At 42.7% G+C, this 72,089-nt stretch overlaps 1 protein-coding gene across 1 annotated transcript; it reads right to left on the reverse strand.

The window, feature by feature from the left end:
- Positions 1 to 32,804: 32,804 nt before the first annotated feature.
- Positions 32,805 to 36,977, reverse strand: LOC103301785 (GTPase IMAP family member 4). The gene is given in 5 exon segments (XM_008158794.3): positions 32,805 to 33,286; positions 33,289 to 33,463; positions 33,465 to 33,580; positions 33,583 to 33,738; positions 36,920 to 36,977. Coding segments are annotated over 5 exon segments (987 nt in total).
- Between the last annotated feature and the right edge of the window lie 35,112 nt (positions 36,978 to 72,089).

Raw genomic sequence — 72,089 nt, forward strand, 5'->3', positions numbered from 1 at the left:
AGGAAAGTTGGGGCGCATTCCTCCCTGGGGTGAGACAGCTGCACACGTGGAGCAGGAGGAGCAGGCACTCCTGACTGCCTCTCGCAGTGTGGGCAAGGTGAAGAGGGGTTCAAGGAACCTCCAAAGTGTCAGCAGTCCAATGTGCAAAGACCAGTGGACCTGTTTGGCAATGGCCCCCTACCTGAGCCTTGGGAAGGGCGATCTTGTTATTTATGAAGGCCGCCTCCAGGGTCCGCTCAAGTGTTACTACCACATAGGAAGCTTTCTGACGTCCCTGGGGGTCTAGGCACAAACTTCCATCCACAAACAGAGTTAAGTCAGGATTAGAGATAGGAAGATTTGAGAGTCCTGCCTGAGGTTGAGTGAGGGCCTTGACGACCTCAGGGCAGGAGTGTGTTGCCACAGGTTGGGTGGAGGCAGTGGGAAGGAGAGTGGCTGGGTTCAGGGCTGGGGACTGAGTTAGGGAGATGTCAGGATTCTCAAGAAACAGGAGATGGAGTTCCAACATGCGAGAGGGGGCAAGGAGAGATAAGGATTGGTATGACAGAAGATCCTGTAGTCTATGGGTGGAGAAGAACTGTAAGGGTTGCTGGAGGCAAATCTTCTGGGCCTCCTTGATGGGAACAGCAGCTGAAGCCAGAGCCCAGAGGCAGGGCTGACATCCCCAAATCTATGGGATCAAGCTGTCTGTATAGGTTGGCTACAGGGGTCAAGGCTGGCCCTAGGGGCTGGGTGAGGACCCCCATAGCTATACCCTGTCTTTCATCAATAAATAGTTGGAAAGACTTAGAAATGTCCAGAAAAGAGAGAGAGAGAGAGAGAGGCCAAAAGAGTATCCCAGAGTTAGAAAAAGCTTGGCGAACGAGGGAGAGTGAGGAGAGGGGGGGGCCTACTGGTGTTTCTTTAGTGGCCTGGTATAAGGCCTTAGCTAGGAGAGCAAAGTTTGGGACCCAATGGTGGAAGAATGGTACCAGCGGAGGCCAGCTGTATGCCTCTGAGACATGACCAGGGAGGGGCTGCAGAGAAGGAGATCATCTACTTACTGGAGAAGAGTGCTGGGTTTAACGAGCATTGTCAGAGGTCTCAGGGTACGGCCTGGCCAAACAGATGAGAACTGTCTCTGAACCCCTGGGACAGGACCTCCAAGTGAGTGGGTCCTTTTACAATTCTTGTCAACAGTTAACTTTAGAACTTCTTTCTTCCTTCCTTTCTTTCTTTCTTTCTTTCTTTCTTCCATTAAATATTTCTGAATATGTCTAGCAATTAACGTTTCAATATTGTATGCTATTTAAAATATTAAGAAAAGGCACAGGGAGGAGGGAAGAGGCCTCTAACTGCTTGACACTTTTTTTTTCTCCTAGAGATAAATATCTAAGTTTCTGATAAGCCTGGGCCACAAGAAAGTTCTTCTCTAGGGAGGATGGAGAGGGGGAGAGGGCGGGGTGAGAAGGTGCTGAGGCCAGAGAATTTTTGCTGTCAATACCCATGACCGAGATTGTAGAAGGGACAATGGCCCAGAAAAGGAGTGCAGGACAGAGAAGGTAGCCCCCGTATCAACCAGAAAGGAGACCTGCTTACCCACTACCTTGAGCATTACCCTGGGCTTGGCAAGGGTGATGGGGGGGTCTTCCAGTCCTGGCATCTTCAGCCAGTTCCAGCATGGCCAGCAGTGGGTCATGACCTAGAAGGACGGCCCCTCTACACTGAGACGCAGAAGGCCCATCACTTTTCCAGGGGCAGTCACTTTTCCAGTGGCTGTTTTGATCGCATGCCAGGCAGGGCTTGGTTAGAGCCAGGGGCCGGGGCACTGCTTTGCCCAGTGGCCTTCATTTCTGCATTGGAAGCATCTTCCAGTCAGCGTTCGTCCTCTTGTTGCACCTCCACCACGCACAGTCCCCTCTGGACCATTTATGGCTGCCATCAGCCTCAAAGGTAGCAAGGCTTGAGTTTGCAGACTCATCTCCTGTCGAAGGCGGGCTTACTCTGCCTGCTCCTCCTGGGCATTAAAACCTTAAATGCCCTATATGGATCTTGCACCTGGGTCTGAGAAGGCATTAGGGGAGGGGGCTGGAAGAGCAGGAGTTGGGCCGTGGGCCAGAGGAGGAGGAGGAGCGTGGCGGCTGGTGGCCACACCAGGCCGGGCCTGCGGGAGCGGGAATTACTGGTTCAAAATGGTGGCCTATGGGGGCGTGACTCACTGGTTCAAAATGGCGGCCACCACAGCAGCCCACGTGGCCAGAGAGGGGTGGGACTTGCCACGTCAAGATGGCGGCTGGCTGCTCACAATACACAAGGGAAGAGCCACCCAAAACAGAAACCTCACTTGGCTGTTTGGAGCAGCTGGCGGGATGGCAGGTGGGTGGCTCTGCAAGGCAACCTGAGGCAGCTTCTCAAGAGCAGAACCTGTTACTTTGCCTCATCTACAGCATTAACCTGAATGCACGGGTAACAATAAGTGAGTACATTTACAAGCAAGTAACTACAAAGCAGTTAAAGACATTTTTTCATATTAAACCTGTATTTATATTTTTCTTGCAAGGTATGTGTGGCTCTTTGGTTCATTATGTGCTTCTATAAGTTAGTGATACAATAGGATGTTTCATCATTGGAGTTTTAGAATATTGTCTGAAACTCCAATGATGAAAACAAAAGACAGAGTGGGCCCCATATTCTGCAGTGAAGCCAAACCTGTCTCACTGGGAGCAACTGTTTCTGAATGATGAGCTTCTTTCTGTGGTGCTTCTCTTATCCTTGAGCCTTTGCTAACTCTTGATAAATGTACAGACGAAACTGATTTGTTTTTGAGGGAAGTAAGGGAGTGATACACTATATCCTATTGGGGGGAAAATGCGGTGGGGCATGAAAAGACAATTTCAAGTGGGCAGAGCAAGGACAATAGCATGTGACCATCAAGACATGCTGGTAGAATGTGGAAATGTGCTTTGGGGAATTCTATAAATTGTTAGGGTAGGAGTATGCAGTAGAAAAGGCATAAACTTTACCTACTGTTATCCATATATTAAAGGGAATTTTTTTTAATCTTTATTGTTGAAAATATTACATTTGTAATGTTTTTTTCCCATTGACCCCTTCCAGCTCGACACTTCCCCCCATCCCAGGCCTTCAACACACATATGTTCTCTGTCAATAGGTTATCCATTTATGCATACAAGTTCTTTGGTTAATCTTGTCCCACTCACCCCCACCCGCCACCTTCCTTCTGAGAATCAACATTCTGTTCCATGGTTCTATGCCTCTGGATCTATTTTGTTCATCGGTGTATTTTGTTCATTAGATTTCACATGTGAGTGAGATCATTTGACACTTATCATTCTCTGACTGGCTTATTTTGCTTAGCATAATACTCTCCAGGTCACTCCATGCTGTTACAAATGTTAAGAGTTCTTTCTTCTTGAAAGCTGCTTAGTATTCCATTGTGTAAATGTACCAGTTTTTTTAATCCATTCATCTATTGATGGGCACCTGAGCCATCTCCAGATCTTAGCTATTGTAAATTGTGCTGCCTATAGTCTTTTTGATTGGTGTTTCTGGTTTCTTAGGATATACTTGAGGCCCGGTGCATGAAATTTGTGCATGGCGGGGGGGAGGGGGGGCGGTCGCTTAGCCCGCCTGCACCCTCTCCAATCCAGGACCCCTGGGGGATGTCCAACTGCCTCTTGCAATCCGGGACCACTGGCTGCTAACTGCTCACCTGCCTGTCTGCCTGATCACCCCTAACTGCTCCCCTGCTGGCCTGATCGCCCCTAACCACCTCTGCCTCACCCAGCACCCAGGACCTGGTCCGGCTTTGCCTGGGCTGGCCGCAGCTGCAGCGGACTGTGGGCAGGCGACTTGTCCCTCTCCTGGGCCACAGGCACAGGTGCAGCCACTGGCGCCCGGACTGTGGGGCATGCAGCTTGTCCCTCTGCTGGGCCGTAGCCTGACTGGTCCCCATTCCTCTCTTGCAAGCTCACTTGTGCCTGGCTAGTCCCCATTCCTCTCTCCAAAGCTCATTTGTGCCTGGCTAGTCCCCATTCCTCTCTCCCCAGTCTTGAGTGTCTGAACAGTTCTGGCATGAGGGTGCCAGGGCATGACAACCATTTGCATGTTAGCTCTTTATTATATATGATTTTTAGAAGTGGAATCCCTTGATCAAATGGGATTTCCATATTTTAAAAAATATATTTATTGATGGATTTCAGAGAGAAAGGGAGAGGGAGAGAGATATAGAAACATCAATGATGAGAGAGAATCATTGATCAGCTGTCTCCTACCCGCCCCCAACTGGGGATTGAGCCTGAAACCCGGACATATCCCTTTGGCCGGAATCAAACCTGGGACTCTTCAGTTTGCAGGCCAAAACTCTATCCACTGAGCCCAACTCGCTAGGGTGGGATTTCCATTTTTATTTTTTTTAGAAACTCAGTTCTGTTTTCCATAGTGGCTGCACCAGTCTGCATTCCCACCAGCGGTGTACTAGGGTTCCCCTTTCTCCACAACCTCACCAACCCTTGTTTGCTGGTTTGTTGATGGTAGCCATTCAGACAGGTGTAGGTGATAGCTCAGTGTCATTTTAATTTGCCTCTCTCAGATGATTAGTGACTCTGAGCATTTTTTCATGTCTCCTGGCCTTCTGCATGCTCACTTTGGAGAAGTGTCTAATTAGGTCCTTTGCCCATTTTATAATTGGATTGTTTGTCCTCCTTTTGTTAAGTTGTATGAATTCCTGATATATTTTGGAAATTAACCCCTTATCAGATGTGTCATCGGCAAATATGTTCTCCCATGTAGTGGACTCTCCTTTCTTTTTGTGATGGTTTCTTTTGTTGCGCAGAAACTGTTTATTTTTATGTCATCCCATTTGTTTATTTTCTCCATTTCTTTTGCCCTAGGAGATGTATCTGTAAGTACATTGCTATGAGAGATGTCTGAGATTTTGCTGCCTATAGTTCCTTCTAGGATTTTTATGGTTTCCAGACTTACACTTAAGTCTTTTGAGTTTATTCTTGTATATGGTGTAAGTTGGTGATCTAGTTCCATTTGTGTTTTGGTTTTTTTGTTTGTTTGTTTTGCATCTATATGTCCAATTTTCCCAACACCATTTATTGAAAATATTGTCTTGATTCCATTGTATGTTCTTATCTCCTTTGTCAAGTATTAGTTGAATGTAATGGCTTGGGTCTATTTCTGGGTTCTCTGTGCTGTTCCATTGATCTATATGCCTGTTTTTGTGCCAGAACCAGGATGATTGAATTGCAGTGACTTTGTAGTAGAACTTGATAGGTGGTATTGTGACCCCACTAATATCCTCCTTATCGAGATTGCTGTGGCTATTCAGTCCTTTTGTTCTCTGTGAATTTTTGGAGTACTAGTTCTATGCAACGAAACATACCATTAGCATTTTAGTAGAGATTGCATAGAATCTATAGATTTCTTTAGGTAGTATGGACATTTTAATTATGTTAATTATACCAATCCATGAAAATAGTGTATTCTTCCACTTGTTTATATGTCCCTGTATCTCTTGTTTTTCAATGTCCTGTAGTTTTCTGAGTACAAGTCTTTTACCTCCTTGGTTAAGTTTATTCCTAAGTATCTTAATTTTTTATTTCAATGGTAGATGGAAAAGTTTGTTTAGTTTTTCTTTTAGAGACTACATTATTGGGTATAAAAATGCCATCGATTTATGGGTGATAATTTTGCATCCTGCTACATTGCCAACTTCATTTATTAAATCTAGCAGTTCTTTGGTGGAGTCTTTGGTGGAAAATGTTTTTGTTGTTAGAGAAAAATGAATTTCCCTCTAATACTTATGTACAGTATTATGCTATCTTCAAATAAGGTGAGTTTTACTTCATCCTTTCCAATTTGGATGCCTTTTATGCTTTCTTCTTGTCTCATAACTGTTGCTAGCACTTCCAGTATTAGGTTGAATACCAGTGGTGCAAGTGGACATTCCTGCCTTGTTCTTGTTCTTAGGGAAAAATGTTTTTCGTTTTTGCCCATTGAGTACGATGTTGGCTGTACGTTTGATATACATAGCCTTTATTATATTGAGGTATGATCTCTATGTTCCCATTTTGATGAGAGTTTTTGTCAAAATGGGTGTTGGATTTTGTCAAAAGCTTTTTCTGTATCTATTGATAAGATCATGTGATTTTGTCTTTCATTTTGTTTATGTGATGTATCATGCTTATTGATTTGTGAATATTGTACCAGCCTGGCATTCCTGGGATAAATCCTACTTGGTCATAGTGTACTGTCTTTTAAATACATTGCTGGTCCAACTTGCTAATATTTTAGCATCTATGTTTATCAGGAATATTTCCGGTAATTCTCTTTCTTTGTAGAGTTTCTGTCCGGTTTTGGAATTAGGATAATGGTGGCCTCGTAGAAATGGGTTAGAAGTGTTCCTTTCTCTTGGATTTCTTGGAATGGTTTGAGAAGGATAGGTGGTGCCAGTTCATCGATGAATGTTTGGTAAAACTCCTCTGTGAATCTCAGTCCAGACCAGGGCTTTTGTTTGCTGGGAGTTTTTTAATCCTTCTTCAATTCCATCGGTTGTTATTGGCCTAATCAGGTTTTCTGGTTCTTTTTTATTTAGTTTTGGAAGAGTGTATTTTTCTACAAATTTGTCCATTTTATCCACATTGTCCAGCTTTTTGGAATATACTTGTTCCCAGTATTTTTTTATAATCCTTTGTACATCTGTGGTGCCAGATGTTACTTCATTGCTTTCATTTCTGATTTTATTTATTTTGAGTTCTCATTGTTTCTTGATGGGTCTGGCTAAAGTTTCATCAATCTTATTTATCTTTTCAAACAACAAGTTCTTGGATTCATTGATCTTTTGTTCTGTTTTTGTTTTGTTTTTTGTCCCTGTGTCATTTATTTCTGATATAGTCATTATTATGTCCTTACTTCTAATTACTTTGGAATTTTCTTGTTCTCTTTCTAATTCTTTAAGTTGTAGGGTTAAATCCTTTATTAATAATTTTTCTTGTTTTGGGGAAAAATGATTTTGTTGTTAAAGAAAAATGAATTTCCCTCTAAGGAATGCTTTTGCTGGGTCCTAGAGATTTTGGCTTGGTGTGTGCTCATTTTCATTTGTTTCCAGGAAGTTTTTTGGTGTTTTTTTTTTTTTTTCAATTTCTCTCTTAATCTCATTGGCAGCCGATTCATTATTTCATAACATGTTATTTAGCCTCCACGTGTTTGAATGTTTTTAAGTGTTTTTACTGTACTTGACTTCTAACTTCATTCCATTGTGATCTGAGAAGATGCTTGATATTATTTCAATCTTTTTGAACTTGTAGAAATTTATTCTGTGTCCTAACATGTAGTCGACCTTTGAGAATGATTCATGTGCACTTGAGAAGAATGTATGTTCTGCAGCTTTGGGATGAAATGTTTTATAAATGCCAATTAAATCCATCTGATCCAGTGTGTCCTAGTGAGTCACTATTTCCTTGTTAATTTTTTGTCTGGAAGATCTATCCAGTGAAGTCAGTGGGGTGTTAAAGTCTCCTATGACTGTAAAGTTGTCAATCTCTCCCTTAAAGTTCTCCAGAAGTTTTATATATATATTTATGTGCTCTTATATTAGGTGCATATATGTTTATCATGATTATATACTCTTGTTAAATCAATTCCTTTAATATTATGTAGTGACCTTTATTGTCTCTTTTGATGGCCTTTATTATGAAGTCTATTTTGTCAGATATGACTATTGCTACTTCAGTCTGTGTTTTGGTTTTGTTTTTTCATTTCCATTTGCATGGAAAAATTTTTCCATCCCTTCACTCTCACCTTATGTGGGTCTTTTGTTCTGAGGTGGGTCTCATTTAGACAGCATATATTAGGATCATGTATTTGTATCCATTCAGCTACCTTATGTATTTAAATTGGAGCATTTAATCCATTTACATTTAAAGTTATTATTGATAGGTACTTATTGCCATTGGATTTATTTTTTAAAATATATCTTTATTGACTTCAGAGGGGAAGGGAGAGGGATAGATAGAGAGAGAAACATCAATGATGAGAGAGAATCATTGATCTGCTGCCTCCTGCAACCCAGGCATATGCCTTTGACCAATTTCGAACCCAAAATCCTTCAGTCCACAGGCCGACACTCTAGTAACTGAGCCAAACCAGCCAGGGATAATTTTTTTTTATCTCTCTCTCTCTCTCTCTCTCTCTCTCTCTCTCTCTCTCTCTCTCTCTTTCTCTTTCTCTCTTTCTTCTTTCTTCTTCTTCTTCTTCTTCTTCTTCTTCTTCTTCTTCTTCTTCTTCTTCTTCTTCTTCTTCTTCTCTGTCTCTCCTCATTACTGCAGTCCCTTTAGCATTTCTTCCAGTGCTAGTTTGTTGGAGATAAACTATTAAGTATCTCTCTCTTTACTGCATCCAGCGCGGCTAGAGAGCAGACAGGAGTCCTGAGTAGGGGTGACAAGGAATTGAGGAAATGAAAGAGACAGACACAGAGACAGTAGAGAAAGCTGGGACCAGGTGGGACAGCTGGCCCTCTGATGGAGAGACAGTGACCCAGAGCCGGTGCAGCGCATTTATTATATGCAGTATAATTCTAGGAAGTTTTACTAGGGTTTAAAACAAAGAAAATTATGTGAAATCATGGTTAAAGATCAAGCTATAGCCATGGTTAAAGATCAAGCTGTAACTGTTCATTTTTGTGGCTTCTTTGTAATAGTCACTCCTGGCTAAGCCCAGATAATTGTGTCCGTTCCTTGCATCTGGCTGAACTTAGATAATGAAACCCACCCCCTGGCACCTGAGCTAAGGGTCAAGCTGACAACGACGTACCTGGCATGGTATGTCTTTAGGACATGGCTCTGCCAACGCCACTGGACTCAGCTGACAATAATTAAACAAATGCTCATGTGCCTTCCCAGCACTCTCTACAATAAACTCATTTAGGCTTGTTTTTTCTCTGGGAAACTCTTTGTTTTACTACCTATTTTGAATGATAGCCTTGCTGGATATAGCAATCTTGGTTTTAGATCCTAGCTTTTCATTACCTTGAATACTTCATGCCATTCTCTTCTGGCCTATAGAGTTTCTGATGAAAACTCAGCTGACAGCCTTTTGGGAGCTTCTTTGTAGGTAACAAATTGCTTTTCTCTTACTGCCTTTAAGATTCTCTCTTTTGGCATTTTAATTATAATGTGTCTGGGTGTGGGCCTCTTTGGGATCTTCTCACTTGGAACTCACTGTGCCTCCTGAAATTGTGTGACTTTTTCCTTCTCCAAGTTAGGGAAGTTTTCTGCCATTATTTCTTCAATCAGGTTCTCTATCCCTTACTCACTTACTTCATCTCCTGGCAGTCCTATGGTATGAATATGGATATGATTCATGTTGTCCCATAGCTCCCTTAAGTTATTTTCCTGTGTTTTTTTTTTTTTATTGTTTTTCTTTTTGGTTCTCTAGTTGAGAGTGATTTTTTTTTTTACCCTGTCTTCTAACTTACTGACCTGATCTTTGGTTTTTCCTAATCTGCTGGGCATTCCTTCTAATTTGTCATTTATTAGTGCTATGTAATTCTTCATTTCTGATTGGTCATATTTCATAGTTTCTATATCTTTTCTCATGCTGTTGAGCGTCCTTGCAATCATTATTACAAACTCTATATGGAATAAATTTCTCATCTCCATTTAATTTAGCTCTTCTTCTGGAGAATTCCCTTGTTCTTTCATTTGGGGCTTGTATTTTTGTCTCCCCATTTTGGCTGCCTGTTTGTGTTTGTGTTTATGTATTAGGTAGATCACCCATGACTCCCAATCTCTAGCACAGGACAATGTCAGACATTGTTTGTGACTGATCCTGAGTACCCTGTTAGGAGCAACCCACAGCTTGTGTCTCCCTCTGCTGGGGCTGGGTGCCTTTGGAATGGACCAAGATATGCACCAAGGTTTGACTTTCTTAGCTTGGGCCCAGAATTAAATCAGGCAAATATTCAAACCTGCCAAGTCCCATTTCTGCTTGCAGTCTGATCATTGTTCAGTCCTGGTGAACCTCAGTGTGGGAAGAGAGGTTTTCTAACAGGTGGGTGAATTGCTTGCTCTCCAGGCAAAAGCTGCCTGGATTGTAAATGTCCGCCTGAGAAAGATGTCCTCTGCAGTATGAGGGAATGACTGAGCACAGGAAACCAAGGCAGCTGCCTTCTGAGCTCTTACCCCAGAGTCCCAACCCTGGATTCTGCTCACACGGCTCTAATCCACTCTGCCCTTCTTCTGCCGAAGCCCAAGGTGAAGGAATGGCTGCACACAAAATTTTGTGTGTTGGCCCTTTAAGAGGATGCCTGCATGTCCAGCTGTGTCTCCCTCGCAGGCAGAAACCCCACTGCTTTTCACAACCAGTTTTTATGTGGGCACTTTTCTCAGTTCTGGTGCTCTGGGCTGGGGGAACCAGCTTGGGGTTTAGACCCCAGAGTTCTTAGCTGAGAAAACCACATAGCTAAATTTTCTTCAGCTGCTTTCTGTGGGAGCCCAGCCAGGCCTCTTATATCTTCTCGATTCCTACCAATCTTGATGTGGTCTTCATTTCCCATCCTTGGTTATTAGGGTTCTCTCCAGCTAGTCTTCAGTTCATTATTCAGGATGTTTTTCTATATTTTAGTTGTAATTCCAGTTTGGTCCTGGGAGAGTGTCAGTGTAGCTTCCATTAATTCTGCTGCCATTTGGGGATCTCTAAAGGGATTTTTCTTTTTTATACCAGAAAGCACACAAAGGTCTCAGAAACCTTGGTTACACATAATGTCTTCCAGCACATAATGAATAAATCCTGGAAGACTGTGGTCTTTATACAGGGAAAAGTAGTTAAGAACTTGGTTGAAACTGTGCACAAAAGAGGCCACATGTTAACCTGACAATCTCAGGGAAGGTCTGCATGGCAGTCTTGCAAACTCAGAGACCTAAAGTAACCACAAAAAATGGTCTGAAATTAAACTTCAACTAAAGGCAGTTATGGTGGGTAGTTACATCCTAAGCTGGTATCTTCACTGACAAGATCAACTGAGCCTATCTGTCTTTTGGCATCTAAGATAACATATCCTTGAAATGTCTGGGTAACTTGTAACTTACCTTTTTCTAGACCCCTTGGGGTCCTTCGTTGTTATTGTTATCATGTTAATTGTTGACTGTTGACTATCCTGTGCCTACATAAGAATCTGTCTATCATTTTACTTTTTATCCAATCCCAGGGTTTTCCCGCTTTGCTTTCTTCTGCCTCTTTAATCTATCACCAATGGATTTCATGTAACCCACCTATGTCTCCTCCTTTGATTGCAATGTATAAAAATAGATGAAAGCTTGCCATTCTCTGGAGCACTTATCCCAATCCGTTGAGATACCGCTTCCCAGCAATTGTCGACCGTTTGGCTCAAATAAGCTCACAAAAATTCTTTACAGGTTTCAATGTGTTTATGTTAACATTACTTGGCATAGTTGGCAGGATTTCAAAGAAGCTCATCCAGGACCATCCAGAGGGCTCAGACCCAGTGCTAAAATCCAGCAAGGGTCACATTGAGCCCACTGGCTCCCTGCCCATTGGGTGAACTTGGTTGAGTTGTCTCTTGGGTCCAGGACCTTCCCTTGCTTTTGGTATAGGATCTGACTTTATTTGAGCTGTGTTTTAAAATACTCGAGGTAGAACCTGGGTTGACAGAACCCAGGTTAAGTGTTGACACAATGCAGGTTAAGGGTTGACAGAACCCAGGCTAAGGCGGGACTGGAGAAACAAAAATGGATGGCTGGTTTTCATTTTGGTTTTTCAATTGGAATTGCTTTCTAAGAGTCTGAGCAAAAAACCTTCACCATATAAATGAGCTAAACTCATTCAGCTCTGAAAATAAAGGCCACATCCTCCCTCCAGTCTGATTCTGGGGTGTTTTTTAGGTGACTAAGAATCTTTGTGGAGGGTCAGAAATGCAGGAGACCCATAGGGAAATCCCAACGCAACTGTACTTAACTAAATGGCTCATCTTGGGGGCCACCATAAGGCTTGGTCTGCCAGGGACCCAAACCCTTCCTGCTGTTTTAGACAACCAGGAGGGAAACTAAGGCCACACTTGAACCACTACATAACATGTCTAGAAAAGTTGCTCAGACTAAGATATCCAAAAATAAAATAAAAATAAAACAATTACCGTGGGAAATTGTGCCTCCAAGGCCAGAAGGTCCCAAACCCCAGCCCTCATTTAATACTCCTGATAGGAAGTCTTTACTTGCACGTGCTTTACAGAAATGGGAAGATTTAACTAGGAAATATCAACTTCGAAATGGCCAAAATGCAGTTGTTTGGGGTACCTACATTAATATTTTGCATGCAGAAATTAGAAAATGCCTGCTCTGAAATTAAACTAAATGACTATATGGGAAGCATATCTTAATTTGTAAATAAGAAACTTCTAATGAAAAGCATAAAAAAATTCTTCCAAAAAAATGAAAATTAATACGAAATTTTAGAGTCTGTCTCAAAACTATTTTGAAGTTAATAAATGCCTCCACTCCATTCCTCCCCAACCCCCTCACCTCAGGAAATACGCCCATAGGAAAAAAAAAAAAAAAAAACAATAGGTGGCCAGGACATTACTGAATGTCCTCAGAAGAAACAGGATGTAGGGGGTGGGAAGAGGGTATGAACAATACAGGTGGCTGATAACACATGTTCCAGGAAGATTTCCCCTAGACAAAGGGAGGTTGAACACAAAAGGTCACAAAAGACCTGCCAAGGATGGAAAACAGAAATTCTACATCTAGGGAACACGATCTCCCAAAATAGTCCATTGGGAAAATGCTGAGGTTCTGGGGAGGAACAGCCCCCAATTCAGGAACAGGAGACATTACTCTGGTTTAGTACTTTCCTTTAATACAGAGCATTCTGTGGTGTCTGTGGGTCATACACGCTTGTAAATATTATATATAAGAGTGTTTCTGTTAATTTTTTTATGTCTTTATTGTTTGGATCAATCTGTTTAAAGATGGGGCATGTCCCACTTTGCAGGGGGCCCAGCTGTTTGTGGGCAGGCTGAACATGTGTCAGGGATTGCAGGAACCTTTATACATCAACAGCCAGAAACTCAGGGTTTGAATTTTAAGAGACTTTTTGTCTGTGTGTCTGTAATGTAACTTTGGTTACTAATGTTCACTCTTTGCCATTTTATGAACATAGGAAATCTTCTGTCTCTGAGTTGAGTGGGCTTTGTGCCACTAGAACAAAGGTCATTTTGCTGTGTTGAGTTAAGATTCTATGACTCTAAGACTAATGTCCCAGTCCATCCTTTTGAAAGTACTCATTTATTTACTGTAGGGATTTTTTAAATATTTGTTTGTTTCTGTTTTTAAAATCTCATGTTATTATAGTCTACTCAGAAAAAAAAATATGGGAAATAACACCTTATAAACACTGCCCCATGTCTTTTTTCTAGAAGGAACAGCTCTGCAGGCCTCAGAAATAGTAGGGGAGGAGGGAGGAGGGCACTCCTTTTTATAAAGAAAAATGAGCCTGCGAGTTATCCCTGTTTAAAAAAAAAAAAAAGAGTTATAGCCTCTGCTGGAAGACCCATGTGACTTAGCTGACTAGCTAGACCCATTTTTAGGCACACAAGTATATACTTGGTTTGAGTAATGTCTATATTGGGAATACTATTCTCAAGAGAAGAAATGGGAATGATTAAAAGGTAGGCATTGGCTACCTGGGAAAGGGAGCACCTGGCTGGCTCTGGGCTACTTGCAGCAGATGTAAAATTTCCAAACCTGGGAGCCCCAGTGGACCATAACAACAGGGCTGTAGGGGACACATGAGAGATCTCAGGGAACTAATAATTAAAGGGATTAGGGAAGCAGTTCCCTGGTCTCAGAACCTAAATAAAGCCTTTAATATTCAGCAAGGCAAAGAAGAAGGGCCTTCCCAATTTTACCAAGACTAAAAGATCAAATAAGAAAGTACTCAGGGCCAGACCCCGAAGACCCATTGGGCCAAGGAATATTAAAATTTTATTTTTTTCACCAATAGTTGGCCTGAAATCTCAAGAAAACTACAAAAGTTAGAGAAGTAGAAAGATAGAAGTGAAGAGCTGTTAAAAGAGGCTCAGAACGTCTGTGTATGTAGAGATGAGAGAGGCAGAAACAGAAAGCTAACATAAGGCTCACAACTGTAAAACAAGTGGCCCAAGGAAGCGCTGGCCCTGAGGGCCAGAAACAGAGGCCACAGCAATATGGACAAGAAGGGGAGCATATGGGTCACAGAGAAAAAGGAAGGGACCCCTCTCTGAGCCTTTAGATCCCAAGGCCAGCATTCTCTGCCCCCCTCCCTTTCCAAAGAACAGTTTCTTTACTTAACAGTCCTAATACTACCAGAAACTGAACTCATTATCACCCAAACTTTAGCATGTTATCTCTAAGGAAAAATATGGCAGTTTTATATCCAAGAGGCTGGGGGCCTGGAAACTGCATTCCTAGAAGAGGCTGTAGGGCCAGCTCCTTTCCCTCCTCCACTTTTTCTCTAGCTTCCTATGCCTAATTGGTAACTTAAAAACTTTGCAGCATTGCTGGATTAAATAGTAAAAAAATAAATAAAATAAAAAATTAATACCTAGGTATTTTTGAAATAACAGAATACTAAAACATTAATTAATCTGAGTTTGCCTTGTATGGAGAATCCAGAAGATAGATTTAAATCTATTATTTGAATATGTCTTGTATTTTATTTGAAATATATACTTAAAAATATGAATGTACTAGAAGCCCGATGCACAAATATTCATGCATGAATGGGCCTTCCCTTCCCTAGCTGTAGGCACTGCCTTTCCGCTCCAGCCCTGGAGCTGCCTCTTTCCGCTTTGGCCCTGCCTTCCCATGCTCCCAGAGGCCCTGAGTGGCTGGGGCAGTGCAGAATGCCATCCCATCCCGCCCCCGGCCGATCAGCGCCTGCTTATGCAGGCCTACACACTCCTGATTGGCTGGTGGGCGTCATGATGGCACAATCAATTTGCATCTTTCTCTTTTATTAGTGTAGATTACTAATCTGAGAAATGCTAAGTACTTAACTTGCCACCTAAAATTTGAGGCTTCTAAGAATTAAGTTGAACTCAGATAAATATATGTATGCAACTATTAGAAACATAGACTTAAAAATAAATAAATTAGTTTAATTTAAGTGAAACCAGCTGGTGGCATATTCAGTAATTTAAATGCCTTTAAATGTAGCTCTTTATTTATAAACTAGAGCCCCAATGCACGAAATTCATGCAAGAGTAGGCCTTCCTTCCCCCAGCTTCCCTCCAGCACCCCGGGCTTCCCTCGCAGCCCCAGCTTCCTCCCTTCCTCGGGAAGGTTGTCTGGTCTAATTAGCATATTATGCTTTTATTATTATAGATCCCAATGGTAATTTTCACTCCAAACAACATTTTTAACAGCTTTATTGAGATAAAATTCACATACTCTACAATTTAACCATTGAAAGTGTACATACAATTCAATATTTTCCAGAATAGTCACAAATTTATACAGCCATCGCCACAATCTAATTTTAGAACAATTTGTCTCCCTTAAAATAAACCTTGTACCCATTAGCTATCAACACCCACCCACTTTAACCAGTCCCCTCAGCAAGCACCAATCTACTTTGTGTTTCTATAGATTTGCCTATTCAGGATATTTCATGTAAATGGAATCACACAATATGTGCTCTTTTGTGACTGCTTCACACACTTAGCATAATATTTTCAAGGTTCATTCACATTGAAGCATGTATCCAAACTTCATTCCTTTTTTAAAAAATTAAACTTTTTATTTAAGGTAATTGTAGATTTCCATGCAGTTAAAGAAATAACTCAAAAGACCTCATGTACCTCTATAACCAGTTTCCCCAATGGTAACTTTATTCCATTTTATAGCTGAAAATATATGATTTGTATACCATATTGGCATTATTAGATATCCTACTTAATAATAGACAAATATGCAAATTGACCATACCTTCGACATACCCACAAGCCACGCCCACAAGCAACGCCCACCATCCAATCAGAGCGAGCATGCAAATTAACCCAAACCAAGATGGCTACAGCCACAGAGAGCAAGGTTTCCTAGGTAACAGAGGAAGCCAAGCTTTCCCCCTGCCCTTGCCAGGCCTAAGCCTCCACTCAAGCTACAAAGCTTCAATTATAGAAGGTAAACAAATTCAAACAAACGGCGACAGAATGGAGCTTGAGAGAGAAGGCCAGGGTTGCCGCTGGCAACAGGGGAAGCAAAGATTTTCGAATACCCTGGCTGGGCCCACCCACTTAAGGCAACAAAGTTTCAATTATAACCCCAACAGAAATGGCTGCCAGCCTCAGAGGGAGCCCCAGGCTTGGCTCCACTCCAGGCTACAAAGTTTCAATTGTAGAAGGAAAATAAATTCCAGATACCAGGGCCTCCACTTGGGTCGCCAGGGGGCGTGGCCAGCCTGCAAACCACCACAGGCCCCTCACTCAGGCCGTCCCACGCCCCAAGGGAACCCCCACCTGATCCGGGACACCCTTCAGGGCAAACCAGCTGGCTCCCACCCGTGCACCAGGCCTCTATCCTATCTAATAAAAGAGTAATATGCAGATTGATCATCACTGCAACACACAATATAGCTGCCCCCATGGGGTCAAAGATCTTGCCCCCATGTGGACACAGGATGGCCACCACAAGATGACCAGCAGGAGAGGGCAGTTGGGAGGCACCTGGCCTGCAAGGGAGGGCAGTTGAGAAAGACCAGGCCTGCAAGGGAGGGCAGTTGGAGGTGATCAACTCTGCAGGAGAGGGTAGTTAGGGGTGACCAGGCCAGCAGAGGAGGGAAGTTGGGGGCAAACAGGCTGGCAGGGGAGTGGTTAGGGGGTGATCAGGCTGGCAGGCAGAAGTGGTTAGGGGCAATCAGGAAGGCAGGCAGGCAAGCAGTTGGGAGCCAGCAGTCCTGGATTGTGAGAGGGATGTCCGACTGCCCGTTTAGGCCCAATCCAGGATTGGGCCTAAACGGGCAGTCGGACATCCCTTGAGGGGTCCCATATTGGAGAGGGTACAGGCTGGGCTGAGGGTCAACCCCCCTCCATGCACGAATTTCATGCACCGGGCCTCTAGTTATTAATATAAAACACATGTTTATCTCTCTCCATCAATTTATGGACTTGTTTACACCTTTTGGCTATTATGAATAATGCTACTTGGCATACTTGAAATAATGAACATTGGTATTTGTTTGAATCTCTTTTTTCAAATTTTGGGATATATACCTAGCAATGTAATTGCAAGTCATATAATTCTTTGTTTAACATTCTGAAGAACCGCCAAACCATTTTCCACAGTGGTTGCACCGTTTTTCCATTCCCACTAGCAATACACAAGTGTCCCAAGTGCTATTTTCTGGAGGTTGTATAGTTTTTGTGTTTTTCTTAATAGCATCCTAGAGTCTTAGTGTGAAGTGGTATTTCATTGTGGCTTTCATTTGCACTTCCCTAATGCCTAATGATGTTAAACATTTTTCATGTAGTTAATGGCCATTTGTATGTTTTGTTTGGGGAAATTTCTATTTGAATTCTTTGCTCATTGTAATTGGGTTGTCTTATTGAGTTCCATGAAGTCTTTGTACATTTTTTCTATTTAAGTTCCTTTTCTTATATATAATTTACAAATATTTTTCCCATATTGAAGGTTGTCTTTTCACTTTCTCAATGGTATTCTTTGTAGCACAAAAGGGTTTTGTTTTTCTTTAATGTAACTTAATTTTCTACGTTTTCTTTAGTCACTTTTGCTTTTTGGGTTATATCTAAAAAGCCATTGTCTAACCTAAAGTCACAAAGATTTACTCCTGTGTTTTCTTCTAAGAATTTGACAGTTGTAGTTCTTATATTAGGTCAATGATCCATGTTGAATGAATTTTTATGTGTGAAGTAAGAGTCCAATGTCATTCTTTTGCTTGTGGATATCGAGTTGTCCTGGCACCATTTGTTCAAAAGACTATTATTGCCCAATTGTTGAAGTGTGTTGGTCCAGGTAACATATTATATTTTATACTAGAAGCCCGGTACACGAAATTCGTGCACGTCAGGGGGTTGTCCCTCAGCCCAGCCTGTACCCGCTCCAATCTGGGACTCCTGGAGGGATGTCAGTCGGACATCCCTCTCACAATCCTGGACTGCTGGCTCCCAACTGCTTGCCTGCCTGCCTTCCTGATTGCCCCTAACCGCTTCTGCCTGCCAGCCTGATCACCCCCTAACCACTCGACTGCCAGCCTGGTTGATGCTTAACTGCTCCCCTGCCAGCCTGTTTGCCCCCAACTTCCCTCCTCTGCTGGCCTGGTCACCCCTAACTGCCCTCTCCTGCAGTGTTGATCACTTCCAACTGTCCTCCCTTGCAAGCCTGGTCCCTCTCAACTGCCCTCCCTTGCAAGCCGGGTGCCTCCCAACTGCCCTCTCCTGCTGGCCATCTTGTGGTGGCCATCTTGTGTCCACATGGGGACAGGATCTTTGACCCCATGGGGGCAGCTATATTATGTGTTGCAGTGATGATCAATCTGTATATTACTCTTTTATTAGATAGGATAGAGGCCTGGTGCACTGATGGGGGCCAGCTGGTTTGCCCTGAAGGGTGTCCTGGATCAGGGTGGGGTTCCCTTGGGGTGTGGGGCGGCCTGAGCAAGGGGCCTGTGGTGGTTTGCAGGCTGTCCACGCCCCCTGGCGACCCAAGCGGAGGCCCTGGTATCTGGAATTTATTTTCCTTCTACAATTGAAACTTTGTAGCCTGGAGCGGAGCCAAGCCTGGGGCTCCCTCCGAGGCAGCAGCCATTTCTGTGGCACTTTAATTCACCTTCTACAATTGAAACTTTGTAGCCTTAAGTGGGTGAGCCCGGCCAGGGTGTGTGGAAAGCTTTGCTTCCCCTGTTGCCGGCGGCAACCCTGGCCTGCTCTCTCAAGCTCCATTCTGCCGCCATTTGTTTGAATTTGTTTACCTTCTATAATTGAAACTTTATATCGTGAGTGGAGGCTTAGGCCTGCAATGGCTATGGAAAGCTTGGCTTCCTCTGTTATCTGGGAAACCTTGTTCTCTGTGGCTGTTGCCATCTTGGATGGGGTTAATTTGCATACTCGCCCTGATTGGCCGGTGGGCGTGGCATGGCTGGTGGGCATGGCTTATGTAGCAGAGTGATGGTTAATTTGCATAGTACCATTTTATTAGAGAGGATAATTTAAATATGTTTTAAAGTAAAATCAAGAAGTATTGCTCCAGGTGCTTTATTGAAACTCAAACAAACAAAAATTATTCATTTATATATTACAAATGAATTTGAGATTTCAATATAGCACTCCAAGCCTAGCTTGAATAGACACTCAAAATTTTTTTGATAAATTAATGAATAAACAAATCTACTTGATTATTTTTCTTTTCAAAAACTAGTTTATGTAGCTCTACCTTCATTATCTCTTTGTACATTTTATTTATGAATTATAAAATGTGTAAATTTTGTAAGACATGACACTATGAAGTATACTAAATTCTTATTTTAAAAAAAGAATTAAGTTGAGAGAAATTATATGGTTATGATAATAAAGTGCATGAAGTATGGAAATTAATTTTTGAGAAAAACAATTCTTGCATTTTCTCTGAAAAGTTATAATTCGAATTATGTTGTAGTCTTTATATATATGGTGTTTGTATTGTATGTGTTTGTGCATTATGTGTGGTAAATTTTCATCCTCTGAATGGCATTACTTGCATATAATATTTTATTGGGCTGATTAAAAAAAGATTAAATACATATAAATTAAGCAGAAATCTGTGGTCTGGACCAAAATTTTAATATTAAAAAAAAAGTTTAAGTTTGACCAATATATTTTATTTTCTTTTTTTTTTATTGAGTTATTATATGTGTACATGTCTTACCATTAACCTCCCCCAACCCACACCCATTCATGCCCTCATCCCCCAGAGTTTTGCGTTCATTGTTTATGCTTATATGCATGCATACAAGTCCTTCGTTTGATTTCATAACTCCCCCACCTCTCCCTAACTTTCCCCCTGTAGTTTGAAAGTCTGTTTGATGCTTTACTGTCTCTGTATCTATCTTTTTGTTCATCACTTTATAATGTTCTTTACTATCCATAAATGAGTGAGATCATGTGGTATTTTTCTTTCATTGACTGGCTTATTTCACTTAGCATTGTTCTCCAATTCCATCCAGGTTGCTGCAAATGATGAGAATTCCTTCTTTTTTATGGCAGCATAGTATTCCATTGTGTAGATGTACCACAGTTTTCTGATCCAGTCATCTGCTGATGGGCACCTAGGCTTTTTCCAAATCTTAGCTATTGTAAATTGTGCTGCTATGAACATAGTGGTGCATATATCCTTTCTGATTGGTGTTTCTAGTTTCTTCGGATATATTCCCAGGAGTGGGATTACTGGGTCAAATGGGAGTTCCATTTTCAGTTTTTTGAGGAAACTCCATACTGTTCTCCACAGTGGCTGCACCAGTCTGCATTCCCACCAGCAGTGCACGAGGGTACCTTTTTCTCCGCATCCTCGCCAACACTTGTCGTTTGTTGATTTGTTGATGATAGCCATTCTGACAGGTGTGAGATGGTACCTCATTGTTGTTTTGATTTGCATCTCTCGGATAATAAGTGACTTTGAACATGTTTTCATGTGTCTCTTGGCCTTCCTCCTGTCTTCTTTTGAAAATATTCTGTTTAGGTCTGTTGCCCATTTTTTTATTGGATCATTTATCTTCCTCTTATTAAGTTGCATAAGCTGCCTGTAGATGTTGGAGATTAAACCTTTATCAGTGGTAGCATTTGCAAATATGTTTTCCCATGCAGTGGGCTTTCTTGTTGTTTTGTTGATGGTTTCTTTTGCTGTAAAAAAGCTTTTTATTTTGATGTAGTCCCATTTGTTAATTTTCTCTTTAGCTTCCATTGCCCTAGGGGCAGTAGCGGTGAACAAGTTCTTTTGGCATATGTCTGAGATTTTGTTGCCTGTGGATTCCTCTAGTATTTTTATGGTTTCCCGTCTTATGTTTAAGTCCTGTATCCATTTTGAGTTTATTTTTGTGTATGCTGTACGTTGGTGATCTAGTTTCATTTTTTTGCATGTCTCTATCCAATTTTCCCAACACCATTTATTGAAGAGACTGTCTTGAATCCATTGTATGTTCATGCCTCCTTTGTCAAATATTAATTGAGCATAGTGGTTTGGGTCGATATCTGGGTTCTCTATTCTGTTCCATTGATCAATATGTCTGTTCTTGTGCCAGTACCAGGCTGTTTTGAGAACAGTGGCTTTGTAATACAGCTTGAAATCTGGTATTGAGATCCCACCTACTTTATTCTTCTTTCTCAGATTTGCTGTGGCTATTCAGGGTCTTTTTTTATTCCAGATGAATTTTTGGAGAGTTCTTTCTAGGTCTGTGAAATATGCTTTTGGTATTTTGATGGGGAGTGCATTGAATCTATAGATTGCTTTGGGTAGTATGGACATTTTAATTATGTTGATTCTACCAATCCATGAACATGGTATGTTCTTCCATCTGTTTACGTCTTCCTCTATCTCTTTTTTCAGTGTTCTGTAGTTTTCTGCGTATAGGTCTTTTACCTCCTTAGTTAAGTTTATTCCTAGGTATCTTAATTTTTTTGGTGCGATGGTAAATGGAATTGCTTTTTTAGTCTCTCTTTCTGTGAGTTCATTATTGGTGTATAGAAAAGCAATAGATTTCTTGGCGTTAATTTTGTATCCCGCTACATTGCCGAATTCATTTATTAAGTCTATTAGTTTTTTTATGGAATCTTTTGTGTTTTTTATGTACAATATCATGTCATCTGCAAATAAGGACAGCTTCACTTCTTCCTTTCCAATTTGGATGCCTCTTATTTCTTCTTCTTGCCTAATTGCGATAGCTAATACTTCCAGTACTATGTCAAACAGGAGTGGTGAGAGTGGGCATCCCTGACTTGTTCCTATTCTTAGGGGAAATGGTTTTAGTTTTTGCCCATTGAGTATGATGTTTGCTGTGGGTTTATCATATATAGCTTTTATTATGTTGAGGTATGTGCCTTCTATTCCCACCTTGTTGAGAGTTTTTATCAAGAAAGGGTGTTGGATTTTGTCAAATGCTTTTTCTGCATCTATTGATATGACTATGTGATTTTTATCTCTCAGTTTGTTTATGTGATGTATCACGTTTATTGATTTGCGGATATTGTACCATCCTTGCATTCCTGGGATAAATCCTACTTGGTCATGGTGTATGATCTTTCTGATGTACTGCTGGAGCCGATTTGCTAGAATTTTGTTGAGGATTTTGGCATCTATGTTCATGAGGGATTGGCCTGTAATTCTCTTTCATTGAGTTGTCTTTATCTGGTTTTGGTATTAGGGTGATGCTGGCTTCATAGAAGGAGTTTGGAAGTGTTCCTTCCTCTTGAATTTTTTTGGAATAGTCTGAGGAGGATAGGTTTTAGTTCTTCCTTGAAAGTTTGGTAAAACTCTCCTGTGAAGCCGTCTGGCCCCGGGCTTTTGTTTGCCGGGAGCTTTTTGATGACTGCTTCAATTTTTTCCATAGTTACTGGCCTATTGAGCTGTTTAGATTCTTCCTGATTGAGTTTTGGAAGGTTGTATTTTTCTAGGAATATGTCGATTTCCTCTAGGTTGTCCAGTTTGTTGGAATAGAGTTGTTCGTAGTATTTTGCAACAATCCTTTGTATCTCAGCGGGGTCTGTTGTTATTTCACCTCTTTCATTTCTGATTTTGTTTATTTGGGTCCTCTCTCTCTGCTTCTTGGTGAGCCTGGCTAGAGGTTCATCAATATTGTTTATCCTTTCAAAGAACCAGCTCTTGGTTTTGTTGATCTTTTTTATTGTTTCTTTGGTCTCTATGTCGTTTATCTCCGCTCTGATCTTTATTATTTCTTTTCTTCTGCTTACACTGGGCTTATCTTGTTGCTCTCTCTCTAACTCTTTGAGTTGTTGGGTTAGGTAATTTATTACCATTGTTTCTTGTTTTTTTTTTCAGTAGGCTTGTAGAGCTATGAACTTCCCTCTCAGGACTGCTTTTGCTGTGTCCCATAGATTTTGGATTGTTGTGTTTTCATTGTCATTTGTTGCCATGATGTTTTTTATTTATTCCTTGATGTCTTTGGTAACCCAGTCATGGTTTAATAGCATACTGTTTAGTCTCCAAGTGTTTGATTTCTTTGGGTTGTTTTTATTGTAGTTGATTTCCAGTTTTATGCCACTGTGATCTGAGAAGATACTTGATATGATTTCTATCTTCTTGAATTTGGAGAGACTTTGCCTATGTCCTAACATATGGTCTATCTTTGAAAATGACCCATGTGGACTTGAGAAGAATGTATATTCTGTGGCTTTTGGGTGAAATGTTCTGAAGATGTCGATGAATTCCATCTGTTCTAGTGAGTCATTTAGGATTGATATTTCTTTGCTGATTTTTTTGTTTAGAGGATTTGTCCAATGGTGATAGTGGGGTATTGAAGTCTCCTACTATGATTGTATTGCTGTCAATCTCTCCTTTGATATCTTCCAGGAGTTTTTTAATGTATCTTGGTGCTCCTGTATTGGGTGCATATATGTTTACCAGAGTTATTTCTTCTTGTTGGATTTCTCCCTTTAGTATTATGAAGTGGCCTTCATTATCTCTTGCTATGTCCTTCACTTTGAGATCTAATTTGTCAGTTATAAGTATTGCTACCCCAGCTTTTTTTTTTTTTCATTTCCATTCGCCTGGAAAACCTTTTTCCATCCCTTTACTCTCAGTCTGTATGCATACTTTTTTTTGAGGTGGGTTTCCTGTAGACAGCAGATATCTGGGTTTTGTTTTCTTATCCAGTCTGTTACCCTGTGTCTTTTGATTGGGGCATTCAATCAATTTACATTTAAAGTTATTATTGATAGGTACTTATTTGATGCCATTTTTATTCTATACCCCTGTGTTCCTTCTTTGCTTCCTATTTCTTTCTTTTTTTTTGTTACAGCAGACCCTTTAGCATTTCTTTCATTGCTGGTTTGGTGGTGATAAACTCCCTTAGTCCTTTTTTGTCTGTGAAGCTCCTGATTTCACCTTCAATTTTGATTGATAGCCTTGCTGGGTACAGTATTCTTGGATTTAGACACTTCCTTTGCATGACTTGGTATATTTCATTCCATTCCCTTCTGGCCTGATGAGTTTCTGTTGAGAAATCAGTTGCTAGTCTGATGAGGGTTCCTTTGTATGTAACTGTCTGTCTCTCTCTGGCCGCTTTTAAGATTCTTACTTTGTCGTTGGTGTTTGCCAACTTAATTATAATGTGCCTTGGCGTCAGTCTTTTTGGGTTCATTTTGCTTGGAACTCTGTGAGCTTCTTGGATTTGTGTGGGTTTTTTCTTCCCTATATCAGGGAAGTTTTCTGTTATTATTTCTTCAAACAGGTTTTCCATTCCTTGCTCAATTTCCTTTCCTTCTGGCACCCCTATTATCCTGATGTTGTTTTGTTTTGTGTTGTCCCGAAGTTCCCTTACGCTCTCCTCAATCTTTCTAATTTTTCTTTCTAGAAGCTGTTGTAATTGGGTATTTTTTTCCATCTTGTCTTCTAGCTCACTTATGCGGTCCTCTGCTTCGTCTAGTCTACTCTTGATGCTTTCTATTGAGTTCTTTACAGCAGCAATGTCATTTTTCATTTCTTCTTGGTCCTTCTTCATTTCTTCTTGGTTCTTACTCATATTGTCGAATTTGTCTTCCATCCTTTTCAGCCACTTTATGACCATTTCTCTGAATTCTTTCTCTGATAGGTTGTTTGCCTCTAAATCGTCTACTTCCTTTTCTGGTGATGCCTGCTTCTCTTTCCTGTGGGGGCTATTTCTTTGTCTCCTCATGGTTTCTCTTCTCCAGTTGTCTGGTTATATAGATTTCTCTCTCCGGCGTTGATTTAAAGGTATAAAATACAACACAACCAGGCACAACAGACAAGGCACTGAACAGAATTGTATTCACGATATTAATAACCTCCAATAAAGGTAACCACCAGAGAAAGACAAATTAGGGAATAGGAGTGGAAGAGGGAGAGTAAAAAGAAAGAACAACAACAAAAAAAAAACAAAGAGTGTGAATCTGAACTTGGGAAAAGAGCAGAAAGAAAGAAAAGAAAAAGAAAAAGAATATAAGAAAAAGAAAAGAAAAAAAGTAAGAGAGACAAGAACGATACTAAGAGAGAAAAGGGGAACAAACTATATATGTGGTGAGTAAACTCCACTAGAACAACCACTATTCCCAGCAAATTCCAGCAACACGAGCCTGGAGATTAATACAAACTGTAACACCAGCTAATATCAAGTGAGGCAAGGGAAAACAATAGTAAAAAACAAAAACAAAGCAAACAAAAGAACCAACCAAACCAACAAAAAGAATAATCAAAACAATCTCATAAAAAAGCATAAAAATTCAATCTAATCAACATTCAAGCAAACAACAACAAAAGGCCAGAGAGAAAAATAATTTTTTTAAGGTAGCGTAGAGAGAGGTTTGTATGGATTTGGAGGAGGGGGTTGGGAATTAGATATATAAGTAGGGTTAAGTTTTAGCAGAGAGTAAACTGAAAAAGTAGAGAAAATCTAAAGCCAGAAAGGGTTAAGATAAACTGGGGACCAAAAGGGGAAAGGTTAGGAGGAGAGTGATGGCATAATGTTAGCTTTGAGATACGGTAAGGGAAAGATGCAAATAGAATATAGGACACTAATCCCACAATACAAGAAAGGGAAAATCAAATGACATTTAAAAAAAAAAAGTAAAATAATAGTAATAATAATGCTGATTGAAAATAAAATGTAATAATTAAAAAGGTGAAAATCAAGTGAGGAAAAAGAAAAAAAATAGTTTCTTAAGTAAAAGATGCAAAAAATGAAAATAAAAAATATGAGAATAAAAAATTTAAAAAATTGAAAATTAAAAAATAGGAAGACTAAAATGTGCAGTAGCAGCTGTCATTCACTTCCTCTATTATTCTGTTTGGTACACCTGTTTCCCAGTCTGGACATTATTTCAGTTCAGCTTCATTCCAGGGCTCCTCAGTGTTAGAAGCCAGTCCTGCTTTTTAAGCCGGCCATGTCTTAATTTCTCGTATTTATTTTTTATTACACCAGAGACAATTAGCGTTTCAGCCCCTGGGTGGCGGTGTTTCTGAATTGACTTCCGGGCCTCTCTAGCTTTTCTTTTCTTTTTTTCCCCCTTTATGGCACTCACTACCGGTTTGTGGAGGTGTGCACCTCAGAGCTTGTGGAGGTGTGTGCCTCAGAGCTGCCTCTCTGATGGTCACACCCAGCTCTGGTCCCCAGGTTCCGAAAAAACAACTTCTCCCTGCAGTCTTTCAGGGCCCCTCCACCTGGGTTTTTCTATGTATTGGGCTTAGCAATCAGAGTCAGCAAGAGCCCAAGTGTGTGGTCCGTGGGTCTGTGCGCCAGACTAAGGATCCTGCACTCCTTAGAAAATTCTTAGTCTGACCCTCCTCGTCAGATTAAAATGAGTTGCTTTCAAGAGGTCACTTCTGTTAGCAGCTCAGAAGACCCCCCTCCTCATTCACGGATCACGGCAGTTCCAACTGCTGCCGATTTTTCTAGGCACAGACCCCCCGGCTCCTGCAGGTCCTGCGGCTGCCGCGCTTCCCTCACCCAGCGCTTCCCTCACCCACCGCGGGGATTAGAAACCACACCTTATTTCAGGAGAAATCTGACCTTTCCGTGGTGCAGTGAAGAGTTCCTTTGAATCCAAATGTTTGCGCTGATAGGAGACCGGTGTTCTGGTGATCGCAGCAGTTCAGTGTTTGCAGTTGTCGCGGAAAGTCAGGTTTCCACTAAAATCCTCCTTTCTTTGCAAGATGGCGAGGTGCCAGGTGAGCCCGCAGCTCCGGGAGGGGACCCAGCCCCTGTGGGTGCTGCACGGTCAGGGGAACACTGCCCAGCACTCCCCCGCCTTCTCCTGGAGTTTAGCTGTCCCTTGGCTTGCCCTCATACACTCCCTCTGCAAGCCTCTGCTTCTCCTACACTCTGCCCCAGGAACAGACTCCAAACCTGACTCTATTCCATCGCCATTTCTCCTTCTACTTTCTTGCAGTCTGACCAATATATTTTAGAGTTATTACCATAAAATACACTGAATGGCCAGATTATGATCTCAGAATGCATAATAATCTGTCCACTCAGTGTATATCTTACATAATAAAAGGCTAATATGCAAATTGTCCCCTTGACTAGGAGTTCGACCAGCAGGCAGGCTGGCCAACCACCCATGTTTCCTCCCCCTGGCCAGGCTGGCCGGACCCCACTCATGCATGAATTCATGCACCAGGCCTCTAATATACATTATATATATATATATATATATATATATATATATATATATATATACTAATAAAAGAGAAAAATGCTAATTGACCGTACCTTCGCTATGCCCACAGCCAATCAGAGCAAGTATGCAAATTAATCCAACAAAGATGGTGGTTAATTTGCATACTCGGAGGGAGGGAGGAGTGAAGACTGAAGACAGCATAGAAGGAAGAGAGAGGGAAAGTGGAAAGCAAGGTGGCTGCTGGAGGGAAAGCGCTGGCGGTGCGTGCGGGGTGGGGCATGCAGTGGTGGTGCATGTGGCCATGGAGGCAGAGGCGGTGGCAGGCGCGGTGGGTTGAGCATGCAGGTCGGGTTGTGCAGCAGTGCTGGCGCGCGTGGCCGAGGAGGCGGCAGTGGCAGTGGCCGTGGGCATGGTGGGGAGGGCGGGGTAGGTGGAGCATGCCCCGCCCATTTCTCCCCACCCCGCCCGCTGCAGCGGGAGAGGTAGGGGGGTGGGAGAGGTGGTGGTGGCAGGAGGGAAGCCCGCCGGAAGTCTTGCAGGAATATTCCTGCAACGGGTCCCTAGTATATATATAAATATATATATTGAGTGGCCAGATTATTATGTGTTCAGAGATCATAATAATCTGGTCACTCAGTGTATATGTTTTTTCCTAGATTTAGAAAGAGTTTATGATATAATCTTTTGGTTAAGTATATTTGGCAATCTTTTCAAAGTTAAAATGTTAAGACTTTTTAACTGAAAGATGACTTTGAGTCATTCTAATGGGCCCTGGAATAACTCAAGGATTCATTCTCAGGGTAAATATTTTTTAACTAAATTAAGTCAATTTAATATACTTGAAATCATGTGGAAAGCTTTGTCAAATAAAAATTAATAACTGTGTTCTATTTATATACCTACATTTTATTAAAATGAATACCATATTTTCCAGTGTATGAGATGACTTTTTAACCCAGGAAAATCTTCTCAAAAGTTGGGGGTCTTATACACCAGAAAATACGGTATGTTTCTATTTCTCTCTCCCTCTCCCCTCCTCTCTGAAATCAATATACCCCCGTATTTTCTGGCATATAAGACCCATGGTATTATAGAAATTTCAGTCTGCTTTGGAAAGAAATTTGCAAAGATTCAAAGCCAAGTTCAAACAGGAAACTTTCAGGAATAGTCTGCGTCCAGGCAGAGACACCAGACAAGCCAGACGTGATAAGTCTCAGCATCTGCCAACAATACTCTGGATATGTGCATTTCACATATTAGGGGTTTATAAATTATTTTCAATGTTCAATACACCATTTGAAATAAGCCATGTGCCACATTTTAAAATCTGACATATTATTTTTTATCTGCTGAAATTATATATTGAATCTAAATATATACAAACTTTATGTTCTCTATGTCATTTCATAGGAATTATTATTTATAAGAAATTGTTGTCTTGGAATGTTATATCTCAGAAAAGCAAAGTATTTTATCCAAATTTTTTTCATTATAATCAAATCTATAACCATGCCACTTTTAAGTTTGTCATTCATGAATAGAATGTTGTTTTACTCTGATGCATTTGCAGGTATAGTATGTCTTTAGAAAAATCCATAAAAACAACTCTGACTTACTCTAACTTGTAGGCTTCTAAGCAGGTCATATCTTTGAACTGAAAGAAGATTTATAGAACTTCAAGAAATAACTGAATTCGAAAAATCTACTGGCAGATAATCAGAATAAACAAAACTAACTCTTGGATTAAATGAATTGAAAATAATTATTCTTATGAACAAACACACACACACACACACACACACACACACACGGGGTGCCTTCTCCGAGCCTCAACAGCCAGGCTGCAGCTTAGGCCCACTCCCCCAAGGGAACGGGCTTAAGCCATCAGTAGTACATCCCCTGAGGACTCCTGGACTTTGAGAGGGAACAGGCTGGGCTGTGGGGAAACCCCCAGTGCCTGAATTTTATGCACTGGGCCTCTAGTCTCCACTAATAGAAGAGAAATACGCAAATTGACCATACCTCCACAATGCCCATCAGCCAATCAGGAGTGAGTATGCAAATTAACCCAACAAATATGCTAATGTGCATATGAAGACAAGGAGTGGCTGGCAGGAAAGGATGCCTGCTATGAGGAGGGAGGTGGGGAGGAAGGAAGCTACAGGAACGGCGCTCCAGCTGGGAGTGAGGACTTTCAGGCTCCTGGGCGCCTAGGAGTGAAGTCAGGGGAAGGAAGGCCTATTCTTGCACGAATCTTCATGCAACAGGCCTCTTGTATCTATTATAAAGGACCTATCTTGGACTAACCTCTCCAAGAGCACCTCACTAATAAGTCCCCTGGTAGAATTATATATGGATCTTATCTAGATGAATATTTTAAATGAATATTGTCTGAATATAGGAATAAGCTAAATTAACTGCCTAAAAGAAAAATTGGAATTTCTGGATAACAATAGCCCCTTCAGATTCTTCCTTCTCTAATATTAGACATTTTCTGTTCCTAATCAGTGTTACTGCTTTATTGTTGTTACTCTTGTTCCTGGTATGTAAATGTTATACTAGGTGCAACAGCAAAAAGACTTGGATCATGGTGATTCAAAAAAATTAGAAATAATCCAGAATACTTTTTAACAAGGACATATAGGATCTCACTGCCTCACATTTACCTGACCTTTTTTTTTTTAATAATAACTCAACTTTAAGTGCCATCTAAAGTTATGATCTTGCCCCATCCCCAGTGGTCCACCCTGTTCAGCAAGACATGCTGACACTGACACATCCTGGAATAAGTGCCGGAAATTGATCATTGTCAACAACTTTCATTGCTCTGAAAGGTCAGAGCTAGTTCCCTCACTGCTTAGTTGAAACATTGTTAGCTGAAGCAGCCTCCACCTCTGTTTGTCTTGTGTAAATTTCTGTTATTGGAGTTTCCTGCCCAAGGCCTATGGGTGTATCCCATAGTCTCAATAAAAGGGATAGCAAAGCCAGAACATCGAGTAGTCCTCCCACTAGAGGTGGGCTCCCGCCTGGCCCCCAATATTCCCAAATTAATACGTTTCTAGTCTCTTTTCATTTGTGTGCAGCCTTCTTCAAAACCTGAACCCTAAACCGGAACCCTGAACCTCGAGAGATGTGAAAGAGGTTCCCACAAATAAGCCTTCCTAGAACCGTGGGATTCCATTATCCAACCAAAAGGTTGGTCATCAGTGTATCCTTTGGATTGATTTATGACCAGAAGGGGGATGTGTGGACAAAAGGGGCCACATGCTAACCTGACAAACTCAGAGAAGGCCTGAATGGCAGTCTTGTAAACTCAGGGACCTAAAGTAACCACCAAAAATGCTCTGAAATTAAACTTTAACTAAAAGCAGTTATGGTGGGTAGTTATGTCCTAGGCTTGTACCTTCACTGAAAAGGTCAAACTTTATCTTAACTGAGCCTATCTATATTTTTGTGTCTATGATAACATATCCTTGAAATGTCTGGGTAACTTGTAACTTACCTTTTTCCAGACCACTTGGGGTCTGTAATTGTTATTGTTATCATGTTAATTGTTGACTGTTGACTATCCTGCACCCACCTAAGTATGTGTCTATCATTTTATTTTATATCCAATCTCAGAGGTTTCCCTTCTTTGCCTTCTCTTTCCGCTCTAATCCATCTCCAATGGATTTCATTTAACCCACCTATGTCTCCTCCTTTGATTGCAATGTATACAAATAGATGAAAGTCTGCCATTCTCTGGAGCACTATGTCAATCCATTGAGATACTGCTTCCTGGCAATTGTTGACAGTTTGGCTCAAATAAACTCACAAAAATTCTTTACAGGTTTCAATTTTTTTTACATTAACAAAGCTTTCAGGAGAAATGAGAGAGATCTTAGGGGTAGATCAAGCTGAGCTCCAAAATCATCTTGTAGTTTTAACAAAAAGTGAAACTCATCTCTGCATTCTTATAAGAAATGCAAGCAGCCCAGTGCATGAAATTTGTGCATGGGGGAGGGGGGTGTCCCTCAGCCCAGCCTGCACCCTCTCTAATCTGGGACCCCTCCAGGAATGTCCAAATTCCCATTTAGGCCCGATCCTATTAGGCCTGTCGGACATGCCTCTCACAATCCAGGACTGGTGGTTCCCAACTGCTCGCCAGCCTGCCTTCCTGATTGCCTCTAACTGCTTCTGCCTGCCAGCCTGATTGCCCCCTAACCACTCCCCTGCCAGCCTGATTGCCCTAACTGCCCTCCCCTGCAGACCTGGTCACCCCTAACTGCCCTCCCCTGTTGGCCTGGTCCCCCCCTAACTGCCCTTCCCTGCAGGCCCTGTTGCCCCCAACTTCCCTCCTCTGCCAGCCTGGTCACCACTAACTGCCCTGCCCTGCAGGCTTGATTGCCCCCAACTGCCCTCCCTTGCAGGCCTAGTCCCCCCCAAGTGCCCTCCCCTGCTGGCCATCTTGTGGTGGCCATCTTCTGTCTACATGGGGCAGCCACCTTTGACCACATGGGAGGAGCCATCTTGTGTGTTGGAGTGATAGTCAATTTGCATATTTCTCTTTTATTATATAGGATTAGTGGTATTTCTCAAAATAAAAGAATTCCACTTTTGCACAAATATGAGAATAGAAAAGTTTTATTATAGTAATAATAAGCAAACAATTGAAGTGGGAAGGGGAAGCAGTGTGGGGCTGACCCACCTAGCAGTAAGTAATCAAGGTGTGGGGTGATGGAGGTGTGGTGGCAACAGTTAATTTCATAAGAAAAGGAGAGAACTAGTTATTCAGAAAAGTGGTTATCTTGAGGTTGCTCAAAGACTTTCTACGGAAACATCTGAATACACTGAACATTCTTTTCTTAGCTGTTAAATCTCTGTCTTTTAGTATTTCTGGAATTTCACGTAGTTCAGTTCTGAGAAATCTGTTTTTCAGACAACTCTTCTTTCTTGAGTGGGCAGATGATAAGGAACTATTTCAATCCTTCCAAAAGAATGTAATTCAACAAATTTATGTTCATTTAGAAAGAATTCTATAAGCATCTCCAGCTATTAATTACCTACTGCAAGTTATTGATTTCTTTAACCACATGAGTAAAAAGATCATTGTCATCCTAAAGGCAAAAATGTGGAGTAGAAGCCACAGGCAGAGATTATGTGCCAATCTAAAAAGAATCTAGAGAATTATTGTATTTTTGCCTCCTGTATTCCCTTTCTCTGTCTCCAAGACAGATTTCAGAAGATAGGAAGCATCCATACTTTCTACTTTGGAGTTTTACAAATTGAGAATGTGTCTCATCCCTGTTAAATAAATCAAACAAATATCTACCTATTGCCAATAAGAAACTTTACTAAACACCTCTGTCCTGAGAATTTGAGAAACAGAAACTGACTTTGGGGAATGAGTTATATGGAAAGGAACACTTGAAAATATGCAGGAAACAGATTTTCAAAAAGCTTAATCATCGTCAAAAAGAAATGAGGAAATAGAGAAAGCGATATCAAATAAGCTCAAGAGTATGTCAATTATACTAGTATCTTGCTTACTCTCAACTTCATCTCTGGCTTCTTGCAGCCTTTTTAGATAGAAAATCTCCCTTTCTTCCAATTCCCTCTTCATTTCTGCCTTTCTCTTTTCTTGCTCCAGTTTATCCTCCAGCTTTCTGATTTTCTCTTCATACTCCTCTCTTAATTGCTTTTTCTCTCTCTCCAGCTCAGCTCTATATTGTTCTTGTTTCATTTGAATCTGTTTCTGAATCTCCACCTCGGCCCTTTGGTACATATTAGTGTAGCATCCTCCCTTGTTCTTCTTCACCATGTGCTGGACCAGGCCCAGCAGCTGTGCCCTCTAAGCTTCCTGCTCAGCCCCTGTTGCCTTATTATTGAACTCACAGTGACGATCCTTGAACTGCTCTATCAGATTTTGAATGCCTTCTGGGCTTCCTTTAAGTAATTGTTGAACTCCATGCCATCCAAGTCATCTTTCCGGGTGAATAACAGAATCATGTATCTCCTAGCTTTGGGTCCAAACATTGATAGCATCTTCTTCATGGCCTTTTGTTCTTCTTTTGTGTACCAGCCCAGTGGGACCACCAGGAGCACAGCGTGAGGCCCCGGGAGAGGTCAGGAGAATGCAATTAGCAATCTCCCTTTGGGTGTGAGCATCCTGTACCTCAGTGTCGAAAATGCCAGGTGTGTCCACAACAACAATTTCTTTCCCATTCCATGTGCTCTCCCTTTCTCACAGACCTTGGTGACAAATTTTGCTGCAAGGCTGGAATTAAACATTCTCTCTCCAAGGATGCTGTTCCCAGTGGCACTTTTGCCTGCTCCAGTCTTACCCACTAAGATAAGTCGCAGTTGTGAATCTCTGGGGTCTTGGTTTCCAATCCCTGGGGCATCAGGAAACAAAACCACAGCATTAAGATTGACTTCCAATCTTTTCCCATGCAAAGGCCCCGCCCACTGGTTTTTCTCTCTTGCACACCAGTGTCCTGTCAGTGAGCACACTCTGCACTCACAGGAGGTCTGTGGAACCCCTGGGCCTCACCTCCCTCCTAAAGACTTGGGGAATGCCAGCAACTTCTTAGGAGTTCCTTGAGCTGCTCTCTCTGACCTGTGGAAGCTAAGTGCCCATGGAAGAAGGCACACAATTATTCAAGAAAGAACTCTGAGCCACTGCTGGTAGCTGTTCTGCATAAGCTAATGTAGGAAGTAACACAAAATCTGACTTTGGTACATCACAGTGGAAGATCCCCTTCCCCCAATTTATATCCAAAATGGAACTTTTTTTTTTTCCATTAGAAGCCAGGTAGGTGGGTGGGTCATGCCATCCCACCCTAAAAGGGAGTAAAGGGCACATGGCAGAAAGGCAATGTGTTCCTTCATATTTCACATATGTATCCATCTTCTCAGGGATTCTGAACCACAGAAGAACAAAATACCTTACTTTTAATTTATGACCTAAACATAGAAATATAATGAAGTTTTCCTATCTTAAATTAATATTTAGAAGAATTCTATTCAGAAAGTAGTGACAGTTCTCTGGAGTTACTCTAAAATACCTTGATATATAAATAATAGTAATAACAACTCATACAGAGTAGCATTAGTGGAGATACACTTTTTTAGTTTCACTTGGTTAGACATGTCTACTTCCTAAGACACCTGGAAGTTAATAATATAACAGCATAGCCTATCATCTGAATGATATTTTAAAGATCACTGTGTCTTAAGTTAAATGCCAAATCATCTACATAGCTCTTTCCAGATAATTCTCTGCTTATCTCTTCAATGTTTCTATAGAGTTGAAGTGTTCAGGATTTGTTGAGCACAGACTGGGACCACAGAAGTCAACTGACAAGCACATCTGAGAGCCTGTTTCTCCCTGAAAGAAGACCCTGTTAGCACAGCCCTTGAGTAAGACTGACTCTTGCAGGAAGAAACCTGTATTAAAGTGACCTGTCTCTGCTTTGAGTTGATGCATGCATCACCACACTGACAATATTGCTGACATGATTATAAACTCCATTTTATTTTTCAGAGATATCATCACCATTCACCCAGTTCCTCAGACAAAGCTGGGAATCTCCCTGGATTCCTCTCTTTCCCTTACCTTCCAGATCTGACCAATCAGCAAGTTCACAAATCTGACCCCTTCTCTCCATTTTGAAGACCATCATACTAGCCTAAGCTACCATCACCATCCATGACTCAACAATCCCCTAAGTAGTCTCTTTAGTTCTGTTGTGCCCTCTTTTTCTATTCTGTACATTAGAATGATTTTTCAAATTTTTCAAACAAACAGAATAGAAATTTTGCAGAACCCCCCACTCTGGCTTCCAAAAAATCAGTAGTTATTCCCTATGACCCACACACTTTATGGTGAAGTTTTTACTAATCCAAGAACGGCAGAGTATCCTACATTTGATCACCACAATTCTGAGATGGGAAAAGTAAATTTCTAGAAGCAGAGAGCAGTGGCTACAAGATGGCTAATATGAAGAGAAAATGTGGGTGGGATTTCAGATTATTTCACACTGGAAGACTCCAACCGAAGGGCATTAGTTGGTCATCCAGAGAGATGTAGGAAAATCATGGGAGGTGAAAAGAAAAGTAACCAAAGACCACCTCCAACACTACAACCATTTGCAAATGCCCATAGCATATGGCAGTCTGTGATAGACCGCAGAAATGGCCATAAATTAATCCCAGGCCTGTACACATGCCTCTTTAGCATGTAGATCAGCAGCTCCTCCCACAAGGTGCTGAGTCTGTCTCTCCACCCTTTGCATCTGGGTGGGCCCTGTGACTTGCTCTGGATGATGGGGCAGTAGATGCATGATGCTAGTATACTCCAAAGGTGCTGATGCCCTGGGTCTTGATGTCTCTTGGTCTTCAGAACCCTGCAATTGATTGATGATGAAGGACACAAGACCCGGTCATTCCTATCACCCTAACCTACCAAAGAGCCTTCTAACTACCAGACATGGCCATGGGACTATTCATTCAAAAGTATCCAGTTGCTGGATCTTGAAAGCATTACCGGTATGCTAAGCGACATAAATCAGGTGAACAAAGGACAAGAACTATATGATTTCACTTACATATGGGATATAAAATAGAAAGCAACAAGGGAACAAACAATACAAATCAACAAACAAACTCATAGGCACAGGCAGCAATATGACAGTTACCAGAGGGAATGAGGGGTGGGAAGCGGTTGAAGCAGGTAAAGGGGATGAAATATATGGTGATGGAAGGAGACAATGCAACACACAGATGATATGTTATAGAATTGTACACCTGAAACTTATATAATGTTATTAATCAATGTCACCCCAATTAATTTAATCTGGAAAATAAAGATTATCCAGTTGTGAACTGAACCACCAGCTTAGCACCAGTGCATGAGCAAGTTTGACTGAGAGGAGCCCAGTTTGCCCAGACCGAGAAACTTCCCATCTGTCTACCAACTTGATTGCCAAAGAAATGGTGGAGGTTTTAGGGTACTAATTTGTGCTGTGGTGTGGTACCAAACCAGCAAAAGTTCAACTGATATAGTTGATTTCTATAGATAGGGAAGTAAAAGGAGGGTTGCATGAGAAACTGAGTGAGCCAGTCTGTTGAATTTGTTAGTTTCTACTTCCAAATGGCTTCTACCTCCAAAACATGCCTCCAGGAGCAAGGAAATTAGGACCTGAATTAATCAATTCCTCTCACATTCCTCCTTCCAGTCTTCTCTCAGGCTGAAGAGAGTGGCAGAGTAACAACCAGAGAGGCTACAACTGGCCCTTCTGGTGTGTCCACGTTGTTGAAAGTGAAAATAAGAAACCTCATTAGCCTGGGATCAGTAAGGATACTTTAACCTATATTTCTCTTAGAGGTTATGCTGTGTCATGAAGAGACAGTGCAGAGGTTCGTGAGAAAAGCTGAGTCAATTAAGAGAAAATAAGAAATGGGGTTGGAAGTATTTTGTTCTTGCTCAGATGAAGACTGGCAGAGAGCACAGGAGAACCCACTGCCAGGTTCCCTCCGTCCCATCTGGCCTGGGGAACCCAAGCACCCTCTCACCAGGGCCGGTCCTGGGTTCACTGAAGTTGAAAGGAGTAATGTCCAATTGAGTTGCCATCGTAGTTTGAATTTCTGTAGATAAGAAACAGAACTCATTTTAGGGAAATGGATAGTAGCTGAAAACCAAAACCTCATGCAGCCAACAGTTGTTTTTTTCCCCATAAACTTGCTACTTGAGTTCACCTTCCCTATTTCCCAACACTTCTCATCACATCCCAACTGTCAGTTTCATTTTTACTTGTTGCTTCTTCTCTACAGGAACATATTTCAAGTGCTTCCTCAGCTCTGGTTTTGGTTGCCCTTCCCCATCCATTCAGTAAATTATTGCTTTGAATGGCATTTGTATGTACTCATAGCCTAGACCCTCCTCAGAATTTTGAACTGTTATATCCCATTCAGCTTCCCCATTGGGCAAGTTCATGGGCATTTCAAGTTCATGGGCATTTCAAGTTCATGGGCATTTCAAGTTCATGGGCTCATTCAACAAAAATGGAGCCTTTGACCATCTCCCAACCCCAAACCCCAGACAAAGTAAATGATTCTGCCCACATTTTGGTTGATGCCATTCTCTCTATAAATCAATGGAGGAATATATTCAGGTGAAGATTAACAAAAAACAGAACTCATTTTAGGGAAATGGATAGTAGCTTAAAACCAAAACCTCATGCAGCCAACAGTTGTTTTTTTCCCCATAACAACAAAAACAAGCTCATAGATCCAGAAAATGTACTGGTGGTTGCCAGAGGCAAGGGTGAGAAAAATGGTTGAAAGCAATCAGAAGGTAAAAATTAAAATAAAATAAAATCTACACTAAGAAAAGAGAAACATGCAAATTAACCATCACTCTGCTACGCCCACCAGCCAATCAGGAGGGAATATGCAAATTAGAAGGAGAAATCTGGCAGCCACCCAACTGCTCTAGACGAGGAGTGGCCATGTGGGGCAGGATGCCTACTATGAGAGGAAGGGTGGAGGGTGACGGAAGCTACAGGAGTGGCACTCTGGCCACAGCAAAGAGGAAGATGGCAGACTCCAGAGTCTGCAGCAAAGACGAAGATGGCAGACTCCAGCTGGAGTCTGCAGCAAAGACAAAGACAACAGACTACAGCCTGAATCTGCAGAGAAAATGGCAGACTCCAGCTGGAGTCTGCAGCAAAGACAAAGACAACAGACTCCAGCCTGAATCTGCAGAGAAAATGGCAGACTCTAGCTGGAGTCTGCAGCGAAGACAAAGGCAACAGACTCTGGCCAGAGCCTGCAGCAAAGACGAAGAAGGCAGACTCTGGCCAGAGCCTGCAGCAAAGATAGCAGACTCCGGCCAGAGCAAAGGCCTGGGTCCCAGGTGTCAGAGGAAAACCAGTGCTGGAAGCCAAGGGAAGGAAGGCCTATTGCACAAATCTCTTCATGCATGGGCCTCTAATATAAAATGAATATACATGTCAAAATATATATATACTAGTGGCCCAGTGCACAAAATTCATGCATGGGGGATGGAGGGGTGGTTTCCCTCAGCCTGGCCTGCACCATCTCCAATCTGGGACCCCTTGGGGGATGTCAGACTGCTGGTTTAGGCCTGATCCCTGTGATCTTATCACAGGGATCAGGCCTAAACCGGCACTCAGACATCCCTCTTACAATCCGGGACTGCTAGCTCCTAACTGCTCACCTGCCTGTCTGCCTGATTACCCCTAACCACTCTGCCTGACATCCTGCTCACCCTCAACTGCCCCTCTGCCAACCTGATTGCCCCCAACTGTCCCCCACTGCCAGCCTGATCACCCCCTGCTGTTCTGCTCACTCCCAACTGCCTCCCCTTGCTGGCCAGATCGCCCCCAACTTTCCCGCATCCCCTCCCCTGTCAGCCTGATCGCCCTCAGCTGCCCTCCCCTCCTGGACTGATCACCCCTAACTGCCTCTGCCTCGGCCCCGCCACCATGGCTTTGTCCGGAAGGACATCCGCAAGGTCTCCCAGTCCAATTAGCATATTACCCTTTTATTAGTATAGATATGTAAGTTAACTGGAAATACCAAGACTTGTGGGAAATATGTTCACAACATTGATTATTGAATCTACTAAAGAAAGTAATGAATTTCATTTTATATAAATAAAAATTTAATAAAGCTGGGAAATTGCAGCCATTTAGGTACAATTGGATATAACTAGGATATTCAGTTATGGTAGATTGATTGTAAAATGGACCCAAAATTGTCACACTACCTTCTGTTGGTGCCTTTTTACCATATGATTTTGTCAGTTCCTGTCTATTTCTGCACCTATTTTTTTAATGTATTGATTTTTTTTTAGATTGAGAGAGAAACCAGTTTGCTGTTCCACTTATTTATGCATTCATTAGTGGCTTCCATATGTGCCCTGACCTGAGAATGAACCCGCAACCTTGGGTAGAAAGATGTCACTCTAACCAAATGAGCTACTTCACCAGGGGTTTTTCTGCATCTTTTGAAACTCAAAACCTCAAAGGCTTTGCAGTTTTGTTTTCAATAATTTCCAGTGTTGTAAACGTTTCCTATTTTCTTCACAATTTGACACCCTTTTCTAACCCATGTCTTACCTTCTCGTGCATATAAAAATATCAATACCACTTTACTGGAAGTTAAATGGTAAAGAGTCCAGAGGATGATTTTCACACACATCACACCACAGTCCCCAGGAAGTCTGTGGTCTACCGTTGATGTTAGCCTATTTCTCAGAATGTCCTCCCATATTTGGGAGTGCAAGTATCATTGACAAGAGGGTTCAATCTGTTTCTGCAAGGCAGACAGGGATGAAGGATGACCTGGGGAATACCATTCACAGTCAACAGGATCTCTCTGGAGCTGAGGTGACCACAGGTGTTGACTGGAGCACCCAGTAGATTGGACTCCAGAAATTTCAGCTACAATGCAATGGGACACCTGACCTGACAGAAGGAATGAATTGAAGATGTAAATATGAGACAGCTGATTCTGTGATCAAATAAACAAATTCTGGTATATCCATACTGTTGTGGGTTAAATTGGGCCCCCTCAAAAGATATGTTATAGAAGTTCTCTTCTCTCCAATTCAGAGTCCCACACTTAAAGAGGGGTCCTCTCTAAAGATTATAGCACCTCCAAAGGAAAACATCTGCATTCTGACATAACAGCTCTCCTGCCCTGCCTCCTCAGGGAAAGCCTGCAGTCACAACCCTCACTCCTTACCTTCAGGTAGCTCATCTAACAATTTATTCTCAATATGAAAGGTGAACAGGGAGAACTGACATTTGAAAAAGAACGAGAAGAAAGATAACAGTAAAAAATTACCCTAAAGTGAAACATAAAGCAGGGGAAAAAACAACCAAACAAATACAAATAAAATTCTCTTTCAGGTATTTATGTTATTAACCATCCCTTGAAGTCAGCTAAAAATATTGAAAAATATTACTTTTTTTAAAAAAAAAGCATGCATGAGCAGGCAATAAAATGAGATTTCTCAGTCACATAGCAAAGTGAACATGGAAACTCAGATCCAGCCCTAACTGGTTTGGCTCAGTGGTTAGAGCATCGGCCTGTGGACGCAAGGGTCCCAGGTTCAATTCCAGTCAAGGGCATGAACCTTGGTTGCGGGGACATCCCCAGTAGGGGGTGTGCAGGAGGCAGCTGATCAATGTTTCTCTCTCATCGATGTTTCTAATTCTCTATCCCTCTCCCTTCCTCTCTGTAAAAAAATCAATTAAAAAAAAAAAACACAAAAAAAACTCAGATCCATAGGTGAAGTGTAGCAGCTGGGTGTACTTTACCAAACATGGAGGACTTAAACTTTGCTCCTCAAAGCCACACTGACATGAGAGTCAAAGGCCTGGTGGGCCAATTCAAAAGGAGTTTCAAAGGGAACTTTTACCATAAACCCCAAAGGGTTACCTTCTCAATAACATCAGTGACTTCTTTTTTATTTTATTGTTTAATATTGTATACTAGTGGCCTGGTGCATGAAATTCATGCACAGGAGGGGGAGATTCCCTCAGCCCAGCCTGCACCCTCTCCAATCAGGGATCCCTCTCACAATCTGGGACCCCTGGCTCCTAACTGCTCACCTGCCTGCCTGCCTGATTGCCCCTAACTGCCTCTGCCTGCCTGCCTAATTGCCCCTAACCCCTCTGCCAGCCTGCCTGATTGCCTCTAACTTCCCTTCCCTGCCAGTCTAATCTTGCCCCCAACTGCCCTTTCCTGCCGGCCTGACTACCCCTAACAGCCTCTGCCTCAATCCCCACCATCATGGGGCTTTTTCTGGAAGAAAGTCGGACGTCCAGAAGATGGCCAGTCGACCCAGTCAAATTAGCATATTACTCTTTTAGTAGTATAGATAGATTATATAGGATAGGATTGCTTAAATGGGGGGAGTCTTTTTCAAGTCTTTTTCATCAGGAGGAGATGCTCTTGACAGACAAAAATACATAAGCCCTATATTTGGACCGATAGCCAGCTATAAGCACTATACTGACAAGCCAGTCATTAAAAAATTGAACCACTTTCTTACACCTTACACCAAACAGCTACTGCCCTTAAAACCCCTCCTCAGACCCCACCTTTGGTTCTGCCTTCACAGTTCACCCAGATTTGGTTCTGATTGGTCAGTTCTATACCACTCAGCACCGGAAGCTCTGCCTCCTAGGCAGCCATTGGCTCCTTGCACTTCACCCAGATTTGGCTATGATTGGTCGGTTTCTATGTCAGTCAGTGTCTCTGGGCCTGATAAGAGAGGCGGGGCTGATCAGCAGCCCCCACAGCTGCTGGTGAGGCCTGGAGAGAAAGAAAGAGGCAAGGGCTGATCAACAGCTGCCACAGAGGCTGTGGATCAGACTCTGCTTCTCTCTCCAGGCCTCTCTCTGGGCTTGATCTGCAGCCTGCTTGGCAGTCAGGGCTGGGTAGCTGCACCTGCAGTGTCAGCAGTCTGACTGACTTCCTGTGTTCAGTTGTCTATTCGGTTGTTTTGGACATTATGGACCCTGGCTCTTTATATATAGAGAATAGAGGCCTGGTGCATGAAATTCATGCATGGGGGTGTCCCTCAGCCCAGCCTGCACCCTCTCCATTTTGGGAACCCTTGAGGGATGGCCGACTGCCCATTTAGGCCTGATCCCACTGGACATCCCTCTCAAAACCCAGGACTGCTGGCTCCCAACTGCTCACCTGCCTGCCTGCCTGATTGCCCCTAACTGCTTCTGACTGCCAGCCTGATCAACAACTAACCACTCCACTGCCAGCCTGATTGATGCCTAACTGCTCCCCTGCTGGCCCAATTGCCCCTAACTGCCCTCCCCGGCCGGCCTGGTCACCCCTAACTGCCTTACCCTGCCAGCCTAGTTGTCTCTAACTGTCCTTCCCTGCAGGCCTGGTTGTCCCCAATTGCCCTCCCCTGCTGGCCTGGTTGCCCCCAACTGTCCTCTCCTGCAGGCCTGGTCTCCCCCAACTCCCCTCCCCTGCAGGCCTTGTCCCCCCAACTGCCCTCCCCTGCTGGCCACTTGTGACATGGTGGTGGCCATCTTGTGACAACATGGGGGCGGCCATATTGTGACAATGTGGGGCAACCATCTTGTGATGATTTGTGGTGGCCGTCTTGTGATGGTGTGGGGGTCAATTTGCATATTACCTCTTTATTATAAAGGATTACACATGTAACCTTTTTCCCTCCACTGACCTCCCCCTGGACACCCCCATGCCCCAGCACATGCCCTTACCTCACTAGTGTCTGGTTATGCTTAAAGGCATGCATATAAGTCCTTTGGTTGATCTCTTAATCCCCCTCCCCCACCCTGCCTTCTCACTGAAATTTGACAGTCTGTTCCATGCTTCTCTGTCTCTGTATCTATTTTTTCTCATCAGTTTATGGTGTTCATTATATTCTGGTGAAAAAAAGGCCAGAATGCAATTTAAACAGGCAAAAGATACTTGTGGAGTAAACACAAAAAAGAAGACCATAGAGAAAATATTTAAAGGAGTAATGATTCGGTGTTTTTCTGAAACACACTAATCCAGAATTTCAAAAATATCTAACAAATCCCAAAGAAGATAATTAAGAAGGAATTCACACTTTAACACATAAGAGTGAAACTGTAGGGCATCAAAGCAAAGAGAAGATCTTAATAGCATCCAGAAAAACAGACAGATGACATTCAAGGAGATGTTGGAACTGCACTGGTTTGTTTTTTTTAAAATATATTTTATTGATTCTTTACAGAGAGGAAGAGAGAGGGATAGAGAGTTAGAAACATCGATGAGAGAGAAACATCGATCAGCTGCCTCTTGCACACCCCCTACTGGGGATGTGCCTGCAACCAAGGTACATGCCCTTGACTGGAATCGAACCTGGGACCTTTCAGTCCGCAGGCCGATGCTCTATCCACTGAGTCAAACCGGATTCGGCTGCACTGATTTTTTATTAGTAACAAAGGAAGCCAGAGAACAGGGCAAGCAAATTTGCAATGTGTTGAGAGAAACTAATAGTAAAATTAAAACTTTATACTCAGGGAAAATATCTGTCAGAAATGAGAGTAAAACTAGTACATGGCAGACAACAAAGATGAGAGTTCCTGCCACCAGCACAATCTCATTAAAGAAATTTCTAAAAAATATATTTGAGACAAGTGGAAAGTTGTCCCAGGTAGTAAATAGAGTTTTTTTTAAAAAAAGATTGAATCTAAATTAACATAAACAGTGCAAAATAATAGAAACAACCTCTAAAATATAAAAAGGAAAAATTAAGGTAAAATACACAATAATATATAATTGGGTGGAGGGTGGGAATAGAATTAAAATGTTCAAAGTAATTTGTTGTATAAGAGGAAGATAAAAATGTAGATAACTTTTAGGTTTTGATAAGTTAAGGATATGTGTTACAATCACTGGGTGGCTACTGAAAAATTAGGAAAAATTTATGTAATTTCTACTTTTTTATATCTCCCTCAACCACCAATACCACTCTCATTGGAAACTGCTGGCTCTTTCTTACCCTTTCATCAACCAGCTACACATCAGTCCCAAACTCCTTAGACACATGGGCCAACTCCAGTCTATCCTTCTACTAAAAGATACATGGAGGGCCCCCATTCCAACTCACGTGCCTCGATTAACTTTATAACTTCCAAATTACAGAAAGGACAAGAGGAACACTCACAGGCAGAGCCGTTCAGTTGCTCCAGTAATACTTAAGCAACATACACAAACCTTCATCAAATAAAGTCCCCTCTTAGGACCAGTAACAACCAACACTGTCCTAGTGTATCAGGCACCTCTTTGCATCAACAGAGCACTCCCTGCAGGAAAGGTTTAGGGCATCTTGATCAATGCCTATGCAACTTCACTCTCAACCTCAGCCTCCCTCCAGCTGGCCTAGCTATTTTGTCACCCAAACAGCCCCTTTTCTAAAACCCATTCGATTCTCAGCCTGGCCCACCACCTCAGAGACCTTCCCAATGACCAATATCTCCCAGTTCTGTTTAGAGCAACCCCTTTCCTGCACTAGCTATTTCTCATGGCAAGTTGCAACTTTCAGTTATAATCAAACTGCCACCAACTCCCCTCCCACGACCTCACACATTCTATATTTTGGATAAAGACTGAGAGGAAATTATATATTTAGAACATCATTACTGGGACTACACAGGTCAATACCAAAGGCCCCTTTCAGCCCCTTATGGGGGCAACCATAGCTGGAACTCTTTCTGTTTGGGAAAATGAAAACAAGCTCACTCACTTCTTCACCATTGAAAATAGAAAATCAGGAAATCTTTCTTTGTGGCACCAATACCTATCTCTGTCTCCTAGTAGACTGACTTGGGACCTGTACCCTAATCTATCTTGCCCTGGAAATAGACATTGCCCCTAATACTCAGTCCTTTGAGGTTCCTCTCACCAATTATACATGGACCACGAGAGACATTGCCCTCCTTCCTCTTCTTGCCGGCCTAGGAATAGCTACAGGCCTAGGCACTGGGGGACTGGAAATCTCCCTTTCCTACTATCAGAGCCTATCCAAAGATCTTGCAGATAGCCTAGAGGAAAGTTCCCAAAATATTGTCTCGGTCCAGGACAAGATAGATTCATTGGAAGCAGTTAACCTCCAAAATCTGAGAGGACTCGCCCTCCTCACAACTGAGAAAGGGGGACTATGCCTATTCCTAGAGGAAGAATGCAGTTTTTTATGCCAACCAGTCTAGCATAGTAAGACATGGGGCCAAGAAATAAGTCGATAGGGTCTCAAAAGTCTGACAACAGTTTTTGGAATCCTGGGACACCTGGCTACAGAACCTCAATTGGACTTCTACTTCTGGCTTCCACTGGCTTCTACTTCTAGTTGGAGACATCCCTCCCCCACCCCATTCCTCCACATACTCCCCGCCAGTGCTCTTCCTGGCACACATCTTTGGCCTGTGCATCCTAAGAGCCCTTTCCTTCTTCCTCCAAAACCACATTCATGCAGTCACTAATAGGTCCTTAGGGGAAATGATGCTATTCCAGACCTGCACTAGATATCATCCCCTCCCGCAATCACTGACTAATTAGGGACATATCTACACCCCATCTAAGCATGAAGAAGGTACAGAAGTCTGAGATCGGCCTCCCTCATCAATCCCAGCTCACAGAAGAAAAAGAAAAGCTGGAATATTAGGCATATTCTGTACCTATCCCCTGTGATAAGTTTCTCCCCTGCACTCAGTATTTTTCCATTGTGCCCGCTTGGGGCACCTGCCTTCTCTGTTATTCTCACTTAAGGTGTTACAAGAGATAGCTAAGCAACCAAGAAGAGAAGTTCCAGACCCCACTTCCCACAACCACCTGGACAGGCATCCGGCTTAACTGTTTGCCTTGACACACATAAGAGACATATAAATACCCACCCACCCTACTCTTGCTTGCTGACGCCACTTTGGTCTCAGCCCTCCTATTCACAGATGTAACAATAAACTTATAAATTTTGCTTTTTAATATCATTCGGCCTGGTTCTTCTCAGCATCAACCTAAAAAATAAACACACTGAATATTCTATAGGAAGCACCCTGATAAATGCTTTGTACTTAATCTTATTTATCCCCAAAAGTAGCCTGGAAAATACTAATTTTATTTTTCTAACTTTTAAAATAAGGGCATTGATGTGACTCAAAAGTACTGAGATACCCATGGTCACAGTGCCAACAGGTATTAGGCAGAGAAGGGGTCTAATTCAAAGTCTGTCTGACTACCACTTTCCTCCTAACCACTGCACACAACAGCCTCTTCTTAGTTTCTTGTCAGGCCCAGGATTCTGAAATCCCATCAAATCAGACTAGATCAAGCGAGGGCAGGGAAGGGCATATATACTCTTTCCATAATGGAGAACTGGCAGGAAGCATGTAACTAAGGAAATTACTAGGGGGGTTTCACATACATTGTTCCTCCAAAATAGCCAACCCTCTCCCCACGACACAACCTCCTCACTTCACATGTCACACTATTGGGGTCATAGCTTCTCTACAAAATGATGGAAAGGATTTAGCAACCTGCAGTCCAGATTTCCTCTGCCCTTAGTGATGGCAACACCTAGAGTCTCCACACTCCCTGGGATCCTGCTTCTTTTTCAGTGAAAAGAGGGAGTTAGTCAGGATTGTCTCTAAATTGCCTTCGAGCTTCGTTTCCTATCCAGGGAAAAGGAAGGTTTGTCAGGCAGCCCTCAGTGTTCATCAGAGCAGCCATTGCATGAAGGTGCACCAGTCAACACAAATGTGTCCTGTTCAAAACGGATGTGTAACATCATTGACTCCCCTCTCTACCCTCTGCCACTACCCTCTGAAAGCACACTCTTCCACCACCACCACCACCCCCACTGTGCTACTGTCACAGACCCTGGTCCCTCCTGGGACCAGAACCCAGGCCCTGCACACTCCCTGCACCTACTGCCCTCACAGCTCTGCCACTCAGGACCGCTTCTCAGCCAGGCTCATCTTCTTTACCACCAGTTGATGAGTTCTCAGGTTTTCTCCAAAGAATCTCTTTGAGTGTGGGCTATTGCTTTGACTGTGAGGACTGTGTTTGAGCCTCTTAACCCACTAAACCAGGAAGCACAGATTGGGTGGAGTCAGTGGAGGAACTGTTTGCCTTTAAAGAGTCAGTAATATTGCCCCTAATTTGGTGGGTGCTTCAGATTTGCCAAGCTGAAACCTTTTCCTCCTTGTGCCCAATCTCACACCCAAATTTCCAAAGCTACTAGTATATTCAGTGTTTTGTATTATAGTGGTAGATCCAATAGGCCCTCATAAAATGACCTAAATCTTGCTCAAAAAGCCAGGCACAGTGTCTGTCATCTTCCCTGGTGTAGTGGGAGACTTCAGTGTCATTCTGGAAGAAGGAAGTTGGCTTATGACTTTGTGAATCCTCAGGTGTTCACTAGAGAAGGTACAATATGGGTTTTGAGTCTATTCTTTCAGGAAGATATCAAGTTACTCATTCAGAAATTAACAGGACTCAAGTACAAAGTTAAAAGAGTCTAAATCACTAGGAGCCAAGAAGAAAAGAGGAAGAGGAGGCCTGGAAAAATGTCTCCAGTGACCATTCAGGCTCTTTGGTTTTTTTCATATGGTTCTTGCAAGATTAAAAGCCTGTGTGACCTAACAAGTAAACAGGCACCTGGGGTGTAGATGCAACTTTTCCTCCAAACCTTCCTGCCTTCTCCCACACGAGGTCCAGACAGAGTCAACTTATCCTAGATTTACCAGTGGATGGATGCAACAGGCTCTGGAAATGGTTTTCAGGAGAAGCAAGCTGTCAAAACTCTCACAGTTGATATGATATTCTAGTTGTCTGTTGCATCACTATGAAAATATTGAGTGTTTTTATCATGTACTAGGGGCCCTGTGCATGAAGATTCATGCACGGGGTGGGGGGTTCCTCAGCCCAACCTGCACCCTCTCCAATCTGGGAGCCCTCAGGGGAGCCCTCTCAAATCCGGGAGTTTCTGTCTGATTTTGTAATCATATGAGCAAATTGTCTAAGACCCCAACCCAGTTTGGTTTGGTGCTCACAGAATAATAGAGGTCTTTTTTTTTTTTTCTTTGCTCCAATGCTGGAGATTTCCTAGAAGTTGCAGGATATCTTCCCTTTAGTTTTTCCTCGACATTATGACTTTACTTATGTCTCTCACCTTTGCTTTCCCTCCATCCCCCACCCGCAACAGTAATTTGCTCCAGGCTCACTTTGCTCTAGTGTCTAGGAGATCCTGCAATGTATCTGCCACCAGAACTACAATTCCAAGCATTCCTGGTGCTCCCTGCTCTCTAGGTTTCTGCTTCAGGTCCAGGAGCTGCACAAACCAAAGAACTGTGAACTCCAGCCACTCCCAGGCTGGGGTGATAGGACCAGACACTCCAGTGTCATCCCTGGGACCCTGGTCACTTGGCGCTGGCATGTGTGCACACTGGCCACAGGCTTGAAGTGGGCAGGATGTGCACGCTGCCCACAGGCCTACCATCTTTGTCAGGTTAATTTGCATACTCATTCCTAATTGGCTGTGGTGTCATGGAGGTATGGTTAATTTACATATTTGTCTATTAATAGTGTAGATTTTGGATCACTAGATTGAAAATTTAAATCAGGCAACATTTAAGCTTGAGGGTAGGTACTAAAAGGACAATATGACAGAAGTAGTAAACAATAGGGTGACTACCAATGGAGGGAAGCCGCTGGATTTGGAAATGATGGTATTAATGACCATATCATAGGTTATTGTAGTTAATGAATTGAGTCATGTTGAATGGTCCCAGGTGAAAGTTTTTCAACTTCCAATAAAGACACAGAACAGGACCAGCTACGTAATTTGCAAGGACTGGCACAAACGGAAAATACCAGGTCCTTTGTTCAAAAATTATGAAGAATTTCAAGATGACATTATAGCATTAAACTTCATGAGGGCTCCTCTAATAACAGAGCCCTGAGCAACCTTAAAGGTCACATACCCAGGAAGCTTACCTTGACAGGCTTCACATATATGAGTCAAGAGCAGAGCCAAAACCACATTTCCTGCTCAAAATAACTCCAACATTGCTCAGTTTTATTTCACTCTCCATATTCTTTGAATGAAACTTGTCCTGCAAGAAGCTTGTTGGATTTTTCCTGATCAACTAATTGATTACACTCTTAAGTACACTGTTAAGTTACCTAAAGGAAATAGGAAAGTAATTGAGATGCAATCTATAGATACAACAGGGGATGGGATGCAGATCTTGAATGGTAACAGTCTTGAGGTCATTGCCCATGGTAGATCATCTGGAAAAAAGCTCCAACCACTGAACCCTAAAATAGGAATGACCACCCTCTAGCTTCTAGAAGACTTGTGGTAGGAGTATTACCTCGTGTCTCTCCTGTGCTGTTCACTTGGCCATGCTCTTCATGTTTAGGAGCTCCTTTCCACATCCAACACTGCTGTGAGCCACCTGTCTCTGCTGCTGGTCCCCACCTACAAGTCCATGAAGTTTCTCTCCCCGCTCCCATGATGTTTCTCCTTCCACATAGTCAGAAGCAAAGAGATGAAAAAGAGAAAGCCACAGCTCCCTTTTATACATTTTTCCCTTTATTCTTTTTTTTTTCCTTTATTTTTTACATTATACATACTTGGCAATGAGGATATACCAGTAAATAAATTTTTCAAAAGATTGGGGTTTCTTAAAAAAAAATTCTTTAATTTCTATCAGAATGTACCTTGTGGAGCTCAGGGCTTTTTCTGCTGCTAGGATCTAGATAAATGCAAAGCTCACACTTATTACAACAACCTATATAATAAAAGAGTAATATGCAAATTGACCGTCAATCCAATACACAGGATGGCTGCCCTGATGTGGTCAAAGATGGCTGCCCCTTTGTGGATACAAGATGGCCACCACAAGATGGCTGACAGGGGAGGGCAGTTGTGGGCAATCAGGCCAGCAGGAGAGGGCAGTTGGGAGGGACAAGGCCTGCAGGGGAGGGCATTTGGGGGCGACCAGGTCTGCAGGGGAGGGCAGTTGGGGGTTACTGGGCCAGCAGGGGAGGGCACTTGGAGTGACCAGGACTGCAGGGGAGGGTGGTTGGGGTCAACCAGGCCTACAGGGGAAGGCAGTTAGGGGTGACCAGGCCTGCAAGGGAGGACAGTTGGGGGTTACTGGGCCAGCAGGGGAGGGCACTTGGGGTGACCAGGACTGCAGGGGAGGGTGGTTGGGGTCAACCAGGCCTACAGGGGAAGGCAGTTAGGGGCGACCAGGCCTGCAAGGGAGGACAGTTGGGGGTTACTGGGCCAGCAGGGGAGGGCACTTGGGGTGACCAGGACTGCAGGGGAGGGCGGTTGGGGTCAACCAGGCCTACAGGGGAAGGCAGTTAGGGGCGACCAGGCCTATAAGGGAGGACAGTTGGGGGTTACTGGGCCAGCAGGGGAGGGCACTTGGGGTGACCAGGACTGCAGGGGAGGGTGGTTGGGGTCAACCAGGCCTACAGGGGAAGGCAGTTAGGGGCGACTAGGCCTGCAAGGGAGGACAGTTAGGGGTTATGGCCCAGCAGGGGAGGACAATTAGGGGTGACCAGGCTAGCAGTAGAGGGAAGTTAGGGGCAATCTGGCTGGCCGGGGAGCAGTTAGGCATTGATCAGGCTGGCAGGGGAGTGGTTAGAGGGTGATCAGGCTGGCAGGCATAAGCGTTTAAGGGCAATCAGGCAGACAGACAAGCGAGCGGTTGGGAGCCAGCAGTCCTGGATTGTGAGAGGGATCCCAGATTTGGAGAGGGTGCAGCTAGGCTGAGGGACACACACCCCTTGTGCACAAATTTCATGCACTGGGCCTCTGATATTTACTTAAACCTACATATATTTTTCTGTCAAAGAACCTTTGGTTGAGATTTTATTTCATTGGACATTTGTATGCAAATTCTCATGCATTAATTATATTGGTAAATTTAATGTGGTTTAAAAGTATATTTTTCCTATGAAAACTTGGTTGTTAAGACTCAAGATTAATAATGAAAGTTTATGTGATCTTAATATTCACAGCAGCCTAGAAGGATTGTCAAGTACAAGTAGTTGGTGATGTAAAAACTAAATTGATGTTCAGTGTAAAATAATTTTTGGTTACATTTAACAAAAGACAGTATTTCCCCTCACCCCTCCCAGTTTGGTGACCCAGCTATTTTTCCTGCCATAATTGTGGAGCATGTTCCTGGTGCTGATATTATCAATAGTTATGTGGGTCTAGCTTGTGTGGAAAAGCCAAATGACATGATTACTGAGAGCTCCCTGGATGTTGCTGAAGAAGAAATCACAGATGATGATGATGATGATGATGACAATATCACCCTTACAAGCAGGTGTGGGTGCATTCAGCAGCACCTCATATCAGCCTAGTTTTAGGCAATGCCCAAGCCCTATAATTTGGGAGACATACAAGGTTTCTAACTTGGTTTAAATAACTCTATTACCTGAAGAAACTAGAGCCCTCCAGAGAAAAAGAAATTAACCTTTTCTTTCTTGTCTGCCTATGTTTGTTAGTGCTTTCTCACCTCTCCTTTCTTCCCTAAGTATATTGAGAAGAATGTGAAAAAATAATGATACATGCAAAAGGAAGCAAACCAAATCAATTCATCAAGTCTTCTCTGAGCACTTATGTACCTAGCTCTATATTCCTGATAACAATGAGAAGTTGTTAGTAGGGAAAAAGGAAGTTTTGTTTTCTTTTGTTTTTTATTGGCATCACATAAAGCAAAATAGGAGGCCATGATCCAAATGTAGGATAAAGTGCTGAGGTTTATTAAAGAAGATTCATCTTCTGATTCAGTCAGAACTAGGAGGACTATTCAAACTTGAAGAGTCCACTATGCTAGTGCTATTTTCTTCAGTTTTAGAAATCAGTGCATGCACTGGTATTATTATACATTTACATGCAGAGATGTTGGAAGTATTTGAGAAAATCAATTATTTAGAAGCAGAAGTTATTTAAGTACTAGTAGCCCGTCTGCACGAAGATTCGTGCAATAGACCTTCATTCACCTGGCTGCCTGCACCAGTTTTCTGCTGGCACCTGGGACCCAGGCCTTGGCTGTGGCCACCGCCTTCTGCCTTCTTTCAGGGTCAGGGCTTGGCCCCGGGCGGTAGCCTTGGGCTTGGCCGCACCCAACATCCCTGCTACTGATCGCAGGAGCCGACCCCCAGTGGTTTCCTGCGATCGGCGCAGGCTCCCTGCTGGTGCCCAAGGCCGGGAAAGCCTCAGGCGGCTTTCCCGGCCTTGGGCTTGGCCGCACCCCAACGTCCCTGCAATGGTTTCCTGGTGGGCGTGTTTGGTGGGCGTGGCTTGGTTGGTGGGCATGGCTTAAGCGTAGCGAAGGTGCAGTCAATTTGCATATTTGTCTATTATAAGGTAAGATTCTTAAATTAAAAACAACAATGTTAACATTAGCCACAATATTGTTAATTAAATCTAGATCTATCAGTATTTAACCCACTTCATACTAATGTCCTTTTCCTGTTCCAGGATCCTATCTGGAATCTCATACTGAATTTAGTTATTTCTTCTCTGTCCCTCCCAATCTGTAACGATTTCCTCTGTCTTTCATAACATTGACACTTTTGAGGAAAAGTAGTTAGACATTGTAGAATCTCTTAATTTTGTGTGATGTGTTTTCATTGGAATGAGATAAATGTATTTTGGGCAACAATATTATCAAAATGGCATTGTCTCCCCAGCGTGTCATCTATAATAATAAAAGTGTAATATGCTAATTAGACCAGATGTCCTTCTGGACCACTTTCCAGACTAAGCCACGGTGGGCAGGTGCCATGCCCCTTCCATGAATTTCATGCATCTGGCCTCTAGTTACAGAAATAATAACTGGAGGTGAAAGGAATGTCCTGACTCTTCCACAAAACAACAAGTAACCTTGGTATATCGTTGCCTATTGCTGCCATACTTGATTAGCAAAAATGTAGTGGCCTGAGGCAATACAAATGAATTCTCTAGTTCTTGAGGTCAGGAGCCTGAAATTAGTCTTATGGAGATAAAATTATGGTGTCATCACGGCTGGATTTTCTGGAGGCTCCAGGAGACAATCCATCCCTTGCCACTTTCAGTTTCGAGGAGCTTCCAGAATCCCTTGTCTTATGACAACATCAATTCCAACCTCTGCTGCCCTCATCACATTGCCTTCCTCCTCCTTTTATCTTCTTGCCTCCATCTTCTAAGGGCCTTTGTGATTACATGTAGGACTCGTTCAGATAATCCATAACAACCTCCTCATTTTAAAATCATTAACATTATCACATCTGCAATAAGGGGACATTCACAGGTTCTGGGAATTAGGACATGGCTATTAGGGCGGGGGGGGGCAGTGTTTTTCCTTCTATCACATGTGGATTAGTTAATCTCTCTGCAACTTACTTTCATAATATTTAAAATGGAGTATTTGTTTCATCAGGTTGGTGTTGGTACCAGAGAGTGGAGTGCTGTTGTTAAAAAAATACTTAAAATAAGGAAGTGGTTGTGAAATTGAGTAATGCACAGAAGCTGGGAGAATGCTCAGGAACCTGATAGAAAAGATCTAGATTCCCTTGAAGAGACTGTTGCTAGGTATTTGAATATTAAAGGTGAGATATCAGATCAAAGTGAAGACCATGGTATTGGACACTGGAAGACAGGTAACACTTGATACAAAGTGGGGGGAAGGTCCCTCAGTTTTATTCTCCTGCTGGGTGGAAAGGAGACCTTGTAAGCGATGAACTTGAGTCTTTAGTTGAGGTTTCCAAACACTTGTGAGGGTGCAGTCTGGTTTCTCCTTGTAAAATGCAAAAGGCAAGAGATCAGAGTAATGCATTCACCAGTCAAGGACCTCTAAAGATTGCCATAGGCATGAGGAGCTGGGAACCAGCCTGGAAGGATCCTCCCCAGCACCTTCAGAGAGAGTGTGACTATGCCGACCTTTTGATGCTGGACCCCCAAAACTATGGGAACATAAGTTTCTGTGACTTTAAGCTACACAGTTCATGGTGCTGTGCTACATCAGCCCTAGGAATCTCATACAACACCTTGCTCCTTTCTTCACATTTTCTACTGCCCTCTTCATGTTCATCCTCTCAGCTTCCCAGAGATTTCCCCTTCTGCATGAGTCCGTGTTTACTAGAATAAACCTTCCCACCCCGACCCACACATCTGGCACAGGAGGACCACGGAGGCTGCTGATGAGTGTAGTGGTGGCTTTCTCAGAAAAGCCTTTAAACTCTGCCTGACCCTGTTCTTGGAAATTTCTTGTTGCCCGAGATTTCAGACCCTAAATCTGCCCCCATCCTCTCTACTTTGACTCTTTGGGGACTCAGACCCTTTATCAAAGAATATAGTGGTTGTCAACAATTTATACAACACCAAAACAAAACCAAACAATTTATACAACAAAACCAAACAATTTATACAAAACAAAACCAACAATTTATACAATACCAAAACAAAACCAAAAATGCAATTTTAATGTAATATCTAAATTGTTTCTTTTTGAGAAAGATGGAGGAAATTAAGGGCTTCTGGACTCTTAAGGGGAAGGGGTATATTGCCACCTAGTGTGAGCACAGCATGTCCTAAGAACATATCTGCCCATCCGCAGGCCCACTGACAAGAGCTGGCCTCACACTCCCACAGAACACCAAATTCACACAAAAGAATAGGTTTACAAAACACAGAGACACAGACAACACTATGGTAGTTACCAGAGGGAGGAAGCTGTGAGGGGGCAGTGAAAGGGATCAAATATATGGTGATGGAAGAAGACCTGACTTTGGGTGGTGGGTATATAACTCAATATACAGATGACGTATCATAGATACACCTGAAACCTATATAATGTCATTAACCAATATCATCCCAATGAATTTAATTAAAAAAAGAATAAATAGACTTACTGAAAAAATTAAGGAGGGCATTATCCCTAACAAAATAAGACAAATGGGCTTTCATGCATTTAAATACACATGAGACACCTGCCTCAGCTGGCAGCACAGGATGGCTAACATGTCTGACAGTGTGTCCCCTTCTGTTAGCCCAGATTGCTTTGTTCCATGCATAAGCTTCATAGCAGACTTTTATATTAGCACATCAGCACCAGTGTCTGCCATTAATATGTGAAATGCAGTCAGGAAAGGTATGTGCTTTTGATTCTGCCACAATGGGATCTATGCATTTGGACAAAACCATAACCCCACTGAGCCCTGGTATCTCTAGAGATGAAAAGATAGAGAAGTGTCAGATCAGTAAGTCTGATGTCCACCAAGGAATTACATTTTACAGCAATAGCTGGACGTTGTGCCAAGAGAACAAGTCCCCAAACTCTCCCACTGGTTTGAATCCTAAGTCCTAGCCGCTTACCCACACATCTTCTCGGATGTTCGTTAATTATAGTGATAAACCTGTGACAGTGAACAGGGTTCCTCATGGAAGAGCACAAGGAGGGCCCAGTCTTGGGACTCTTGCCTTGAGGGGTCTGTGTGAAGGAGCGATATCACTGCAGGCCTCTGCTCCCATGCTTTGAGTGCCTGGGGTCATCAAAGTCATGTGTAGTTACAGACAGTGACAGATCCCAGCCCCATTACCATGTGATGTGGCACCAACAGCCAAGAAGGCAGAAAGCATGGAAGCAAGTGTGCTTCTCCTACAGTTCCCTACCACTCTCAGCACACTTTCCACTCCCATCCTTACTCATCTGCCAGGACTTTTTAGTTCCCTTCCTCCAAAACCCACTCCTTTGCTTGGACAACTCTGAATTCTTAGCCCTTCAATGATATTAGGAGCAGAAGAGGCTGCTTGGAACAGGAACTGGGAAAGATTTCAGAGGCTGCTGGATCCATCTGGTAGCATTCAGTCACTTGCTCTTTTTCTGGGATTTTAATTTCGTCTCCACAATTTCTGCTGTTATCTGCATTTTGTCCTTTTGGGTTTAGTTTGACATCTTTTTCTTCACTTTAATTCTCCCATAAACATATGTCCCTACATGCTTTATTACTACTGATAAATGCTGAAAATGCATCTTTAACAAGGGACAACGGTGCAACTTTAATGTAATATCTAAATTTTTTTGCTTCTCATAATCCCCTCTATTTCCAAGAAATGGGCTACAATGATTTATTGTAAATTCACTTGTGCACAGGAAAGCATGCATCCTGCCTCCGCCACAGTACTTTCCAGCCTCATTTCCTCCTTGTTCTATTTAAGTATCACTTAAAGTTTTGGTCACAGCACAGGCTAGAAAGACTAGGTTACAGGGCCCATGTCCCCTTATCTGTACCTGCTGAAGTGTTCAGAGGGGTGAAAGGAGAAGGCTGGGCCAAGAAGAAACCTCACCATGGAGATATCCCTAAACTATGTTCAGGATCTATCTGGACCCCTCCTAGGCTAGTGCTGGCCTGAGGATGAAATGGAGGAGTTTTCCTGTGAGTCTCCAAACCCTCACCTGTTCCTCCTCCAGAGCAGGCACAACACTTAGCACTTTGACTCTGACATGAGCCAAACAAAACAAATTCTACTCTGAATTGAACCGGTGCTCATGGATGTTGCCATCTTTCAAATTCTGACAATTATATTCTCAAATCTTAACTGATGAATAAACAGCTGATGCAGCCTCATTATTTTTGATTATTTCTTGAAGAAATATTACTTGGAAATATCACTTAAAATTAGAATTAGGGGACTCATTTATGAGCTGTGAAAGACCACAAATGACTATTTGGAAATATATGAAGACACCAGCATCTCTCCTATCCTCTGCAAGTATAACACATCTGCATTGATTGGAAAGCCAAGGACCCCAAATAAACAATGCAATTTGGAAGGCAAGGGGGCTGCCACCTAGGCGCCATTTAGCAATAGTTCATTCTACTCCACCAAAGAACAACAAAAAGGGAAACTAAACTATACAAAAATCCATGTACTCAGCAGGAAGAAAGATGAGGGGAGCTAGCAGAGTAACCAACATTGAATCTAAAACTACTGACCATGTTTCCACTTTCAGACATCATCGTGACAGGCCCTGCAGAGTTATTGTGGGTAGAACAACCACATCTGGTGAAATTTCTTACAATTAAACTCTCTAAAAGCTGCCCTAAGGTCATATAGCAAAAGAAGAAATGTTAATTTTTAAATATATTAAATATTAGTAAGAATAGTGAGAGTCTGTGTGGAATTTACCCATGACTTCCTCCCTCCCTCACTTACCTTCAGCTCTGTTCTGGGCAGGTGTGGTCAAAGAGGTGTGGCTCCTGCTCCCCTCACTTAACCATCAAGTATATGCCACCTTACCAATAGGGGCAAGCTAGCAGCATTTCTCATGCCCTTTAACTCTTATTTTCAGGACTAAACTGGTGAGCACAGCCAGCAGCACCCTTCTGCTTTTCTATTCATAGGACAGAGGCTCTATGGCAGGCACAACAGGCTAAGCATACTGGGAACCCAGCTTCCCACACTCCAGCTCCCTCATATGATGGAAGGTCCATGCTGGGAGAGGCAGGTTGAGAAGAACAGAGGCTACCATCCCCAAGTCACAGGCCAGAGCTATGACTCATTCTTTGTAAAAAATGAAAAGAAGTCCATAATTACAGAGAACTCCAAAATTCTCCTCAAAGGAAATGACTTTTTATTTGAAGCAGGGTGTTGGAAGTCCAAAGGGCACTCTTCAAAACAGTGATGATTTAATTAGTAAGTAATGTAGAAGAGACTGGTAATCATGAGAAACCATAGGTCAACAATTTACCTGCATGAGATACCATAGGTCAACAATTTACCAGAGAGAACCAGGAAAAGAGACATGTACAAAGGGTCCTTTTAGGGTCAGAAAGAACATGAAAGATAGGCACAAAAACCAACACTGAAAAGGTAACCAATCCTAATATATAAAACCCTGGGTCTTAACAACCAGTAACAGCAAGAGGCTGACCAACCAGAAATCAGTGCTTGCCCCAACCCCAAGCAAGCAGTAAGGGGCAATCAGACAGGCAGATAGAGGGATTAGGGGTGATCAGGTAGGCAAACCCGTGGTTAGGGGTGATCAGATAGGCAGGCAAGTGGTTAGGGGAGATCAGGTAGGCAGACTGCCCCTCACTGGGGTAGCCTCACCCCCAAGCAAGTGGTTAGGGGCAATCAGGCAGGCAGGCAGAGTGATTAGGGGTGATCAGGTAGGCAGGCAAGCAGTTAGGGGACATCAGGTGGGCAGACAGCCCCTGGCAGGGCTGGCCCTGCCCCCAAACAAGTGGTTAGGAGCAATCAGGCAGGCAGGCAGAGGGGTTAAGGGTGATCAGGTAAGAAGACCAGCAGTTAGGGGTAATCAGGTAGGAATACCAGTGGTTAGAGGTGATCAGGTAGGTTGATGGCCCCTCGCAGGAATGGCCCCACCCCCAGCAAAGAAAGAGGGAGGCCCAGGCCAGCCAAGCCTTGAACCCCAGCCTGTGCTGCACAGGTGGCAAGCAGTGGCAGTGGAGGGGGTGGGGCCAGCTGCCTGCAGCCTGGGGAAGTAAGCCCTGATAGGCCCTGATCTCAGGCCAGGGCTAGGGACCCTACCCGAGGGGTCCTAGATTGTGATAGGGTGTTGGCCAGGCTGAGGGACCACCCCAAGTGCACAAATTTTCATGCACCGGGCCTCTAGTTTTAATTATATCAAACTATGGAGCAATTTATACCCAAAGACATTGTCAAAAACAGGAGAGCAATCACCTGGCAATTAATAGATCTAATAGCTGGGTATATAATACAAAAGGAGACACAGAGCTTAACAGAGAGATTCAGGAAAGAGACAAACAAGGAGAGCACTGCTATGACTATTGTCATTCAAGGTGACATCCCAAGACTGTGCCTTCTGAGGAGTATCATCAGAGATTTCACACTGCAGAGGAAATAGACTTCCCCAGAAGAGTCCAGCCATGTCACTAAACAAACATGCAAATGATAGCAAATTGAGTCCTAGAAAAGCAGAAGGTAAAACATTGTTCATAGTGGCTGCACCATATTACTTAAAATACCCAGTTTTTTATGAAAACTGCAAGACATAGAAAGAAACAGGAAATTGTGACCCATATACTGGAGAAAAATCAGACAACAGTAACTACCTGTGAGAGGGCCAATATATTGGATTTGAAGTCAGGGCTTCACCAGCAATTATAAATATCATTAAAGTACTGAAGGAAATAACACTTACAAAAAACAAAGGAAGCTATGATGACAATACCTCATCAAATAGATAATGTCACTAAAGAATAGAAGTTAATTTTTAAAAACAAAATAAAAATTCTGAAGTTGAACAGTAGAACTGAAATGAAAATTTTACTACAGGGGCTCAATGGTAGGTTTAAAGCAGCAAGAGAAAGAATCAATAAAATGGTGGAAAAAATACAGAAGCCAAGGCAATTCAATCCAAAATAGCAGTGGATTAAGTGAAAGCTACACTGACACTTTCCCAGGACCAAGCTGGAATTATAACTAAAACACGGAAAAAACATCTGAATAATCAATTGACTAGCTGGAGAGAAACCTGATAACCAGAGAATCCAGTGAAGACCACAGAGAGACTGGTAGAAAGTGGGGAAGCATGGAAGGCCAGGCTGGGCTCCCACAGACAGCAGCTGAAGGTCAGGAGGGATATCTCAGCTGTCGGGGGTTCCCATTGAGAACTCTGGGGTCTAATCGCCAAGCTGCCCCCCCCGCCCAGTCCAGAGCACCAAAACTGAGAAAGGTAGAAACATGACATCTTTCTGTGAAAAACAGTGGGGTAACTGTCTGACAGAAGGCGATGGCTGGAAATGCAGGCATCCTATTAAAAGGCCAATGCACAAAATTTTGTGTGCAGCCACTCATATTGGGTTCTGAGAGAGAGAGAGAGCAGAATGGACTAGAGTTCTGTGAGGAAAATCCAGGTTTAGGAGTCTCAGAGATTGTTATTTAGAAGGCAGCCACCCTGTCTTCCTATGCTGCCATTCCCTCATACTGTAGAGGACATCTTTCTCAAGAAGACATTTACCATCCAGGCAGCTTTTGCATCAGGAGGAAACAATGCCCCACCCTGTTGAAAAACCTCTCACCCCACCCTGTGAAGTCTACAACCTGCTGTGGTCAATAGCCTGAGGCAAATTAAGACTCTGAGAATAACAATCATATTGCAGGCAGAGGTGGAGCTCTGGAGGCTTTGAGACTGCCTGATCTCCTTCTGAACCTGTGGTTATGAAAAGCAGATCTTGGTGCACATCTTGATCTGTTCCAAAGGCACCCAGCCCCTGCAGTGGGAGCCACATTCTGTGGATTGCTGATAGCTCCTAACAGAGTAATCAGGGCCAGTCACAATCAGCTTCTGAAATTGTCCTGCACTATATACTGGGAGTCATAGCAGATCTACCTAATACACAGTCACAAACAGGCAGCCAAAAGGGAGAGACAAAAAAATACAAGCCCCAAATGAACAGACAAGGGAATTCTTAAGAAGAAGAGCTAAATGAAATGGAGATGGGAAAATTATCAGATATAGGGCTCAAAATCATGATTATAAGGATGCTCAACAGATTGAGAAAAGATATAGAAATCATGATAAATGACCAGTCAGAAATGAAGAATGACATAGCACTAATAAAAAGCACATTGGAAGGAATACACCAGCAGATTAGAGGAAGTAGGGGATCAAGTCAGTGAGTTATAAGACACAGTAGAAAACATCACTCTATCAGAGAACCAAAAAAAAAAAATTATTTAAAAACAGGAGGACAGTTTAAGGGAGCTTCGGGGCACCATGAAACATAACAATGTTCACATAATATGAGTGCCAGAAAGTGAAGAAACTGAGCAACGGATAGAGAAACTGTTTGAAGAAATAATGGCAGAAAACTTCACTAACCTGGAGAAGGAAAAAGTTACACAGGTTAAGGAGGCACAGAGCATCCCAAGCAAGAAGCCCACACCCAGACACATCATAATTAAAATGCCAAAAGTTAAAGACAAAGAGAGAATCTTAAGGGCAGTAAGTGAAAAACAATGTGTTACTTACAAAGGAGCTTTCATGGGATGTCAGCTGATTTCTCATCAGAAACTCTACAAGCCAGAAGGGAATGGTATGAAGTCTTCAAGGTAATTAAAAGCAAGGATCTGAAACCAAGACTACTATATCGAGTAAGGCTATCATTCAAAATGGATAGTGAAATAAAGAGATTCCCAGGCTAATAATAATAATAATAATAATAATAAGCTAAAGGAGTTTATTACCCCCAACCAGCATTGCAAGAAATGCTAAAATAACTGCTGTACTAAGAAGAATAAATAGCCCAATCATGTCTCTCAGAGGTTAAACATCAACTAGGAACCAGAGGTCATGGTTCAACTCCTGGTCAGGGCAGATGTCTGAGTTGTGGTCTTGGTCCCCAGTAAGGTGGCATGCAGTAGGGGGCTGATAGATGATTCTCTCTTATCATTGACTAGAGGCCCGGTGCACGAAATTCGTGCACTGGGGAGGGTGTCCCTCAGCCCAGCTTGCACCCTCTCTAATATGGGACCCCTCGGGGGATGTCCAACTCACAATCCAGGACCGCTGGCTCCTAACCGCTCACCTACCTGCCTGATTGCCCCCTAACTGCTTCCTTGCTGGCCTGATTGCCCCCAAATACCCTCCCCTGCTGGCCTGATCACTCCCAAGGCTTTTATTAGTATAGATATGACCCTGCACAGAAAATTTTACTAACCCTGCTTTACAATAAGGGCTTGACGATTGAATCATTAGGACCAGACACCAATATTTCCTTTCTTTGAATAGTGGAGGGAATACTTATCTTGTCTTTAAGTTGCCCGGAAATTAAAATGAGATAATGACTTAGAAAAGTATAAAAGCACCATATAAAGACAACTGTCTTTTTAATGAAGTGGCAAAATGAAAAACACTTTTTATTCTCCCCTTCCTTCCTTTACAGCTTTTACTTAAACTTTGAAATTTATAAAAATTTCACTCCAATTTTCATTTCTTTACATTCAACATTATTTTGTATTGGTTTCAGGTTTTATATTAGTTACAGAATAGTGGTTAGACAATCATATACTTTACAAAGTGTTCCCCGATATTTCTAGTACCCACCTGGCATCATACCATCATTACAACACTACTGACTATATTCCCTATTTAAGTGACAATGGGTTCAGTCTTTCTTTTGTGTTTCTTGTCCTTCCTTTTCTTTCTCACTTCTTCCCTCTTTTTCTTTATATAGTATCTCAATTGGCCATCAAAGCTCAGTGAAGGCACTGGGACACGCTTCATCCATTTTACAGACCAGGAAACTGAGGCCAATTCCAGTTGGCTGTGGAACTTGACTCAGCACACAGGAAGCCCTCAGAGCCATGCTCTTTGCACTTCCTAAGGGGCAGCGGCCCAGCAAACAGAACAAACCTTCCAGTCAGGCTTCCGAGCCTCTTTCTCAAGCACCTCTTCATTGCGGATGCTCCACATTCTTTCCTCTCCCCACATTCTTTACTGCCCCCCCCCTTCTCCGAAGCAGGTGGAAGGCTTCCCACTCACTGCCTAGGCATGCTCTGCCATGGGGCAGAGTGTAGCGAGCTTGCTTTTGGGTCAAGGCAGGAGCAGTAGTCACTGCCTCTGAAGTGTGAAGGCTGCCTGAGCAAGGCCCATTAGCACTGGGAACTTCTCTGTATCACATCAGTCAGTCCAGTACCCTGCAGTGCAGCACCCCTTCACTGAGGTGGCTCCACCCCTCAACCCCCGCCTCAGGGGTGAGGGTCCTTGCCCCTCTGCCAAGAGTCCTCCCATGCCCCTTGATCCCTGGCTGGGCCCACCCACATCTTGGGGGCACTGCAGAACCTCTGTCTCTCTGCAGATGAGGCAGATCCCTGCCCTAGGTCTCCACAAAGCTATGAATCTGTGGCCAGAGGCCTGGTCTGGGTCTCAGCAACCACATGCCTGCAATGTTCCCAGGGACCCTGGGATCGGCTGGGCGAGTCCCGCCTCACCTCCCCGGGTTGCCGATCTCCCCAGGGACCCCCGGGAGCGGCTGGGCGAGTCCTGCCACGCCCCTATCGGGTGGCGATCGCCCCTGGAACCCCCGGGAAGTGCCTGGCTCGGCATGGCCACACGCCCCCACAGGGTGGCGATCGCCCCCGGGACCCCCGGGAGCGCCTGGCTTGGCCCGGCCATGCCCCCCCAGGGTGGCGATCGCGCCCGGGGCCCCCGGGAAGCGCCTAGCTCGGCCCAGCCACGTCCCCCCATGGTGGCAATCGCCCCCGGGACCGCCGGAACTAAGAGGATTGGGCGCCGCCATCTTGGTCTTCTCAACGGCCGGATAGGCCACCCGGAGTCCCGCCTCCATCCTCTCGCAGGCCCAATCATGGGCATAGTGGAGGTGCGGTCAATTTGCATGTTTCTCTATTATAAGGTAGGATGTTTCTATCTCTCCCTCCCCAATCTTTTCTGAAATCAATAAAATATATTTTTTAGACAAAGAAGAATAAATATATAGAGAGAAACATAGGCATAAAGAATTAAAATGGCAATAAATAAGTTCCTATCAATAATAACCTGAAATGTAAATGGATTACTGCTCCAATGGAAAACATAGGGTAGCTGAATTGATAAGAAAGCATGACACAAATATATGTTATCTACAAAAGAATAAAAGACTCGCACAGGATGAGAATGAAGGGATGAAAATTTTTTTTCCATGAAAATGGAAATGAAAAGAAAAAGCTGGGGTAGCAATATTCATATCTGGCAAAATAGACTTCAAAATGAAGGCCATTATAAGAGACAATTCAATAATAATTTTGTGTATTTCAACATCCCACTTTGGATAATGCATAAAGCAACTAATCGGGTCAGCAAAGATGAGATGTGGTGCCAATAGGTCTAACATTAGAACACTCCACCTAACATCAGAATACACATTTTCTGCAAATCCACAAGGAACATTCTCCTAAATAGACCATGTATGAGGCCATAAAATAAGCCGCAATAAGTTTAACATCGTATGTTCACCAAGCAAAATGAAGTAAAGTTAGCAATCAATAGCTGAAAATACACTGATAAATCAAAGAATATATCAAAAGGAAAATTATCAACACTTTGAGATGAATAGAAATGAAAAACAACATAGCAAAAGTTATGGGTGCAGCTAAAGCACCCATTTTTTACAGGAAAAATTTAATCTGGAAATATATTTTGCTATATTAAACAAAGAAGAAAGATCTCAAACCAATAACCTAAAATTTCAAATTAAGGTGGAGATTAAGGCAGCAAAAGAAACTTAAAGGAATCATAAGAAGAATATAATAAAGAGTTCAGTGGAAATAAATGAACTAGAGAATATAAAAATAATATAGAAAACCAAAATAAAGAAATAATAAAGCTTGGTACTTAGAAAATATCAACAAATTGACAAATAATTAACAAGTCTGACCAAAATCATATAGAGAATTACTAAAATCAGGAATGAATTGAGGGAACATTATTAATGAGTTTATGGGGAAAAAACAACTATATGGAAATACTAGAGGCCCGGTGCACGAAATTTGTGCATGGGGGTTGGGGGTGAGGGGTGTCCCTCAGGCCAGCCTGCACCCTCTCCAATCTGGGTCCCCTCGAGGGATGTCCGACTCACAATCCAGGACTGCTGGCTCCCAACTGCTCACCTGCCTGCCTTCCTGATTACCCATAACTGCTTCTGCCTGCCAGCCTGATCACCCACTAACCACTCCACTGCCAGCCTGATTGATGCCTAACTGCTCCCCTGCCAGCGTGTTTGCCCCTAACTGCCCTCCTCTTTAGGCCTGGTCACCCCTAACTACCCTCCCCTGCAGGCCTGGTCCCCCCAACTGCTCTCCCTTGCAGGCCTGGGTCCCACCCAACTGCCCTTCCCTGCAGGCCCGGTCACCCCCAACTTCCCTCCTCTACCGGCCTGGTCACCCTTAACTGCCTTCCCCTGCTGGCCATCTTGTGGTGGCCATCTTGTGTCCACATGGGGGCAGGATCTTTGACCACATGGGGGCAGCTATATTGTGTGTTGGAGTGATGGTCAATCTTCATAATACTCTTTTATTAGATAGGATAGAAGCCTGGTACAAGGGTGGGGGCCAGCTGGTTTGCTCTGAAGGGTGTCACGGATCAGGGTGGGGTTCCCTTGGGGCATGGGGCAGCCTGGGTGAAGGGCCTGTGGTGGTTTGCAGGCCGTCCATGCCCCCTGGCGACCCAAGTAGAGGCCCTGGTATTTGGAATTTATTTACCTTCTACAATTAAAACTTTGTAGCCTGGAGCGGAGCCAAGCCACCTGCTCGCTCCATGGCCAGCACCCATTTCTTTTGGGGTTTATGTTCTTCTATAATTGAAACTTTGTAGCCTAGAGTGGAGGCCTAGGCGAGCCAGGGCTGCAGAAGCTTTGCTTCCTCAATTGCGGGGGGAAATCCAAGCCTCCCGCTCCTTCCAGCTCAGTGGCTGTAGCCATTTCTTTTTGAATTTGTTTACCTTCTATAATTGAAACTTTGTAGCCTTGAGTGGAGGCTTAGGCCTGCAACGGCACGCGGAAAGCTTGGCTTCCTTTGTTACCAGGGAAACCCAAGCCTCCCTCCTAGTTTCTCTGTGGCTGTAGCCATCTTGGTTGGGTTAATTTGCATACTCACTCTGATTGGCTGGTGGACGTGGCTTGTGGGCGTGGCTTGTGGGTGTAGCGGAGTTAGGGTCAATTTGCATATTACTCTTTTATTAGGTAGGATTATAAACAATCTAGTGTTTTCCAAATTAGATAGCATAGATAAAATGTAAAGATTCATAAACTACCAAAATTGACTCAAGAAAAAAGAGAACATCTAAATAGACCTATAATGCATAAAGATATTAAATTACTAATAAAAAAATATTATCTACAAAGTAACACTCGGGCCCATATGGCTTCATTGGTGAATTCTACCAAACATTTATTAAGAAGAATATCAATTCTTCACACTCTTCCAAAAAATAGAAGAGGAAGAATACTTTCCAACTTATTCTATGATACCAGTATTGTCCTGATACCAAACCAGAAAAAGAAAACTACATATCAGTATATCATATGAATATGGATGCAGAAATCCTCAACAAAATACTAGCAAAAGAATCCAGCAATATATTAAAAGGAGTTCATATCATGACCAAGTGGAACTTATCTCAGGAATGCAATATTGGTTTAACATTCAGAAATCAGTGTAATAAACCATATCACTAGATTAAATAAGAAAAATACCTGATAATCTCACTGGATTTAGAAAATGCACTTGACAAAATTGAACACCCTTTCATAATAAAAAAAAATGTTCTGTGAACTAAGAAGAGAAAGAAACTTCTACAACCTGCTAAAAGGAATTTATGAAAATTCCACAACTAGTGGCATACTTAATGATGACAGACTGAAAGCTTTCTTGCTAAGATCAGAAATAAGATATCTGCTCTTGTCACTTCATTTCAACTTTGTAAAGGAAGTTCTAACTAGGGTAATTAGGCAAGAAAAGATTGTTCAAAAATGAGAATGGGTCCACATCCATAAGTCAGTACATGTGATACACCAATTAGCAATATAAAAGATAAACAAAGAAAAAGCATTTGACAAATGCTTTCATGATAAAAACTCTGAACAACCTGGGTAGAATGGAATGTTACATCAACATAATAAAGCTCATATCTGACAAGCCCACAACTAACATCATAATAAAGGCCATATATGACAAGCCTACAGCAAACATCATACTTAGAGGAAAGAAAAAATATAAAGATGACCACTCTTATCCAATGTAGTACTGGTAGTCCTAGCCAGAGCAACTGGGCATGAAAAACAAATAAAAGGCATCCAAATCAGAAAAGAAAAAGTAAAATTGTCTTTATTTGCAAATGGCATGATCTTATTTACAGAAAATCTTAAAGACTCTGCCACCCCCTCCAGAAAAAAAAAGAAACTGAGAAATGAAAAGTAAATTCAGTAAATTTGAAGAACATAAAATCAATATGAAAATATTAAAAAATCAATTGCTTTTCATACACTAATAGTGATTTATCAGAAAAAGAAATTAAGAAAATAATCCTATTTATAATCTACTAGAAGCACAGTGCACAAAATTCATGCAAAGGGGGGGTGGTTTTTCCCTCAGCCCAGCCTTCACCCTTTCCAATCTGGGATCCCTCTCACAATCCGGGACAGTTGGCTCCCAACTGCTCACCTGCCTGCCTACCTAATAGCCCCTAACCACCTGCCAGCCTGATCACCCCTTAACCAATCCCCTGCCAGCCTGATCAATGCCTAACTACTCCCCTGCCAGCCTGATTGCCCCTAACTTCTCTCCCCTACAGGCCTGATCACCCTCAACTGTCCTCCCCTGAAGGCCTGGTCACCCACAACTGCCCTCCCCTGCTGGTTTAATTGCCCACAATTTCCCTCCTCTGCCAGCCATCTTGTGACCACACAGGAGCAGCCATCTTGTGCAAGGGTGTGGCAGTCAATTTGCATATTACTTCTTTTTAAATATATATATATATTTTATTGATTCTTTACAGAGAGGAAGGGGGAGGGATAGAGAGCTAGAAATATCAATGAGAGAGAAACATTGATCAGCTGCCTCCTGCACAACCCCTACTGGGAATGTGCCCGCAACCAAGGTACATACCCTTGACCGGAATCGAACCTGGGATCTTTCAGTCCACAGGCTGTCGCTCTATCCACTGAGCCAAACTGGTTTTGGTCATATTGCCTCTTTATTATATAGGATACATATAAAAGCCTAAGTGACCAAATGACTGAATGACCAGTCGAGCGGTCACTATGATGCACACTAACCACCAGGGGGCAGACACTCAACACAGAAGCTGCCCCCTGATGGTCAGTGCGCTCCCACAGAGAGAGTGCTGCTCAGCTGACCAACCCGTCCAGGTGGCCCACCAGTCCACAGCAGCCACTCAGTAGTCCTGCAGGTTCAATCTCCAGAGAACAGGTCAGGCACTGATGGACAGGCACTGCCAGCATGATCCCAACAGCACTGCCAGCCTCCTGGAAGTCGGCCTTGGCACCATGTCTGTGTCCCCTCCCTAGACGCTCCGCAAGGAAGAAACAATATAAAAGCAGCTGCCAGGTGGCTCCTGACAACTGGCACAAACATCACCAGGATGGATCTGGATCCCAGGCTGGCAAGAGCATCCCACCGCCTGCCTGGAGGGCCGATGACATCCTGGCCCCCCTTTCACTCCCTTCAGGACAGGCGCCAGATGTCAGGCTCATGGCTGGGGAACACAGCTGGCAAACACCACTGCAGCAGCGCTAGCCTCTCCAGATCAGGACTGACTGGGCGTGAGCCTGCAGCAGGCGCAGCAGGGCCATGATGAGCAGGAGTGGCAGGCAGGAATGGCAGGTGGCATTGGACTGCCAATTTCAGCCCAATCCCCGCAGGCCACGCCGAGGGACCCCATCCGTGCATGAATTCATACACCAGGCCTCTAGTAACATCATAAAGAATAAATAAAACACCTAGGAGTAAATTTAACCAAGGAGTTGAAAGACTTATATATTGAAAAATATAAAATAATGATGAAAGAACTTGAAGAAGAAACAAATAAATGGGAAGAAATTTTGTCCTTATGGACTGGGAGAATTAATATTTTTCAAATTTTCATACTACTCAAAGTGATCTACAGATTCAACACAATTCCTACCAAAATTACAATGGCACCCTAGTTGGTTTTCCCAGTGGTTAGAGTGTCATCCCATGGGCTGAAAGGTTGCAGGTTCGATTCCAGTCAAGGTCACATACCTCAGTTGCAGGTTTAATTCCCTGCCTCAGTTGGGGGGTGTTCAGGAGGCAACAAATTGATGTCTCTCTCACATTGATGTTTCTCTCTGTGTCCCTCCCCCTTCCTTCCACTCTCTCTAAAAATGAATGGGGAAAAATATCCTCAGATGAGGATTGGAAAAAAAAAATTCCAATGGCATTTTTTCACAGAATTGAAAAAAAAATCCTAAAATTTCTATAGGGACACAAAAGTTCCTGAATAACTTAAGAAAGAATAACAAAGATGGAGACATCACCCATCCTAATTTCAAACTATATTACAAACCTGTACTAATCAAAATAGTGTGGCATTGCCATAAAAACAGACACATAGATCAATAGGAAAAAAAACAACAGAGACCCCAGAAATAAACGGTCAATTAATTTATAACAAAATTAAATAGCCATGTGCAAAATAATGACATTGGACTCCAATCTGACACCATACACAAAAATCAACTCCAAATGGATTAAGATTTGAACATATGGCCCAAAACCATAAAATTACTAGAAGAAAACATAAAGGGGGTAAGCTTTTTTACATTGGTCTTGGCAGTGATTGTTTGAATTTGACACCAAAAGCAAAAGTAAATAAGTGGGACTACTTATAATAAGGACACCTACTACACAAAGCCACTCTACAATGGCCTTTTACAAAGAAAAACTTGGTTGGTTTTCTGAGAACTCTAGCAAATTCACACATGGTTTTAGTCACTTAACATTGACTTACAACTTAACAGAGAAATTTACAAATTGTTCTCTTCCACGGCTACACTATAGATGAAAAATAACACATAATAGAAGATATAAGGGCTTATGCTAATAAAATAACTGGTCATCATAGTCAACATCACATATACAGACCAGGGGGAGATACAATCCTAAATCAGAACCCTAATTAGGTATGTCAAATAAAACAAATAAGGACAAAAGGAAAGAAACCACTAGACTCATATAGATAGGGGAAAAGGACTCTAGCTAAGCTATGACAAAAACCTCAAAGTACTAGGTGTCTATGTTACCCATAGGTCTCATGAAAATAAAAACTACACCTAAAAGAAAAGTTACAGGGTTTCTTCTCTCAAACTAAATCTGTTTCTTATAAGTTCCCACAGGAACCTCAACCTGGGACCTTTCTTGTGAACCCATCAAGGACCTCAAGTTGCTCTTTTTTTTTGGGGGGGGGGAGGGGTTAATCCTCAATGGAAGATATTTTGCTATTGATTTTTATGGACAGTGGAAGAGAGGGAAAGACAGAGGGAAACGTGGATGTGAGAGAAAGACGTCGACTGGTTGCCTCCTGCACATGCCCCAACGAGGGCCGGGCCAGGGAGGAGCCTGCAACCAAGGTATGATAAGCCCTTGACCAGAATCGAAGCCAGGATTCTTTTATCAACATTCTGACACTCTATCCACTAAGCCAGTGGTCGGCATAATCAACAGAGCCAAATATCAACATTGGTCTTGAATGAATTTCAAATGATTGAAATTTATTTTGAGAGCCAAATTTTTTAAACTTAAACTATATAGGTAGGTATATTGTTATTAACTTAATTAGGGTACTCCTAAGCTGGCCTAAGAGCCACACTCAAGGGTACAAAGAGCCGCATGTGGCTCGAGAGCCGCAGTTTGCTGACCACTGCACTAAGCCAAATCAGCTAGGGCCTCAAGCTCTTCTTCATGAAACAAAAACCTGTTGCAGATAAGTAAAATAATGGCTGGGCACTAATATAATTGTCCACAAACCTTCTTGTCAAATTTGTAACTTCTAGGAAACAGCAACTCCATGTCAAGATACTGTTGCTTCAAGAATTCCAGCCCATCCCTACTTTATTTTTTTTTTCCATCCCTACTTTAGAAAAATCGACAAACAGCCTCTCTGTTCCAGTCTCAAATGCCATTCCCGTGTCTTCTTGAGATCAGACAGGAAGAGGCTTCCATATCCTAATGAGGCAGGGTCAACACCCTTAACAGCATAAAGTAGTTAAGGAAGATGACTTTCCTCCTTCATCAACCCAGAAAGATTCTAGGTATGGAAGTCTCTGAGGGGGGGAATATGTTACAGGATTCCAGGGCAGGAGGAATAGGAAACTGATAAAGGAAAGTTAAAACAAGGCCAAACAGTGTGGGCAATTTACATCCACCTTGTAACTAACAAACCATTATCTTCCCCAGCCAAGGACACAGAAAATGGTTTAAAAACCTCCCCAATGAGAGAATGTAGAAAGGGACTGGGAAAAGGGAAAGGGGAAAAGGGCCATTTTACTCCCTAAGCAAAGAAGCCAGCAGTCTCAAAGGCTTGGCAAGATAAAGTTGCCAAGTGCTTCTCCTGAATTTTGGGAAGGCCACAACAACAAAAAATTTTAAAGGACCTTGACAATTAATCTGTACCAAAATATTCAGCAGAGGAATTTTGAGACCTATACACAGGAGGGTATATTAATGCCTCAGACCTCCACCCAACTTGCTCTTCAAATTATTTGAGAGTCCTTCTGTGCTTCATAAACCAGATGTATAGGTTTGCTTGCTTTGCTTCTTTAATAAAGGTGCATGCTTTAATTGCTTTAATAAATTGGATTTTCACAATGTAGTCAAGATCTCTCATATAGCCGAAACCAGTTTGGCTCAGTGGATAGAGCGTCGGCCTTCGGACTGAAAGGTCCCAGGTTCGATTCCGGTCAAGGGCATGTGCCTTGCTTGCGGGCACATCTCCAGTAGGGGGTCTGCAAGAGGCAGCTGATCGATGTTTCTCTCTCATAGATGTTTCTCTCTATCCCTCTCTCTTCCTCTCTGTAAAAAATCAATAAGATATATTTTTTTAAAAAAGGATCTCTCATATAAATTCACTGACTCAGGGGGCTGTCCAGTAACACATCTCTTATGTCAGTTAGAGGTACCTATAACATTCTCAGGACAGAGAGAAATAGTTATTATGGGACATGATGCAAGTGTTAGCAAACACGATGACAGTGATAATTTTTGCAAATATATAAATGAATCAAATCAACACAATATTACATGTCAATTATATCTCAATAAAGCCGATGGTGAAAAATCAGGTGGAGCTCAGTGAGAGTTGAATTCTTCACTAGAGATAAGGAGCTTGCAAAAATCAGTGAAAATCAGACCCCAGCCCATTAGCTTCACATTAGGTGTAACTCCTCACTATATATAGGCAAAGTCAACTCCAGAGAGTATGAGTGAGCTAGGCATGGTCACATCCTTAATAATGACCTAACCAGGTCAGGCCCCTTAACAGCATAATCCTATCGTAGCCTCAACCCTCCATATAGTGACTAACATTTTTCCTCACCTTTCTCGTGACCCTCTGGTGGGAGAGGCCTACAGAGATGGCTAGAGTAAGCCCTGAAGAAG

The sequence above is a fragment of the Eptesicus fuscus genome, chromosome 14 (assembly GCF_027574615.1).
Source record: "Eptesicus fuscus isolate TK198812 chromosome 14, DD_ASM_mEF_20220401, whole genome shotgun sequence".
In the NCBI taxonomy this organism is placed as follows: domain Eukaryota; kingdom Metazoa; phylum Chordata; class Mammalia; order Chiroptera; family Vespertilionidae; genus Eptesicus; species Eptesicus fuscus.